This window comes from Oncorhynchus nerka, linkage group LG24 (genome assembly GCF_034236695.1).
Source record: "Oncorhynchus nerka isolate Pitt River linkage group LG24, Oner_Uvic_2.0, whole genome shotgun sequence".
Lineage (NCBI taxonomy): Eukaryota > Metazoa > Chordata > Actinopteri > Salmoniformes > Salmonidae > Oncorhynchus > Oncorhynchus nerka.
Genome location: NC_088419.1, coordinates 35049212 through 35120958, shown reverse-complemented (window position 1 = coordinate 35120958; position 71747 = coordinate 35049212). Strand labels below are relative to the sequence as shown.

At 43.9% G+C, this 71747-nt stretch overlaps 4 protein-coding genes and 1 pseudogene across 11 annotated transcripts in view; 1 reads left to right on the top strand and 4 right to left on the bottom strand.

Annotated features, from left to right (window-relative positions):
* Positions 1–6078, bottom strand: part of LOC115107902 (RNA-binding protein 25-like) — a 13794-nt gene extending 7716 nt beyond the window's left edge. The window contains exons 1-7 of one of the 5 annotated variants that reach the window (XM_029631659.2): positions 5957–6078; positions 5247–5375; positions 2510–2715; positions 2129–2201; positions 1667–1836; positions 1029–1211; positions 1–36 (exon numbers count right to left, since the gene is read on the bottom strand). The exon at positions 1–36 is cut by the window's left edge and continues 51 nt beyond it. In XM_029631659.2, the coding sequence (XP_029487519.2) occupies positions 1–36; positions 1029–1211; positions 1667–1836; positions 2129–2201; positions 2510–2715; positions 5247–5325 (747 nt within the window). In that variant the 5' untranslated portion in view covers positions 5326–5375; positions 5957–6078. The remainder of the gene's footprint in view (positions 37–1028; positions 1212–1666; positions 1837–2128; positions 2202–2509; positions 2716–5246; positions 5376–5956) is intronic. The other 4 variants (XM_029631658.2, XM_029631660.2, XM_029631662.2 and 1 more) reach the window with 4 other exon arrangements.
* A 1353-nt stretch (positions 6079–7431) lies between these two features.
* LOC115107901 (breast cancer metastasis-suppressor 1-like protein-A) lies at positions 7432–15904 on the top strand. 4 transcript variants are annotated; one of them, XM_029631655.2, is made up of 11 exons: positions 7432–7848; positions 8133–8223; positions 8349–8476; positions 8607–8630; positions 8817–8896; positions 11072–11168; positions 11393–11482; positions 11610–11674; positions 11764–11803; positions 13882–14008; positions 14232–15904. In XM_029631655.2, exons 1-11 carry the CDS (start codon positions 7713–7715, stop codon positions 14347–14349), a joined length of 996 nt encoding a protein of 331 aa, XP_029487515.1. In that variant the 5' UTR covers positions 7432–7712; the 3' UTR covers positions 14350–15904. The 4 variants fall into 4 exon arrangements, with proteins under 4 accessions (XP_029487515.1, XP_064864915.1, XP_029487517.1 ...); XM_065008843.1 differs by having other exon boundaries at positions 7434–7848; positions 11610–11675; positions 11756–11803; XM_029631657.2 differs by lacking the exon at positions 8607–8630 and having other exon boundaries at positions 7434–7848.
* Positions 15905–41377: 25473 nt separating this feature from the next.
* Positions 41378–55598, bottom strand: LOC115107900 (calmodulin-1). The gene is made up of 6 exons (XM_029631653.2): positions 55509–55598; positions 50731–50761; positions 49748–49891; positions 45215–45321; positions 44551–44686; positions 41378–41630 (listed from the first exon to the last, which is right to left on the bottom strand). Exons 1-6 carry the CDS (start codon positions 55509–55511, stop codon positions 41602–41604), a joined length of 450 nt encoding a protein of 149 aa, XP_029487513.1. The 5' UTR covers positions 55512–55598; the 3' UTR covers positions 41378–41601.
* A 3882-nt stretch (positions 55599–59480) lies between these two features.
* LOC115107495 (26S proteasome regulatory subunit 4-like) lies at positions 59481–65705 on the bottom strand (annotated as a pseudogene).
* A 5888-nt stretch (positions 65706–71593) lies between these two features.
* Positions 71594–71747, bottom strand: part of LOC115107899 (potassium channel subfamily K member 13-like) — an 8028-nt gene continuing 7874 nt past the window's right edge. Inside the window, exon 4 of the mRNA XM_029631651.2 lies at positions 71594–71747. This exon is cut by the window's right edge and continues 3728 nt beyond it. The gene's annotated coding sequence lies outside the window, so the exon portion shown is untranslated.

Below are 71747 nucleotides of genomic sequence, written 5' to 3'. Positions count from 1 at the left end.
GTCATCCTCCAATCCGTCAATTGCGTTGATATCCTCCTAAGGGACGATGGGAGGCAGGAAGAAGGGATAGTGTTCAGGGTCATGCTGACAACAAGACTGACAAAAAAATAATGATTTAATATAAAATGTTGAATCTGTAGACTTCCTCAAATTAAGGGGATTGGTCCTCAAGTCATGGCACAGTCATTTAGGTTAAATGGGGTTAGCCTGCACCAGACCAGGTGTAGTGCTGAAGGATTCGTTGCCATAGAAATGGACCTGGCTAAAAGGCAAGACACTTTCGAATGACCGGTTATCCCGAGTTGAACTCAAGAGTTGACCAACGTTATCTCACCAACTCCTCACACCAGGTACGTAGGATACTCCTCAGGACTAGACTTAATCCCTATCCAGACTTTCATATACCAACAAATACAATGTAGGCAATTGGATTAACATAATTCCACCATTGTTTTTAACATACCATTTTGTTCAGTCTAGTTTATTTTCCCTTTTTCAGGATATCCAAGTGGTAGTTACAGTCTTGTCCATACGGGAGTTGCAGCGATGGGACTCGGGAGAGGCAAAGGTCGAGAGCCGTGCATCCTCCGAAACACGACCCAGCCAAGCCGCACTGCTTCTTGACACAATGCCCGCTTAACCCAGGAGCATACACCTGGCGATCGTGTCAGCGTGCATTGTGCCCGGCCCGACACACAAGTCTGTAGAGCGCAAAGGGACAGAACATCCCCTGCCGGCCAAACCCTCCCCTGACAATTGTGCGCCGCCCCATGGGTCTCCCAGGTCGCGACCCGGCAGCGACAGAGCATGGACTCAAACCAGGATCTCTAGTGGCACAGCTAGCGCTGCAGTACAGTGCCTTAGACCACCGAGGCGTTATCCTGCCTTTTCTTTTGCTCATCTTTATCAATGGTGCCAATAATGTCGGTCATGACTGTATATAATGTGCCCAAATACAATATTACAACCCCCAACCAACATGTACCAGGTAAATCTAAAGTGAGATAAGAGAAAGTAGTCCTAAGTACCTCTTCTTTCTTCTCTTTCTTCTTCCTGCGGTGGGGGGACTCATCATTCGAGGCAGCATTGAGCTCGCTGGCATACTCGCGGATCAGACCGTCGATGGCACCCTTGACGACCTGATCCCGCCTCTTGGTGTCCTCGTCGATCACCTCCTCTTCCTCCTCCTCATTTCCACCCTCTGCCTTTGCCTTCAAGCAGAAAGAAAAAGAGCGCGAGAGACAGGCGGGTTAGTATTACATCCAAGTCAACTCATCTTCAGCCTCACTTGTTTACAAAAAATATTTGAAGTTAAAGGAGCTATTTTGTTTCAGGCCTTTCGCCAGAGTTTCCCATTCGTTTAGCCAACCCTGCCCCCGAGAGCTGGGTCCATCAGTCTCCACTGGAAGTCGCTCAGACCTGCATAATGGCAGGAGGCTGAAGGTTTTAATTCCATTCAACATTTAGGACCAGTTTCCTAAACACAGACTAAGCCTAGTCCAGAACTAAAAAACAAATTCAATAGAGATTCCATTGAAATAGATTAAGCCTAGTCCTTGACTAATCTGTGTCCTAGAAACTAGCCCATAACCTACATGGTAATGTGACATTCCCCTCTCCCATCCCTCCAGCTCAGAGTGTCCCCCTTCCCCACTACATTACCCACCCCATTGCCATTGGTGCTGCTCTTCTTTTTGGCCTTGAACTCATCCAGCTGGGCCTTGGTCTTGGCATCCACCTTTACCAGCAGCTTTTTCACCCCGATAGGCAGCTCGTGGAGCAGCCGCAGGGCCCGCAGCGTTGACTCGGGCTCTTTGTACTCACAGAACCCAAAAGCTGGAGAGAATAGAGAAGGATGGGCACCGGGGGTTTATATCAATACACAGCCATCGGAGTAGCAACCAGGAATGAGGTTGTGTTCATTAGGGCATGGAATGGACATTTTTAACGTGTGTTTCTTATCAGACAAGTACATGTAGTTAAACATTTTTTAGTCTACTTTCTTCTGATTAATGCCTACTGAACAGGAGCCTGCACATTTTTTCCCCCACTAAATAGTAGTTGCGCTTCACATTGGCAAAGCACGCCTTGGTGAGGGTGACATTGGACTTACATGGTGGTGGAGTACCTGTTCTGTTTTTACCTTGAAGTTTTCCAGAGGCTCCTTGGACTCTCTTCCAGCTTAGGACCAGGCCACATTTCTGAAGAGTGAATAATTGCTTGCTTTACTACAGGGACCTACTAAAGGACATTGCTTTTCATCAGAGTATCAGGGGAAACATTGTTGGCCAAAAGGGAAAAAGCTTTTATAAATCAAACCTAAAAAAGGCCAACTGCACCGTCACATGCAAAAAAAACAGAAGCAAAACTAACAACTATCCTGGCTCAGAAAGGTGGTTTCAATTGTCTATTCCACTAGCACGACTTGTGACTAAAGACATGGTCTATAGCCTAAATAAAGCTTCATGTCTCTTTCCAAAGCATCTGCATTCAAGTTCCCCTTCCTCACCGCCAGCAGCTGTCGAATCAGCATGTCCGAGGCTTTCTCTGAGATGTTCCCTACAAATACAGTGGTGGTGGGGCCACTGTTCTCGTCCGTCTCCTTGGCCTTCACCAGGGCGGCCTCCTTCCTGGGTGCCGCAGGCATGGAGGTGGGCACCAAGACCGCGGGGGTTTGGGTCATAATACCCATGTGGACTGGTATCATTGGGGTACCTGGAATAGAGAAAATGCGATAATGTATACTAGAGGTCGACCGATTAATTGGCATGGCCGAATTAATTGGGGCTGATTTCAAGTTCTCTTAACTAAAATCGGCAATCTGCCTTTTTGGACGCCGATTACATTGCAATCCACGAGGAGACTGCATGGCAGGCTGACCACCTGTTACGCGAGGGTAGCATCAAAAGGACCTTGTGGCTGCAAGGAGCCAAGGTAAGTTGCTAGCTAGCATTAAACTTATCTTATTAAAAAAAACAATCTTCACATAATCACTAGTTAACTACACATGGTTGATGATATTACGAGGTTAACTAGCTTGTCCTGTGTTGCATATAATAAAAGCGGTGCCTACTTCAATTAACGCCAAACGGATGATGACTTAACAAAAGCCCATTCGTGAAAAAAAGCACAATCGTTGCACAAATGTACCTAACCAAAAACATCAATGCCTTTCTTAAAATCAATACACAGAAGTATATATTTTTTTAAACCTGCATATTTAGTTAAAAGAAATACATGTCAGCAGGCAATTGTGTCACTTCTCTTGCGTTCAGTGCAAGCAGAGTCTATGCAGCAGTTTGGGCCGCCTGGCTCGTTGCGAACTGTGTGAAGACCATCTCTTCTTAACAAAGACCGGAATTACTTCACCAGAATTTTAAATAATTATGACATAACATTGAAGGTTGTGCAATGTAACAGCAATATTTAGACTTAGGGTTGACCCCCGTTCGTTCGATAAAATACGGAACGGTTCCGTATTTCACTGAAAGAATAAAAGTTTTGTTTTCTAAATGATAGTTTCCGGATTTGACCATATTAAGGACCAAAGGCTCGTATTTCCATGTGTTTATTATAATTAATGCAATGATTTGATAGAGCAGTCTTACTGAGCAGTGGTAGGCAGTAGGAGGCTTGTATGAATTCATTCAAACAGCACTTTACTGTGTTTGCCAGCAGCTCTTAGCAATGCTTGAAGCACAGCGCTGTTTATGACTTCATGCCTATCAACTCCTGAGATTAGACTGGCAAAACTAAAGTGCCTATAAGAACATCCAATAGGCAAAGGTATATGAAATACAAATGGTAGAGAGAGAAATAGTTGACGCGTCAAAATTCCAATAATAACTACAACCTAAAACTTCTTAACTGGTAAAATTGAAGACTGGTAAAATTGCATAGACTCTGCTTGAAGACTGGTGAGGGAGATATGAGTCTCCAGCTTCAGTGATTTTGCAATTCAACCCAGTCATTGGCAGCAGAGAACTGGAAGGAAAGGTGGCCAAAGGAGGAGTTGGCTTTGGGGGTGACCAGTGAAATATACCTGCTGGAGCGCGTACTGCTATGGTGACCAGGGAGCTGAGAAGACTTTGCTAGATAAAGCACCGCCTTATAGATGAACGGAAGCCAGTGGGTTTGGCGACGAGTATGAGGCGAGGGCCAGCCAACGAGAGCATACAGGTCGCAGTGGTGGGTTTAATTTTGGATTGGATATGCTTGATGTGAATCTAGATGGAGAGTTTACAATCTAACCAGACACCTAGGTGTTTGTAGTTGTCCACATATTCTAAGTCAGAACCGTCCAGAGTAGTGATGCTGCCCGCACCTGCCCGCCCGTCTAGCGATCAGTTGAAGAGCATGCATTTAGGAGAGTTGTATGGAAGGAGAGTTGGGTGCCATTGAAGCTCGTCTGGAGGTTAGTTAACAAAGTGTCCAAAGAAGGGCCAGAAGTATACAGAATGGTGTCGTCTGCGTAGAAGTGGATCAGAGACTCACCAGCAGCAAGAGCGACATCATTGATATATACAGAGAAAAGAGTTGTCCTGAGAATTGAACCCTGTGGGACCCCCATAGAGACTGCCAGAGGTCTGGACAACAGGCCCTCCGATGACTGACAGAGTCGAAAGCCCTGGCCAGGTCGATGAATATGGCAGCACAGTATTGTCTTTCAGTGGCGGTCATGATATCGTTTAGGACCTTGAGCGTGGCTGAGGTGCACCCATGACCAGATTCGAAATAGTCGGTGATCTGTTTGTTAACTTGGCTTTCGAAGATGTTCTGAGCAAGGAAATTAAACTTCAGCTTTCTTACATGGCACATATTGCACTTTAGTTTCTTCTCCAACACTGTGTTTTTGCATTATTTAAACCGAATTGAATAAGTTTCATTATTTATTTGAGACTAAATTGATTTATGTATAATATTAAGTTAAAATAAGTGTTCATTGTGCATTCAGGATTGTTGTAATTGCCGTTATTACACACACACATATGTATGTATATAAAAACAGGCTGATTAATCGATATCGGCTTTTTTTGGTCCGCCAATAAATCGGTCTCAGCGTTGAAAAATCATAATCAGTCGACCTCTAATGTATACAAAATGTATTTTAAATTAATGTCTCTCTCAATACAAAGTTCGCTGAGTATTAGATATCCTTACAAATCAGTTATGTTAACAATCTAGTTGTTGTTTAATTTACATACAGACAGGCCCATAGGATGGGATATCCGTCTCTGATGACTCACCTGAAGGAAAACCAGCAAACTGTGGAGGGGGGATGCCCGGTGGCAGAAGGGTTCGGTTGAGATGAGGAGGGAACGACATCTTGTGGAAATCACCCACCTAAACATGGGACCGAAGAAAACCAGTCAGAACTGCAATAAGAGAGTAATATGAATTAGACCCTGACCATCTCTCAACACAAGATAACAGCACGTGTTCAGTTGGCTTTTCTGTACTTGTGGCTGCATATGTCAGTTGACAGATATCCACCTGTAAAATACCCGCCACAGGTCGTAAGTTAGATATGTGTGGTCGAATGAAGGCCTGGTACTAACGTTAGCCAACTTAAACGTTAGTTAGATGGCTAGCTAACTGGATAACAGTAACGTCGTCAGGTCATATCCATGACTCTGGGTAACGTTAACAGGCTAAGTTACTTATGAAAGACATTAACTTCACCTTGTTTGTCATATTTGTCGTTAAGGTCAGCTACAACGTATTCTAATTAGTTAACGTTAGCTATACTCGCTAAGTAACAGAGGTTTTAGGTTTTGTCCTCCACAACAAGCCTGGCAAGGCTAGCTTGTGTGTTGTAACTACGCTAACTAGCAGCTAACTACCGTACCGGGAAACCATCCTCACAGTTTGTTAGTTACACGTAGCCAGCTAAATATTGTCGATAATACTCAGACAATGAAGTGAAAAACAAACTACCGAATCAGATTTTACTTACCCACAACCAGTCGGTTAAGATGGGCTACTTCGCTTCTGTCTCCCTCCGTTTAGGTGGCTAAATGTGATAGCTAGCTACTGTACATCAACCCTGCAAAAAGTCAGCGCACCAGAGATATTACAGAAAGGAAGAGATGGGACTCACATTGGGCAACGAATACGTATAACGCCCCACCCAGCAGAATTTCGACCAATCGTATTAAAGCTGTAATTATACGTCACGCAACTGCTAAACAAATCGACAAGCGTTCATGTGCTACTTTACAAGGTCCCTGTAACACCTAAAGATTTTGCAATTGTTTTAGATGCCATTCCCTCAGGTGTTGCTATGTTATTCAGGAACATGTCAAGACCTGACCCTCAGAGCCTACCTTCTATTGACCCTGTTGACTCATCAGTAGGAAAGATTTGTTTCTCTTTTGGTCCATTCAACAACAGAGCGATACGATCCTTGTTTCAGCAGGATGTTGTATCTATACCTTATGTCATGCCTTACTGGAATGGATTTATTGATAATATCTGTTGGAAAAAAGTTTGGATGTTGCCACAAACATACCTACTTGTTAACAAAATTAAGGAAGTTTCCTTTAAAATTATTCATAAATACTATCCTGCCAACCACTATATGAAGAAGTTTAAGGAAAACATCAACTCAAATTGCTCCTTTTGTAATGACCACCCAGAAACAGTTGTGCATCTTTTTTGGCATTGTATGCATGTAAGAAAACTGTGGCAAGACATCAGTAGGTTTATAATTGAACACATTTATGAAGATTTTACACTATTGTGGAGAGATGTACTGTTTGGATTCTTTACATACAATAGAAATAAGCGGAATCATTTTTATGTAATTAATTTCATTATTCTTTTGGCCAAATTTCATATACACAAATGTAAATTTACAAACAGAAAACCACATTTTCGTATCCTACAAAAAGAAATTGAACTGTATTTTAAGACGGTTAAATGCTCTACTAACAAAAAAGCTGTTAGAATTGTAAGTATATGCATGTCCCTTAAGGTCCTTGTGTAATTGTAATGTGATATTGTACCCCCTAGCTCGATTGTCCATTGTTTGTAATCTATGTATGCTTGTGTTCCCTCATGTGCTTTATGTATTGATTTGTTGTTAATAAAAATAAAAAAAATAAAAATTTAAAAAAGCGTTCATGTGCTAGTCGAACTAGGAAACGGGTTGTAAAACACGTGCCGCGTTCAACGAATCAGCAAGTCCGAAATGTCCGCGTGTCCATGTTCCGATTAGCATTTTCGTAGAGAAATCTTAAATATGTCTATTTTCCTCGAAAGTACGTAATGTCACGATTACAAAGCTACACTGTATTACATTGAACAAGTCAATTATCTCAGTTAAGATGTGTAATGTTGTACTTCTTGTTCACAACATACATGCTAATTTGGGTTTTTTGAGCTAGCGCCCAATTGACACCCATTCGCCCCTTATCCCAGAATGCCTTGCACGGTCCATTGACCACGCACAAACGGCGTGTAAGTATATGACTCAAATAGAGTTTCCCATCTCCTCAAAATTGGCTCCGAGCGCACGCAGCAGGAGATGGACATTTTTTGTAAAAAAGCATCTGATTGGTCGATTCGGTAGCCATGTTTTTAACCTCCAGTTCCCTCTGTTGTTTTAGCTAGCTAGTTGTTTATCCGGTTAGCCGTCGTCATTTTTATTGCAATTTTTTAAAAGTCAGTTCGCAAACCCTTTCCTCTAATTTTCCAAGAGAACTAACGTTATGCCGGTGCACGCCCGCGAAAAGAAAGAAAGCAATCACGAAGAAATGGAGGTTGATTTTCCCGACCAAGACGCTAGCAGCACCGACGAAGAGGACACTGTAAGCTCTTCTGTATCCGAAGATGGAGACAGCTCGGGTAAGGGATAGGTACACTACTAGTCTGTAAATATTAGAGCTAGCTAGTCAAAATGCAACTGGCTGCTATGCATAATGCATTGTAGTTCCTAAATGAATGTGTGTTTGTGCTGTAATGCAATGTAGGTCCATTTTTATGATGGTCTCCTTAATTCTGGCCAAATGAAAGTGATGTTGATGCTGCGTGGCCAACTAACAGTTAGCTAGCTGACGTTAGTTAGTATCAAGCTACCGCTAGTTTGTTTACTGTATTAGATGTGTCTGCATGTTTATTATTGCCAACAGATATGGACGATGAGGACTGTGAGAGAAGACGAATTGAATGCATGGACGAGATGACGACCCTCGAGAAGCAATTCGGCGACTTGAAAGAACAGTAAAGACACCTTTTCTACTTTCCACATGGTTTTCTTTCTGGTCCATGTTTACATGCATGATTATAAGCCAGCCAACTACTGATGCTGCTGTATTGCTCACCGCTGTCTGTCTCGTTGTGACTAGGTTGTACAAGGAGAGGCTAAGTCAGGTGGATATAAAGCTGAAGGAAGTGATAGCTGGCTGTGCCCAAGAGTATCTGGAACCACTGGCCAACCTGCAGGAGAATATGCAGATCAGGACCAAAGTAGCTGGTAAGTTTGAATGTAATTTTAGCCTACACTAGATTAGATACTAACGTCCCACTTTGTAACTTTAGTTGTGGCAGATGTCAATGTCAAGAAGATCAGTGGTTTTCTAACATTTTAGTTGTGTGTTCCTCAGATGACCTACCTACCAGCTCCCTGGGTAGGCTACCTCCAAATATAAGAAACACACATCTGTTAATATACGTTGTCTCTATTCTCATATGCAGTGTACTGCTATAACAATGTTACAATGTAATATATGTCTCTGTTCTCAGTGATGTCAAACCGTCTGAAGGGTGCCGACAGAGGCTAAACGTTTGTTTTCCTTGTCTTGTATCTTCTCCAGGGATCTACAGAGAGCTGTGTCTGGAGTCTGTGAAGAACAAGTATGACTGTGAAATCCAGGCTGCCTGCCAACACTGGGAGGTCTGATGGCAATTCAATACAATAAACCTTTATTTATCCCCAATGGGAAATTGTTGGCACAGTGAGTAATAACACAGTGGTCAAGCATAAAGTGCATCCATTGTTTATCTCTGGCCCTGTCTAAATACTGTAGGCTCTGAATGACCAAGACTCTGAATCTGTCCTCGTGCTCCTAAACCTTAGTGCCACTTTTGACACTGTCAATCACCGCATTCTTTTGGAGAGATTGGTAAGCTTAATTGGTCTACACTGACCAGGTCTTGCCTGGTTTAGATCTTATCTGTCGTAAAGATATCAGTTCGTGTCTTGTGGATGTTTTGTCCTCTGACAATTGTACGTTTCGGTGTTCCTCAAGGTTCTGTTTTACGACCACTATTGTTTTCACAATATATTCTACCTCTTGGTGATGTCATTTGGACACACAATGTCAACTTTCACTGCTATGCGGATAACACAGCTGTATATTTCTATGAAATATGGTGAAGACTCCAAATTTCCTACCCTGGAAGCCTGTGTTTCAGACATAAGGAAGTGGATGTTGGCAATTTTGTATCTTTTAAACAGAGATGCTAGTTCTAGGTCTCAAGAAACAAAGCATTACATGTGCTCGCTCCTACCCATCTTTCCGATTTGGTCCTGCCTTTACATACCTACACGTACGCTACGGTCACAAGACGCAGGCCTCCTTATTTGTCCCTAGAATTTATAAGCAAACAGCTGGAGGCAGGACTTTCTCCTGTAGAGCTCAATTGTTATGGAATCCATGTGAGAGACGCAGACTCGGTCTCAACCTTTAATACTTTACTGAAGACTCATGTCTTCAGTGGGTCCTATGATTGAGTGTAGTCTGACCCAGGGTTGCGAAGGTGAATGGCAAGTCACTGCAATGATGAACCGCTCTTGCTGTCTGGCTGTCCAGCTCCCCTCCCTCCACTGGGTTTATCTGCCTCTGGCCCTATCACGGGGGCTAGATCACTGGCTTACTAGGGGTTTTCCACTCCGTCCCTAGGGGGGGTGCGTCATGCCAGGCTTTTCTGCGCTGTACGCGACTTGAGTCAGTTGAGCCACTGACGGGATCTTTCTGTCCGGTCTTGCACCCCCTCAGGATAGTAAATTGGTTTGTCTGTAGATATCCCTCTAGTGGTGTGGGGGCTGTGCTTTGGCAAAGTGGGTGGGGTTATAGCCTGCCTCATTGGCCCCAGGGTTATCGTCGGATCTCCCCGTCTCAGCCTCCAGTATCTCTGCTGCAATAGTCTTATGTGCCGGGGTCTGTTATATCTGGTGTAATTCTCCTGTCTTGTGCTTTTGTGTGTGAACTTAAGTATGCTCCCTCTAATTCTCTCTCCCTCCCGGAGGACCTGCGCCCTAGGACCATGCTTTAGGACTACCTAGCATGATGACTCCTGACTGTCCCCAGTCCACCTGGTCGTGCTGCTGCTCCAGTTCCAGCTGTTCTCTCTGCGGCTATGGAACCCTGACCTGTTTCACCGGACATGCTACCTTGTCCCGGACTTGCTGTTCTTGACTCGCTCTCTCTCTACCGCACATGCTGTCTCGACCTCTGAATGCTCGGCTATGAAAAGCCAACAGATATTTACTCCTGAGGTGCTGACATGTTTGGTGACCTGTACAACCACTGTGATTATTAACTGACCCTGCTGGTCATCTATGGGCGTTTGAACATCTTGAAGAAGAATCTGACCTTAATGGTCATGTACTCTTACAATCTCCACCCGGCACAGCCAGAAGAGGACTGGCCACCCCTCAGAGCCTGGTTCCTCTCTAGGTTTCTTCCTAGGTTTCTGCCTTTTCGAGGGAGTTTGTCCTAACCACCGTGCTTCTCATCCTGCAGTGTTTGCTGTTTTAGGCTGGGTTTCCGTATATGCACTTTGTGACATCTGCTGATGTAAAAAGGGCTTTATATATACATTTGATTGATTGGGCAGGTGAAAGCAGTTGGATTGAATCCTTAATATGTAGATCAATATGGCTACCTCAAGGAAGGGAGCAATGAAGGATGCATGGAAAACTACTGGGAATTGACCTTTGTCTAAGTAGAATGCTTTGCAGTTCTGCAATCAGCAAAGGTGCATTTCGTATGTATTGGACACCAGGGTCTCTCTACGTGGCTTTGGTGCTACAGTAGGCATCAGGTTACTGTGTTTCTCCTCCCAGAGTGAGAAGCTGTTGCTGTTTGACACGGTGCAGAGTGAGCTAGAGGAGAAGATCAGACGCCTGGAGGAGGACCGACACAGCATCGACATCACCTCAGGTGCTCTGCACACATGACCTCTAGTGATCTGGAAGGTTTTGTTCCAGCCCTGCACTAATTACAACAAACCTGGCTTAAGTAACGGAGGAGAAGTTGGAACAGTCAAATCAGGTGTTTTAAAAGCTGGGCTGGAACAAAAGCCTGCACTGCCTGTAGCTCCCCAGGGTTTGCTTTGCCTTCTTTAAAAAAAAATATATTTTTCAATCTGTCTCTCTGCATTCCAGAACTTTGGAACGATGGTTTACATTCACGGAAGAACAAGAAGAGGGATCCCTTCTGCCCTGCCAAGAAGAAGAAGCCTGTCGTTGTCTCTGATATCCTTTCTTTCTACCGGTCTTCCTCCATCCATCCTCTGATACAACAAGATAATGTCAGTGGCAATAAAAATGTCTCATTTCAATACTGCGCCAGAAGTTTTTGTTTTTCTTAACCCTTTCTCACGTCCGTATATTGTTTATATGCTGCAAGACCTGGATATACTTGAAGACTGGACAGCAATACGAAAGGTATTTGAGTTAACCAAACGTAAACCTTTGTTGTGATTTTGTTTAGGGTTGGAATTTAACCTTTTGATCTTGTTCTGTATGCACCACAGGCGATGGCGTCGTTGGGGCCGCACAGGGTCAAGGTTGACGGTAAGAATCTCTCGTATCATTGTGTCACTGTAAAGGCCAGGGGCCTCATTTATTACCGTTGCGTAATTTTCCCCTTACATTTCTGTGTGCGCCATTTCTGAAAAATCTGCCCACAAAGAAAAACAGAGATTTTATAAACTTGGCGCTCACCATGCAAACGCATGTTTCCCATTATAAATCGGTCCTGTCGTAAAACTGTGCGCGAGCGAGAATTAAAACTCTGTCTGGGAAACACCTCCATTCACCTTGTATTGGTACGCCACATCATGCAAAATACAAATTGTTGCTCAATATTTTGTTTATCAATAGGTTATTGGGTTTATACAGTGCATTTGGAAGTTTTCAGACCGCAATAATTTTTCCACATTTTGTTACGTTACAGCCTTATTCTGAAATTGATTAAATTGTTTTTTTCCCTCATCAATTTACACAGAATACCCCATAAGGACAAAGCAAAAACAGGTTTTTAGAAATGTTTGCAAATGTATTCAAAATAAAAAATAAACTCAAAATCAAATTTATGTAAGTATTCAGAGCATTTACTCAGTACTTTGTTGAAGCACCTTTGGCAGCGATTACAGCCTCGAGTCTTCGGTATGATGCTACAAGCTTGGCACACCTGTATTTGTGGAGTTTCTCCAATTCTTCTCTGTAGATTCTCTCAAGCTCTGTCAGGTTGGATGGGGAGTGTCGCTGCACAGCTATTTTCAGGTCTCTCCAGAGATGTTAGATCGGGTTCAAGTCCGGGCTCTGGCTGGACCACTCAAGGACATTCAGAGACTTGTGCCAAAGCCACTCCTGTGTTGTCTTGACTGTGTTCTTAGGGTTATTGTCCTGTTGGAACGTGAGCCTTCACCCCAGTGTGAGGTCCTGAGCACTCTCTCTGTACTTTTCTCTGTTCATCCTTCCCCCAATCCTGACTAGTCTTCCAGTCCCTGCTGCTGAAAAACATCCCGCAGCATGATTCTGCCACCATCATGCTTTACTGTAGGGATGGTGCTAGGTTTCATCCAGATGTGACGCTTGGCATTCAGGCAAAATAGTTTAATCATCAGACCAGCGAGTCTTGATTCTCATGATCTGAGAGTTCTTTAGGTGCCTTTTGGCAAAGTCCAAGTGGGCTCTCGTGCCTTTTACTGATTAGTGGCTTCCGTCTGGCCACGCTACCATAAAGGCCTGATTGCTGGAGTTCTGCAGACGACTCTTAAGGACATAGGCAGGACAATGCAGGAGTGGTTTTGGGGCCAAGTCTCTGAATGTCCTTGAGTGGCCCTGCCAGAACCTGGACTTGAACCTGATCTAACATCTCTGGAGAGACCTGAAAATAGTTGTGCAGTGACGCTCCTCATCCAACCTGACACCGCTTGAGAGGATTTGCAGAAAATATTGGGAGAAACTCCCCAAATACAGGTGTGCCAAGCTTGTAGCTTCATACCCAAGAATACTCGAGGATGTAATCACTGCCAAAGGTGCTTCAACAAAGTACTGAGTAAAGGGTCTGATTACTTATGTAAATGTGATATTTCAGTTCCGGAAAAAAATATTTTAAAAAACGTTTTTGCTTTGTCATTATGGGGTATAATGCCCTCAAATAGGGAATGGATGATGCTTTTCCTATGGTTCATTTTCATGCCAGCCAGGTAGGCTATACTCCTGTTATAAAACAAAGTAATGTGCTTAATATTAGGTAAGTTCGTAAATAATTATAGTAGGCCTAGCCTATAGAAAGCTGATGGGGCCCTCTCTTTCTAATAAGAGGCCATCAAATTTGTTTTCTCAAGCAATTGCTTAGCCTGATTCAGAGGGGTTGGGTTAAATTCGAAAGACACATTTCAGTTAAAAGGGGGCTAGGTATCCGCCTTTCCTTTAGAAATTGCGCACCATGAGCTCATGGGCACTCATGAAGTGTTTGATTAGATTTTCGATTATATTTGCATTGATGTCAGAGTGATTAAAGGGACAATAGTGTTGAGTACCAGGCAGTTAGCACAGCTATTGATACATAGTAACATTAGTAGTTTAAACTGTTGGACCTACCCTTGTGACCAATGTTTTGCTGTGTGTGTGTGTGTGTGTAGTCCCTGCCAAGGCTGACAGACACCACCATGTGGTGAGGTCTGAGGAGGGCAGACTGTTCTATGACAGCCAGTGGTATTGCAGAGGACAGGCCATATGCATCAACAGGAAGGACCAATACCCCACCAGGTGTGAGTCTGTGTATGAAATGTATGTTTTTAAACGGTGTGTGCGCTGATGTTGGAGTACTTGAGGAAAGTGCGTGCGTGTATATTTGCATGTGGCGCAATTGTGCGCGTATGCCGCTGTCGTTCATAGACCAGATCCAAGTGTCGCTGTGTGGTGAGGCATGTGTATATCATGTACGTTCCTCTATTTTATTATCCAATCCTCTTCCACCTCTCCTCCACAGTGCCATGATAACCACCATTAACCATGACGAGGTGTGGTTCAAACGGCAGGACGGCAGCAAGTCTAAGTTGTACATCTCTCAGCTGCAGAAAGGCAAATACACCATCAAACACTCCTAATGTCCCTCACGGCTTGCCGTACTTCCTCTCCCTGGATAACAAATAGTGAACTTCGGTGCCACAAGATCCCGTCCCTTACTTTCATTGCCGTAGGGGGAAACTACATTATGTCAATGGTCTGGAGAGCTGTAGGTCAGGGTGGGTAGGGGTTGTACAAGGTTGGTGACAAACTACTGCTTTCTCTAAATATGTATGTATGTTACAAATATCTGCAAGGCGTCCAAGTGTCGTTCCTCCTGGAAGAGAAAGAAGCAAATGCTGCTAAGAAGGGATGAGTTGCTGTTGAGAGTAGTGGTGGTGTTGTAGCATGCCTTTTTAAACAAGATGCCTACAGTCCTGAACTAACTCAGTGCAGTGAAGCCTTAATTCCTACGGCCTGTGAGAACAGTACGAGGATCAAGTCAAAGCGGGTCATTTTCTTTGAGCGGGTGAGTAAAATGGAAACCTACAGTGTACCATCCAGGTTAAGAATGAACTATTAGAATTTCCTAAACATTGAGATGGCATCTTTTACGCCGGCAGACTGGCACAGCCAGTAGTATGTTTGCCCTCTGTACAGAACCCTTGTTGATTATGATGAGGGCCAGAAGATCTCTGAGGCCTGGTTAAAGACCAGGGCTTGAGAACTCTGTTGGAAACATTGTCAGGACAAACTCCTGGCCCTAATTCTGTGTCATGTCTTCACTTCACTGTGAACTCAGTAGCCATCTGCCTCTTGTAGTGTACTTTTGGAGAATCTCAATTGCGTATTCCTTGCGTCCTTTCGCCTCACCTCCCCCTCCAAACCGATTGAAGGAGAAAGCCAGAGGTCCCTCCCCTCTGACCTTATCCTCCAACGGGTGTTGAGGAGTCGTTGGGGAGAGTGGACACAAGGAATACGCAATTGAGATTCCCCCTGCGTTTTTCTGTGTCATCTTCCCTCCCCCTGTGAAGAACTCCCTGCGTCTCAATGTTCGAACGATGCTCTACCTTTTTCTCCTGTAGTGCGCACTTTTGCACTCCTCCCTACCCATGCCAGAGGGATCTGATGACATTGAGAAGGGTCAAAGTGTCTGGTTGTCGTACAATCCCGTCCATGCAATCCCATCCACTCTTTTGCACATTATTGGATAGAGGGGAAACCGTGTGTGTGTGTGTGTGTGTGTGTATAGTAACGTACTGCTGGTTCAACCTCTTATGTGGTCATGTGGTGCTTTACATTCACAGCAGCATCACATCTGTATAAAAGTATCAACTGCCAACAGTATTGCATTGAGAAGATTCTCAACATGTTATGAATTTCGTAGAGATGTTACAAGCTGTAATGTCGGGGGAGTATTTGCAGTGTTGTGGTTTTGTTGTATTTTTTTGCAGCTCACGAAGAAGGTCTGTCATAATACGATTAGGTCAAATGTTACAGTGCCATGAATTGAAACGTATTGCTTTTTGTCCTGGAGTTTTATTTGTCGCTACACTACGTTATCTTTTCATATCATGCGGGAGGGAAATATGAATACAACTCTTGTCATAGTGCCAATGCATGTACAGCAAATTAAATGTTTAATTTTGTAGTAAACATGTCACTTGCCTTCATTTGTAACGATTGAAGTCCCATGAGGCATTCATAAAAATATAACTATATTTATAGCCTTTGATTGAAGCGAAATATGCTGGATGGGACGTTAGGGCCTATCCTAATTCATTTTTATATTGTCTGTCAGAAATATATAATGTATAATGTGCTTGTTTGAAGTTGGTGCTCGGGTGGAGCAGTATCTTGTTTTTCATACTGTTTCTGTAGGGAGTATACGATATTACCAGAAGTGCACACAAAAGATGCTATTTAAAAAAAATTAAAAAAAAACATTTACAAAAATTTGTTGGGGCTCACAACAATTTAGGCAACATGGGGATCTTGATCCAGGAGGGTATTGGTTGTCTCTGCTGTAACCAGGAAGCTTGATCTAGCCACTTAGCAAGTTAGCTAACCAAATGCAAATCTGGAGCCCTGAGCTGCATATCATTTATTTAGAAAATCTTAGATGGTTAACTTCTAGTTACAAGCAGTGGCGCAGCACGCAGCGATGGGGCCCCCCAACCCTATGTTTTTCTACGGTATTGACAATCACACCGTCAATATAAATACCCCGGTATACGGTATATCGCCCAAGCCTAGTTGACAGCATGTCTAGCTATAACTAAATCAACTTCACATGTAATGGGCAGTCTGCTGTGCTCAGCATAAGCCAATCTGTATTGCTCTCTGTCCATTGTGAAATGAGAAGCATTAATTACCACAGACAAATCACTAGATATAATCTTAACAGCGCCAGCCTGGCTGACAGTGCTGTCAATTCCAAGGTTTATGCAACCTAACCCTCTTCATTTGAAAATGACTTGCTTTGAAAATAGTGAGCGTGGCTCGTTTGATAAGGGCTTAAATCCGCTGTGCTGTTCAACCTTTTAGCCAGTGTTGTGTGCCACTCACTAGATTAACGCACTGTATTGGGATCGATTCAGGATCCACTTAAATATTTCACTCATCCCCTTCTCCATTCTCTACTTATCTCCCATGCTGAGCAGAATGTAATACACTAATTTACAAAGTAGCCTACTGAATAGGAGTTGACCTTAGACACAGATCTAGGATCAGTTCTCCCTGCCCCCAATCCTACCCACAACCATTAGAGGTATGAAAGATATCTGACCCTGTATCAGTGGTGAGAGGTGATTTTACTCCCAAAAGCACATGCAGTATATAATGCAGTACTACCAAAATCGAATTTCTCACTGCAGAGTTCCCATCTGACCAGGTAGTGTCAGTAGAGCTCCACTGTAGCGGTGTTGCAGCACTGCACTAGATTGGAGAGGAGAGGAAAGTGGTCCCTGTAACTGAGGTACCCTTCTGGAGAGAAGCTTCCCAGCTGATGCTGGTTGGGAGGGAGGGAGGGACACAGGTGGGCGTCTGCTGTGGAGGGACGCTTTCATCACATTACAGCTCGCTGGCCATGTCTGCTGCTGCCAGAGAGAGAGAGAGAGAACAAGAGAAGGAGGGTATTACAAAGAGCTGGAGAGGGAGAACTAGAGAGTGAGAGGAAAATCCCCATCACAGCGTCGCAGGCAGGACTGGGCCCCGGCTGTCTGTCTCTACACAATCACATCTCTCTAGAGCCTTCTCTCTGAGCCGGAATCTGTTCAAACATGCATAACAAGAGGAGATTCTCACTGTCTTTTGCTCTCCCCCTCTCATGTTCTCTCTCTCCCCCTATCTCTCACTCATGTCAGAAGGTCTGCATGGCTGTATTAGCCAGGTTGTTTGGAGCTTTGCATGATACTAGGTCCTGTGACTGCAGAGGTCTTGAGGTGTTGCTGGATGAGAGTGAGGCAGAGGCTAGTTTCGGTCCCATCCGTAGTTGATGAGCCACCAGACTGTGAGGGTCATTTGGATGTGTTTAAAGCAAGGTATGGGGCTGATTACACCGTAAAGTGTGACACTCCACTAAATAACGTATAGTCCTCTGTCCCTGTGTGTCTGGGTTGCAGTGTGTGTGCATGCGTGTCTGTGGGTATGTGTGTGACGATGTAATATGCACACTTAGGCTGGACAGGCAACTTCTCAGCAGCGGAAGCGGTCACCACGATGACTGCGCCCTCGAGGGCAATTTATTTTCAGCATGGCAAGAAAGGCATTCTCTCAGGTATCTGTCTCACTGTGTGAGACACAGAAACCAGGCATGCCTCGCCTGCCCAGTGCGGCCAAGTGTCACCATCACACCTCAGCTGTCACCTGGCTTGTGTGCACTAGGCCACACAACAGAAAACGTTTTAAAATGTTGTGCAACGGAAAACAAAAATGAGCGTTTCTTATTGGAGTCGGGTAGTCCCTCCCTGCTTCAGTCTGTTTTCTTACGTTTGGTGCCTAATGCATACAACCCTGACTGTGCAAATAAGGTTCCTCGTCACTGTCTTTCCTTGGACTCGTATCTCATAAAAGAAGTGAAGCGCATGCTTGTACTGTAAGTCATTTTGGATAAAAGGAGTGTTCAAAGTGGCTTAATATAATGTCAAAAGTATGATATGGAAAGCAGCAGCTGTAACTTCCCTATGAAGGTGGGCAGGGCTGTAGGGTGGCAGTGGTGTGGGCACAAGCACAGAGCTGGGCTGATATGGAAACGTAGTCAAATTTTCAGCTGGTGTTGATCGTCATTGGGAGAATGCAGAACCCATGCTGGAGTAGCCGCTGCTGAAGTAGTCGTGAATTTTGGGCTTTTATTTACAGAAGTGTGTGCACGGCGGTGCATGCATACGTGTGTTTGTGTGCGCATGCATGCAAGTGCGTGTGTAGTACTATCAGTGTGTGCAGACTGGTCACAGAGTAAATGTAAATCTGGGACACTCAAATTCGTAACATATACTAAATGGAGGATGGACATCCACAAATTAATACATACTGTACTAAACGTAACATATCATACCAAATGGAGAATCTCCGATTTCCGTACAAAATAATACGAAATTCTCTTCAGACCAGGTTGGCGAGTGTATGTATTTTTGTGGCGGCGTATGTATCTGTATGAGCGCGCGTGTGCGTACTGGACACCGAAACTCAGACTCGGTGGAGTGAGGAGAAAGCTCAGCCAGCCATTTGGCTCTGGTCCTAATTGGTTGAGTTGAAAGGATGCTGACAGTGCATCTCAGACAGGTAGCTACTTAACTGTGTGTGTGTGTGTGTGTGTGTGTGTGCTCCTCCACCCAGGAATCCCCTGCTGTCCTAATTTTCACCAAAGAACACAGCAGTAGCCCTTCCTGTCTTCTGAGCCTTTGAAGAGTACTACTTTGTTTTTTCTGAGCTTTCGCTACAGAAGAAAAGGGGAACATGCTGGAGTGGAGCCAAGCCTAAGAAGATTTTTCTCAGCTCATCAGCCAGTTTGTTCTACTGCATGGTGACCCAGCCCAGCCTGGATATGCACACACACGCACACACACACACACACACACACACCAATTATCTCGGTACTTCAGACAAATTGAGCCAGACATCCTGGGCATAGATAATCAAACTCCCACACGTACAGTTTGCACACTTGACTCTATGGGACAACACACACACTTGCTGGCCGTGGAGGGCAGAAGGGTGTGTCTAGTAGGAAGACTGCAATTTAAACCCACATTATGTAAATGTTCAGGTGACATCCAAACATACAAACTAGGAGTTCCCCTTTGGTCAGTTCACCTGAAATAGACTGCATCATGTATTCCACTTGTGGACTATGGAGTTTACATTCATCCGCAATATCGCCCAAGTCTATTTTGTGGCAATTTTGTTGTTGTTGACACACACATAAACAACTACTAAGAGATTAAAGCCCAGGGTCAGCCTCAGTCCAGTACCCCCAGAGAAGGTTTTAAAGTAGCCTGAGTAGACCCTGGTTACATATCTTTCTAGGAACCTTCCAGAAATGAGGGAGAGTGAAATAGTCTAACCCCAGAGCAAGCAACATTGAGAAGAAGTGAACTGTGGTTAATTCCTTCAACAGAAAGGCAGAGTTAAGAGTAGGGAGAGTTGTAGTCGGCGTGCCAAATGCCACTCTATTCCATAGTGCACTACCTTTGACCTGGGCCCATAGGACTATATAGGGAGTAGGGTGCCATTTGGAATGCAACTGTAGTGTTGAGTGTCCAGGCGTCTCAGAGCCTACTGTCAGGGGACGACTGCAGTGGAAGCATGGTTAACTAGCTTATACTCACTCCTCACGGCCTCCCTCTCAATATCCCTACTCTCTCTTTCTCGCCCGCTCTCTCTCTCGCCCTCTCTCTCTCTCTCTCTCTTTCTCTCCATCTCGCCCTCTCTCTTTCTCTCCCTCTCTCTCTCTCTCTCTCTCGCCCTCTCTCTCTTTCTCTCCATCTCACCCTCTCTCTTTCTCTCTCTCAGCTTAAGTCTCTCCCTTCAGCATCCATCCCTTCTCTCTACTACTACCTTTCTCTTCTCACTCTCTCACTCTCTCTCTCTAACACTCACTTTCCCAGCACCCCTCCCCCTCAACAGTCCTGCAGCACACGTTCGCTTCATAATAGAACAGCTTTATGATACAAAACATGTGAGGTTGCCAACGGCCACAAGAGTTCCTGATTTACACACATCTTTCTAGTGAGATCTGTTAGGTCTTACTCCTATAGGTCTCCCTCTTTTTAGGAATTCAAAAATCTGTCTTGATAAAAATCATTGAGGTTTGGGAAAAGAAAGAGAACTTGCACGCTTGTCCATTTGACCCCTGTCTAGGCTATTCAGGGTTGTCTTCGCTTCTGCTTTGTAACGAGAAGCCGACGCGCAGATTGAGAGAAACAGTCGCTAAAAGTTCTTGTTTTGAGCTTTGTTCTCTGTAGGCTGGAGACGCTACTCCGCTGTGTGTGTGAATATTCCACCGCATGTGAAAGTGTGCTCTGTTTTACTGTCCCCCCCCCTAGCTGCTTCCTTCTCCATTTATGACGTTCTGATGTCGATTCATTCTGTTTCATGTCCATATTATCATCCCTGAGTCACAGCCAATCTCTGATTGATGTTGTACAATTTCCAATGAACAAGAGAAACCTTTCGGCTGTGCTACAGAGATCTCCAGGGCATTGCGGAGGAGTTACAGTGAACCTGTTCCACTTATCGGGAAGCTGGTTTAGTGCTTAACCCTTAACATTGGTTCATCTATCATGATAAGCCAACATTGCCTGCCACATACTGTATGAGACACACTGTGTATTGCCACCCAAGGAAGGAACCGGACATAAGAGGCAGACCTGGGTTAAAATACATTTTAGTATCTGATATTTAACAGCGTTTTTTTCCCCCGTGTATTTGATTATTTCCAAGTACACAGCCCAAATCAAGTACTTTTAATGCTAATGACAGCAGTGTGATCCGAATGAATGATCCCAATTGGGATTTATTTTCTTTGATAAGACATATAGGCATGTCATCACACACACGTTGCACGCGTGTACACAACCCACCCCCACACACACACACACACACATGCACAATCACGTTCATTGTGAATACTCTTATGCCCCCACCCCGAACTCTAAAAAAAAAAAAAAAAAAGTTAACAGAATAGCTCACTCTGACCGACCAACCGACCAAACCATTTCTCTCTTCTCTGTGCTGTTCATTCATTCATTCATATGGCTATGTCTTCCTACTGGGCTGTAACACAACACAGCTCTCACACCCCTTCAGCTTGACAGCCCTGCTTTCACCTCCAGGCTCTTTCAGCCATGCCTGGGCTCTCTGCATCTGAGATTTACCTTCACCTCTTTTGTAACAACGAAGAAGAGAGTGAGAGAGAGAAAAAAGAGGCACTTCTTTCCTTCTCCTTTCTTCTTCACTATCTTCGTTGAGCTTTAGTGTTGCCACAGGATGTGTTTTAGCCTACAGACTGTGCACTGGAACATACTATATAAAGAGAGCACACACAGAGAGAGAGAGAGGGTGGGTAGAGAGAGAGGGTGGGTAGAGAGAGAGAGAGGGTGGGTAGAGAGAGAGGGGTAGAGAGAGGGAGGAGAGAGACACAGGGGGTAGAGACAGGGGGTAGAGAGAGAGGGGAGAGGGAGGGAGGGAGAGAGGGGGAGAGAGAGGGGAGAGAGAGAGGGGATAGAGAGAGAGAGAGAGAGGGGATAGAGAGAGAGAGGAGGGGGAGAGGGGGAGAGAGAGAGAGAGAGGGTGGGTAGAGAGAGAAGGGGTAGAGAGAGGGGGAGAGAGGGAGGGAGAGAGACACGGGGGTAGAGAGAGAGGGGATAGAGAGAGAGAGAGAGAGAGGGGATAGAGAGAGGGGGGAGGGGGAGGGTGGGTAGAGAGAGAGGGTGGGAGAGGGGAGAGAGAGGGTGGGTAGAGAGAGAGGGGGTAGAGAGAGGGGGAGAGAGAGACAGGGGGTAGAGGGGGAGAGAGAGGGGATAGAGAGAGAGAGGGGGGAGAGGGAGGGAGAGAGAGAGAGGAGGGATAGGGTGGTGGGGATGTTTTGTAATAGTTGTTGGATAGAGGGAAGTAGTCCACTTGGCTTTACAGGGAGACATTGGGTTCCCTTTATTCTGTCAGAGACCTAATGCACAGGGCCACGGTGTTACAGTATGTCTGTGGTGAAAGGGCTTTTGTTGTGAAAGCGTTATCGCGAAATGGACAATGATGCAATGGATTTGGGTCTATGGTTTGGGTACAGACAGAGGCAGACGGGCCACAGCCAGCAGACAGAACAACAACCACTAATGGAGTGAGTCCCTGAAGGTCTAATCATTTCCTGGTCAGACCAACCCAGTGGGCTTTTATATTGAATCGCTAGTATTTTCCTTGCTTGTTCGAATTAACCAAGAATGAGTGAGCCTCATAGTAAATGTTGAAGCCTCACCGTTGCGCTTTGTTCGCTAGATAGACTGTGGTTGTCTAGAATCTTTCCCAATATCCATACTTGCACACAGTGTCTACACTACATAGTATGCAAAGACATTTTATGGACTTTAGGACACTGCTCTGTTTTACTGACCTAAGCCCTAGGTAGTGCCACTTGCAGGACTGGGCGTGATGCCCAAAGGCCTTTCTCTGCTCCCTCCATGGTCTGTTCCCCTCTCCACAACCCCCTCCCGGCCAGGCCTTCCTGGTGGTGCTCCAGCAGGACTGAACTCTGACCCCAGGCAACTGGCCATAAACCTCCATTATTAAAGAGGTACCGCTGATAAACACTCTGTCCTCATGTGGGATCCAGTGTCTCGTTAATACACCGTGGTTAAGGAGTTATTACCTCCATGACTTCAGTTCAGCAGCAGTCTGTCAACCAGCCAGCACAGTTTGGAATCAGAATACCTGGGTTAAAGTACTATTTGAAATAATTTCAAATACTTTATCTAGGCTTGATTGAGCTTGCCTGGCGCAATAGAACAAATTGGTGGCTAAATGGGCAAACCTCACCCATTTGGCTCCCCAGGCAAGATAAAGCAAACACTCAAAAGTATTTGAAAGATTTCAAATAGTATTTGAACCCAGTTTTACTAGCCAGCCTGTTTGTCGTCCAGTCTCAGGGAGCCAACTGATTGGGCCCAGGCAGGGAGAGCAATCTGACAAGCTCCACTCCAGGGTGAATTAAAGCCGGGTTGGTTAGGTGGTGGTGAGTTTCAATACAGCGCTTCACCGTGCTGTGTCCCTGCACTTCTCAGGTTCTTCATCCATGTTGAGTCCCCGCTGCGTCCCCGTAGCAACGCTGGATGGATCCTCTAATTTATCTATCCACTTTAGTGCTCGTTCAGCAACAGAGAAAATAAGCAAAGCTGTGTGTGGGTGTGTGTGTGTGTGTGTATGCATGTGTGTTGAAGTGAAAGAAAGAGGTGTACTCAGACAGACAAAGGAGCACTCCATCGCCAAGAGATGTGGTGCGGGGAATGTCTTTCTCTCCTCGTCTGGCACTCCATACATTTCTCACACTACAGCTTCGTTGTTCACCCCCCCACTTCACTTAATCTGTTTCTGAAGCTCTGCATCAGCTAGGCCCTTGAACTTAACATTGGCCTGTATGACCCCTCTATTTTCCACAAAGACCTATTAGAAAAGTCTGAAGGTATAATGCTTTATAACTTGTTATAAGCATGTACAGTTGAAGTCGGAAGTTTACATCCACTTAGGTTGGAGTCATGAAAACTCTTTTTTTCAACCACTCCACAAATTTCTTGTTAACAAACTATAGTTTTGGCAAGTTGGTTAGGACATCCTAATTTGTGCATGACACAAGTCATTTTTCCAACAATTATGAAATAATCTGTCTGTAAACATTTAATTCATTGTATCACAATTCCAGTGGGTCAGAAGTTTACATACACTAAGTTGACTGCGCCTTTAAACGGCTTGGAAAATTCCAGAAAATGTATGTCATGGCTTTAGAAGCTTCTGATAGGCTAATTAACATCACTTGAGTCAATTGGAGGTGTACCTGTGGATGTATTTCCAGGCCTACCTTCAAACTCAGTGCCTCTTTGCTTGATATCATGGGAAAATCAAAAGACATCAGCCAAGACCTCAGAAAAGAATTGTAGACCTCCACAAGTCTGGTTCATCCTTGGGAGCAATTTCCAAATGCCTGAAGATACCACGTTCATCTGTACATACAATAGTACGCAAGTATTAACACCATGGGACCACGCAGCCGTCATACCGCTCAGGAAGGAGACGCGTTCGGTCTCCTAGAGATGAAAGTACTTTGGTTGCGAACACGTTCTCATTTGCAGCAACGACCTGGGGAATAGTTACAGGGGATGAATGAGCCAATTGTAAACTTGGGATTATTAGTTGACCGTGATGGTCAATTGGGAATTTAGCCAGGACACCGGGGTTAACACCCCTACTCTTACGATAAGTGCCATGGGATCTTTAATGACCTCAGAGAGTCAGGACACCCGTTTAACATCCCATCCAAAAGACAGCACCCAACACAGGGCAGTGTCCCCAATCACTGCACTGGGGCATTGGGATATTTTTTTTTTTAGACCAGAGGAAAGAGTGCCTCCTACTGGCCCTCCAACACCACTTCCAGCAGCATCTGGTCTCCCATCCAGGAACTGACCAAGACCAACCCTGCTTAGCTTCAGGAGCAAGCCAGCAGTGGTATGCAGGGTGGTATGCTGCTGGCCAAATAGCCAGACTACGGTTTGCAACTGATCATGGGGACAAAGATCAGGCAAATACATCAGTCAGGAAGATAAAGCTTGGTCGCAAATGAGTCTTCCAAATGGACAATGAACCCAAGCATACTTCCAAAGATGTGGTAGAATGGATTAAGGACAACAAAGTCAAGGTTTTGGAGTGGCCATCACAAAGTCCTGACCTCAATCCCATAGAAAATTTGTGGGCAGAAGTGAAAAAGTGTGTGCAAGCAATGAGGCCTACAAAACCGACTCAGTTACACCAGCTCTGTAAGGAGGAATGGGCCATAATTCACACAATTTATTGTGAAAGGCTTCCCGAAACGTTTGACCCAAGTTAAACAATGTAAAGGCAATGCTACCAAATACTAATTGAGTCCATGTAAACTTCTGACCCACTGGGAACATGATGAAAGAAATAAAAGCTGAAATAAATCATTCTCTCTGCTATTATTCTGACTTTTCACATTCTTAAAATAAAGTGGTAATCCTAACTGACCTAAAACAGGGAATCTTTACTAGGATTAAATGTCAGGAATTGTGAAAAACTGGGTTTAAATGTATTTGGCTAAGGTGTATGTAAACTTCCGACTTCAACTGTATGAGCCTTTATCATGTCTTATAATATGGATTTAGATGCTTGCTCTTTTCTCTGTGTTTCTTTTTTTAACAATGAAACGTTTGTTAATTAAAGGCCAGGCAGACATTTGATTCCCCCTCATTAGATAAAGTCAGCAGTTAGAAAACAAGACCCTTAATCTAATCCTGACTCTTCACTATCTTACGAATTTGCAAAATGTATGATATGTTATGAATTCCAATTTGTTGTAGCTAACATTAGCTAGGTGGCTAACGTTAGTTTGGTTAGGAGATGGGTTTAGGGGAAGGGATAGCTAACATGCTAAGTAGTTGCAAAGTTGCTAGAAAGTAGTAAGTAGTTCCAAAGTCTCTAATTAGCTAAAATGATATGTGATGAGATTCAAACACGCAACCTTTTGGTTGCTAGGCGTTCGCGTTGTACCCATCCACCCCGACCACCCACCCTACTTAATTTTTGCCTTAAGTGAACTTCTGTCTTATTTAACCACACCAAACGTAACATATCTTACTATTTAGACTGTTTTACGCGTACTATGTTATGTTTATTCTATGAGACCAGGTTGGTTTAACACTCATGGCTACTTTATAATGATTATGATGATGATAATATGGTATTTATACATTTAACAGATGCTTTAGTACATTATGCATTTATCCAAATTGAGTCATGCATCTATCCAAACTTGAGTATAGGTGACCCATCGGGGAATCCAACCCACAACTCATAACCGCAACTCTTGGTTTTGTACACCTGTATCCGCCACGGAGCCGCAGTCAAACGACCACCCCTCATCACTGTCAAACGCTCCCTAAAACACTTCTGTGAGCAGGCCTTTCTAATCGACCTGGCCCGGGTATCCTGGAAGGACATTGACCTCATCCCGTCAGTTGAGGATGCCTGGTCATTCTTTAAAAGTAACTTCCTCACCATTTTAGATAAGCATGCTCCGTTCAAAAAATGCAGAACCAAGAACAGATACAGCCCTTGGTTCACTCCAGACCTGACTGCCCTCGACCAGCACAAAAACATCCTGTGGCGGACTGCAATAGCATCGAATAGCCCCGTGATATGCAACTGTTCAGGGAAGTCAGGAACCATACACGCAGTCAGTCAGGAAAGCTAAGGCCAGCTTCTTCAGGCAGAAGTTTGCATCCTGTAGCTCCAACTCCAAAAGTTCTGGGACACTGTGAAGTCCATGGAGAACAAGAGTACCTCCTCCCAGCTGCCCACTGCACTGAGGCTAGGCAACACGGTCTCCACCGATAAATCCACGATTATCGAACAGCTTCAATAAGCACTTCTCAACGGCTGGCCATGCCTTCCGCCTGGCTACTCCAACCTCGGCCAACAGCTCCGCCCCCCCGCAGCTCCTCGCCCAAGCCTCTCCAGGTTCTCCTTTACCCAAATCCAGATAGCAGATGTTCTGAAAGAGCTGCAAAACCTAGATCCGTACAAATCAGCTGGGCTTGACAATCTGGACCCTCTATTTCTGAAACTATCTGCCGCCATTGTCGCAACCCCTATTACCAGCCTGTTCAACCTCTCTTTCATATCGTCTGAGATCCCCAAGGATTGAAAGCTGCCGCAGTCATCCCCCTCTTCAAAGGGGGAGACACCCTGGACCCAAACTGCTATAGACCTATATCCATCCTGCCCTGCCTATCTAAGGTCTTCGAAAGCCAAGTCAACAAACAGGTCACTGACCATCTCGAATCCCACCGTACCTTCTCCGCTGTGCAATCTGGTTTCCGAGCCGGTCACGGGTGCACCTCAGCCACGCTCAAGGTACTAAACGATATCATAACCGCCATCGATAAAAGACAGTACTGTGCAGCCGTCTTCATCGACCTCGCCAAGGCTTTCGACTCTGTCAATCACCATATTCTTATCGGCAGACTCAATAGCCTCGGTTTCTCGGATGACTGCCTTGCCTGGTTCACCAATTACTTTGCAGACAGAGTTCAGTGTGTCAAATCGGAGGGCATGCTGTCCGGTCCTCTGGCAGTCTCTATGGGGGTGCCACAGGGTTCAATTCTCGGGCCGACTCTTTTCTCTGTATATATCAATGATGTTGCTCTTGCTGCGGGCGATTCCCTGATCCACCTCTACGCAGACGACACCATTCTATATACTTTCGGCCCGTCATTGGACACTGTGCTATCTAACCTCCAAACGAGCTTCAATGCCATACAGCACTCCTTCCGTGGCCTCCAACTGCTCTTAAACGCGAGTAAAACCAAATGCATGCTTTTCAACCGATCGCTGCCTGCACCCGCATGCCCGACTAGCATCACCACCCTGGATGGTTCCGACCTTGAATATGTGGACATCTATAAGTACCTAGGTGTCTGGCTAGACTGCAAACTCTCCTTCCAGACTCACATCAAACATCTCCAATCGAAAATCAAATCAAGAGTCGGCTTTCTATTCCGCAACAAAGCCTCCTTCACTCACGCCGCCAAGCTTACCCTAGTAAAACTGACTATCCTACCGATCCTCGATTTCGGCGATGTCATCTACAAAATGGCTTCCAACACTCTACTCAGCAAACTGGATGCAGTCTATCATAGTGCCATCCGTTTTGTCACCAAAGCACCTTATACCACCCACCACTGCGACTTGTATGCTCTAGTCGGCTGGCCCTCGCTACATATTCGTCGCCAGACCCACTGGCTCCAGGTCATCTACAAGTCCATGCTAGGTAAAGCTCCGCCTTATCTCAGTTCACTGGTCACGATGGCAACACCCATCCGTAGCACACGCTCCAGCAGGTGTATCTCACTGATCATCCCTAAAGCCAACACCTCATTTGGCCGCCTCTCGTTCCAGTACTCTGCTGCCTGTGACTGGAATGAACTGCAAAAATCGCTGAAGTTGGAGACTTTTATCTCCCTCACCAACTTCAAACATCAGCTATCCGAGCAGCTAACCGATCGCTGCAGCTGTACATAGTCTATTGGTAAATAGCCCACCCATTTTCACCTACCTCATCCCCATACTGTTTTTATACTGTTTTTTTATTTTATTTATTTATTTACCTTTCTGCTCTTTTGCACACCAATATCTCTACCTGTACATGACCATCTGATCATTTATCACCCCAGTGTTAATCTGCAAAATTGTATTATTCGCCTACCTCATGCCTTTTGCACACATTGTATATAGACTGCCCATTTTTTTTCTACTGTGTTATTGACTTGTTAATTGCTTACTCCATGTGTAACTCTGTGTTGTCTGTTCACACTGCTATGCTTTATCTTGGCCAGGTCGCAGTTGCAAATGAGAACTTGTTCTCAACTAGCCTACCTGGTTAAATAAAGGTGAAATAAATAAAATAAAAACACACCATGCTTCGTCATCGATCTGAGTCATCTGACATCTTATCTGTTCCTAATAATACATTTTCTCATATTGGAAAGGTTGAATTGCTCATCCTTTGGTAGTCACTGCAAAAATTATTCTAAAAACCTTATGAAAGTCCTGTGTAGGTAAATGTTGACTTTCATCCTGAAACAGCCCTACACATCTCTGCAACGTGTGTGTGCGCGCTACATGCATGTGTGTGTGTATGTATCAAAATTAATCATCGTGAACATTAGAAACATTCAATATATCATATTTCCATACATAAGCTTTAAAATTAAAATCAAAATAGCTAAGTTAATCATATAACTTATCATTAGTTCCATCCCACTTCACGTAGCCATTATATGACATTAAAATATAGCCTATCAAACAGACAAAATATTAAATTAGGCTGACTTTTTTGAAACACGAGACATCAGAAATCAGTCATCTTCCTGAATGGAGACTGGTCTATCAGATTCAGAGATTAATTGCAATCAGGATGGCAAAATAAAAAGTTGACCAACAAATAGGATCATTGTGCGGCCTGCCGTGCTGTAGCGAGAGAGAAAATAGATGGACAGCGCAGTGGTGCTGAAGTGATGTATTCCTGATCCGAGTCATCACACACACAGTATGTGACATACCCGTTTCTCCCATCTAAAAACAACATCTTGAACATAATACAAAATTCAATACATCTACTTTCCATATAATGTCGTGGAGAATCGTTTCAGAATATAACACTTACAAGAACTTGTGAATTCAATATAGGCTTTTAATACAAGCATATCAGAAGCCTAGATGGTCCGAGGAACACACCCTTTTCCAGAGAACTGGCTCTGTATTTATACACATACAACATGAGTCCATCCCACATGCAAATGAAGTTACAGTACCTTTTGCTCCCACAATAACTGTTGAGACTAAAATCAAAACAAATAACTTATTGCACCCACTTTATCAATAGCCTATAATGACACCAAGACATCATTCCAAATCATTGTGGGGTTTTATTTCAAAGGCACTTACAGAGATGCATTGACTCACGAGCCAAAACAGGTCCTCGAAAATGTTTCACAATTGTGTACTTAATCTATTTGTATGTTTTGTCCTGCAAAATAAAATACAAAATCGTGCAATTTGTATGATATGCTGCAAATTCCAATTGCTAGAATATGTTAGGAATTTGTAAGTGCTAACAAGATCCTATTAAATTCTTTCTGAGATCCCTAGAGGTGGTTGACACACCTGTGCATCACATGGTGACATCATGTCGAATATTGAATACCTCACAGTGTGTTTATGCTATTTATGCTGCAACTCAATCCACTCTTTCCACCAATATAAAGTTTGCGCCTGTTTAACCCGAACCGTGTGAGTTACAAACAAAGAGTTGATCAGGCTGTTGATTGTGGCGTGTTGAATGTTGTTCCACTCCTCTTCGATAGCTGTGTGAAGTTGCTGGATATTGGTAGGAACTGGAACACGCTGTCGTACACGTCGATCCAGCACATTCCAAACGTGCTCAATGGGTGACATGTCTGGTGAGTATGCATGCCAAGGAAGAACTGGGACATTTTCAGCTTCCAGGAATTGTGTACAGATCCTTGCGACATGGGGCTGTGCATTATCATGCTGAAACACGAGGTGATGGTGGCGGATGAAAGGCACGACAATGGGCCTCAGGATCTCCTCATGGTATTGAAATTGCCATCGATAAAATGCAATTGTGCTTGTTGACCGTAGCTTATGCCTGCTCATACCTTAACCCCACTACCACCATGGGGCACTCTGTTCACAACGTTGACATCAACAAGCCGCTCGCCCACACGACGCAAAACATGCTGTCTGCCATTTGCCGGGTACAGTTAACCTGGATTCATCTGTGAAGAGCACACGTCTCCAGTGTACCAGTGGCCATCGAAGGTGAGTATTTGCACACGGAAGTCAGTTACGATGCCGAACTGCAGTCAGGTTAAGACCCTGGTGAGGACGACGAGCATGCAGATGAGCTTCTCTGACACGGTTTCTGACAGTTTGTCAAAATCAAATGGCTAAATGATCCATTTTATGACCATCTTAAAACAATTCCATATGTTTGCTTCGTAGATATTGATATCTAAGGGCTTAGACCTACAGGGTTTTTTAAGAGAGAAGAGAGCTCTGACAGTTCACTGTAGCTTTGCCTTCACTGGTGCTTGACCTATCCTGGGAGGGAGCAGGGAGGGAATATGCTGCCTACTGCCTGTCCTTTTAACACCACTGTCTGTCTGTCAGCATCTTTCACAGAATACACCAGGCAGTCTGTCCAAACCACTCTCTGATCTCACCCATCACATCCTTCTCATCTCTCTTCTGATAGGGTGTGTTCGTGTGTGTGCACGTGTGCGTGTGTAGCTTTCTTCTCCGACAGAGCTTTTCCCACAGCAGAAAGAATATGTGACTGGACCTCAGCCTGTTCATCTCTATAAAAACCTCTGAGTCGACAGGTTGTTGTTGCCACTAGAGTCGACACTCAACAATAGTGAGGGAAACAAAACATAAATTAGAATAACGACGCATGCATAAACAACACTGTCACAACACATTGTGTAACTAACTCAATAAACAACACTGTAACAATACATTGTGTAGCAAACTCAATAAACAAATGTCACAACACATTGTGTAGCTAACTCAATAAACAACACTGTAACAATACATTGTGTAGCTAACTCAATAAACAACACTGTCACAACACATTGTGTAGCTAACTCAATAAACAACACTGTCACAACAATACATTGTGTAGCTAACTCAATAAACAAAACTGTCACACCTAATTGTGTAGCTAAGTCAATTAACAACAGTGTCACAACAATGCATTTTGTAGCTAACTCAATAAACAACACTGTCACAACACATTGTGTAGCTAACTCAATAAACAACACTGTCTCAACAATACGTTGTGCAGCTAACTCAATAAACAACACTGTCTCAACAACACATTGTGTAGCTAACTCAATAAACAACACTGTCTCAACAATACGTTGTGCAGCTAACTCAATAAACAACACTGTCTCAACAATACGTTGTGTAGCTAACTCAATAAACAACACTGTCTCAACAATACGTTGTGTAGCTAACTCAATAAACAACACTGTCACAACACATTGTGTAGCTAACTCAATAAACAACACTGTCACAACACATTGTGTAGCTAACTCAATAAACAACACTGTCTCAACAATACGTTGTGTAGCTAACTCAATAAACAACACTGTCACAACACATTATGTAGCTAACTAGATAAACAACACTGTCTCAACAATACGTTGTGTAGCTAAACTCAATAAACAACACTGTCTCAACAATACGTTGTGTAGCTAACTCAATAAACAACACTGTCTCAACAATACGTTGTGTAGCTAACTCAATAAACAACACTGTCTCAACAATACGTTGTGTAGCTAACTCAATAAACAACACTGTCACAACACATTATGTAGCTAACTAGATAAACAACACTGTCTCAACAATACGTTGTGTAGCTAACTCAATAAACAACACTGTCACAACACATTATGTAGCTAACTAGATAAACAACACTGTCTCAAAAATACGTTGTGTAGCTAACTCAATAAACAACACTGTCACAACACATTATGTAGCTAACTAGATAAACAACACTGTCTCAAAAATAAGTTGTGCCGCTAACTTAATAAACAACACTGTCACAGCTCATTGTGTAGCTAACTAGATAAACAACACTGTCACGGCACATTGTGTAGCTAACTCAATAAACAACAGTCATAACAACACATTGTGTAGCTAACTCAATAAACAATACTGTCACAGCTCATTGTGTAGCTAACTAGATAAACAACACTGTCACAACAATACATTGTGCAGCTAACTAGATAAACAACACTGTCACAGCTCATTGTGTAGCTAACTCAATAAACAACACCGTCACGGCACATTGTGTAGCTAACTCAATAAACAACAGTCATAACAACACATTGTGTAGCTAACTCAATAAACAACAGTCATAACAACACATTGTGTAGCTAACTCAATAAACAACAGTCATAACAACACATTATATAGCTAACTCAATAAACAACAGTCATAGCAACACATTATGTAGCTAACTCAATAAACAACCCTGTCACAACAATACATAGTGTAGCTAACTTAATAAACAACACTGTCACAACAATACATTGTGCAGCTAACTAGATTAACAACACTGTCACAGCTCATTGTGTAGCTAACTCAATAAACAACACTGTAACAATACATTGTGTAGCTAACTCAATAAAAAACAGTCATAGCAACACATTATGTAGCTAACTCAATAAACAACACTGTAACAACACATTGTGTAGCTAACTCAATAAACAACCCTGTCACAACAATACATTGTGTAGCTAACTCAATAAACAACACTGTAACAATACATTGTGTAGCTAACTCAATGAACAACACTGTCACAATACATTGTGTAGCTAACTCAATGAACAACACTGTCACAATACATTGTGTAGCTAACTCAATGAAAACACTGTCACAATACATTGTGTAGCTAACTCAATAAACAACACTGTCACGGCACATTGTGTAGCTAACTCAATAAACAACAGTCATAACAACACATTGTGTAGCTAACTCAATAAACAACACTGTCACAGCTCATTGTGTAGCTAACTCAATAAACAACAGTCATAACACCACATTGTGTAGCTAACTCAATAAACAACACTGTCACAGCTCATTGTGTAGCTAACTCAATAAACAACACTGTCACGACACATTGTGTAGCTAACTCAATAAACAACACTGTCACAATATATTGTGTAGCTAACTCAATAAACAACAGTCATAACAACACATTGTGTAGCTAACTCAATAAACAACACTGTCACAACACATTGTGTAGCTAACTCAAACAACACTGTCACACCTTAGTGTATCTAACTCAATAAACAACACCGTCACAAAACATTATGTAGCTAACTCAATAAACAACACTGTCTCAACAATACATTATGCAGCTAACTTAACAACACTGTCACAACAATACATTGTGCAGCTAACTAGATAAACAACACTGTCACAGCTCATTGTGTAGCTAACTCAATAAACAACATTGTCACGGCACATTGTGTAGCTAACTCAATAAACAACAGTCATAACAACACATTGTGTAGCTAACTCAATAAACAACACTGTCACAGCTCATTGTGTAGCTAACTCAATAAACAACATTGTCACGGCACATTGTGTAGCTAACTCAATAAACAACAGTCATAACAACACATTGTGTAGCTAACTCAATAAACAACAGTCATAACACATTATATAACTAACCAATAAAAAACAGTCATAGCAACACATTGTGTAGCTAACTCAATAAACAACAGTCATAGCAACACATTGTGTAGCTAACTCAATAAACAACAGTCATAACAACACATTGTGTAGCTAACTCAATAAACAACAGTCATAACAACACATTATATAGCTAACTCAATAAAAAACAGTCATAGCAACATATTATGTAGCTAACTCAATAAACAACACTGTAACAACACATTGTGTAGCTAACTCAATAAACAACCATGTCACAACAATACATTGTGTAGCTAACTCAATAAAGAACACTGTAACAATACATTGTGTAGCTAACTCAATGAACAACACTGTCACAATACATTGTGTAGCTAACTCAATGAACAACACTGTCACAATACATTGTGTAGCTAACTCAATGAAAACACTGTCACAATACATTGTGTAGCTAACTCAATAAACAACACTGTCACAACACATTGTGTAGCTAACTCAATAAACAACACTGTCACAACAATACATTGTGTAGCTGACTCAATAAACAACACTGTCACAACACATTATGTAGCTAAGTAGATAAACAACACTGTCACAACAACACATTGTGTAGCTAACTCAATAAACAACACTGTCACAATACATTGTGTAGCTAACTCAATGAAAACACTGTCACAATACATTGTGTAGTTAACTCAATGAAAACACTGTCACAATACATTGTGTAGCTAACTCAATAAACAACACGGTCACAACAATACATTGTGTAGCTAACTCAATAAACAACACGGTCACAATACATTGTGTAGCTAACTCAATAAACAACACTGTCATAACAACACTGTCATAACAACACATTATGTAGCTAACTCAATAAACAACACTGTCATAACAACACATTATGTAGCTAACTCAATAAGCAACACTGTCATAACAACACTGTCATAACAACACATTATGTAGCTAACTCAATAAGCAACACTGTCATAACAACACATTATGTAGCTAACTCAATAAGCAACACTGTCATAACAACACTGTCATAACAACACATTATATATGTAGCTAACTCAATAAGCAACACTGTCATAACAACACATTATGTAGCTAACTCAATAAACAACACTGTCACAACACATTGTGTAGCTAACTCAAACAACACTGTCACACCTTAGTGTATCTAACTCAATAAACAACACCGTCACAAAACATTATGTAGCTAACTCAATAAACAACACTGTCTCAACAATACATTGTGCAGCTAACTAGATATACAACACTGTCACAGCTCATTGTGTAGCTAACTCAATAAACAACATTGTCACGGCACATTGTGTAGCTAACTCAATAAACAACAGTCATAACAACACATTGTGTAGCTAACTCAATAAACAACACTGTCACAGCTCATTGTGTAGCTAACTCAATAAACAACATTGTCACGGCACATTGTGTAGCTAACTCAATAAACAACAGTCATAACAACACATTGTGTAGCTAACTCAATAAACAACAGTCATAATAACACATTATATAACTAACCAATAAAAAACAGTCATAGCAACACATTGTGTAGCTAACTCAATAAACAACAGTCATAGCAACACATTGTGTAGCTAACTCAATAAACAACAGTCATAACAACACATTATATAGCTAACTCAATAAAAAACAGTCATAGCAACATATTATGTAGCTAACTCAATAAACAACACTGTAACAACACATTGTGTAGCTAACTCAATAAACAACCATGTCACAACAATACATTGTGTAGCTAACTCAATAAAGAACACTGTAACAATACATTGTGTAGCTAACTCAATGAACAACACTGTCACAATACATTGTGTAGCTAACTCAATAAACAACACTGTCACAACACATTGTGTAGCTAACTCAATAAACAACACTGTCACAACAATACATTGTGTAGCTGACTCAATAAACAACACTGTCACAACACATTATGTAGCTAAGTAGATAAACAACACTGTCACAACAACACATTGTGTAGCTAACTCAATAAACAACACTGTCACAATACATTGTGTAGCTAACTCAATGAAAACACTGTCACAATACATTGTGTAGCTAACTCAATAAACAACACGGTCACAACAATACATTGTGTAGCTAACTCAATAAACAACACGGTCACAATACATTGTGTAGCTAACTCAATAAACAACACTGTCATAACAACACTGTCATAACAACACATTATGTAGCTAACTCAATAAGCAACACTGTCATAACAACACTGTCATAACAACACATTATGTAGCTAACTCAATAAGCAACACTGTCATAACAACACTGTCATAACAACACATTATGTAGCTAACTCAATAAGCAACACTGTCATAACAACACATTATGTAGCTAACTCAATAAGCAACACTGTCATAACAACACTGTCATAACAACACATTATATATGTAGCTAACTCAATAAGCAACACTGTCATAACAACACATTATGTAGCTAACTCAATAAGCAACACTGTCATAACAACACATTATGTAGCTAACTCAATCTCCCTTGACAGCCCAGAGAGAGCACAGACCATTTGATGATGAGTTTTATCCCATTTTATTTGAAATCAGAAGAGAACATTAACATTTAATAAGAACTTGTCCAGAAGGAAAAGGGGAACCGTGTTGCATCTTACCATACACATACATACAAGACTAAAACAAGATTTGTTTGGAAAATTGTTGTTTTGCTGTACTATGTCGAGATGACCGAAATCTAGGTTATGGTAGTAAACAGCTGCTCTGTATGGGTAGAGCTGGGGATTTTTTTTTTCTAAGAGTGAAAATGCTAGATTTGACTAATTCACCTGTAGGGTTCCTGGATGGGTGTAGCAGTGTATAGGAAGGGTTGAATATTCAGTAAAAATGTCCCCTCAAATTGACTCAACATATCTGGTAATGTCAGCGGATGGGGTTCCAAATACAATTCACATCAAGTCAGTGTGCTATAGTTGTCATGAAGAGCAGATATTCTAGTTGGTCGTTTGATTTAGTTACACAGCTCTGCATAGACCCTTGACACTGGTTCAGAAAGGCATCGGTTCTAATCATCATCACGGTGGAAATCAGATATTCCCAGAACATCCTCGATGCGAATCACGTCTGCAATGCTGCTCCTCTCCTGCCTTCTACTGCATTATGTTGGCATTAGCATTCTATTGCAAGACTGGCCCCTTTCCCTCAACCCCTTCTCCATCCCCTGCCCCTACCCCTTCTCCATACCCTGCCCCTACCCCTTCACCATCCCTGCCCCTTCTCCATCCCTGCCCCTTCTCCATCCCTGCCCCTTCTCCATTCCCTGCCCCTGCCCCTTCTCCTTCTCCATCCCTGCCCCTTCTCCTTCTCCATTCCCTGCCCCTTCTCCTTCTCCATCCCTGCCCCTGCCCCTTCTCCTTCTCCATCCCTGCCCCTGCCCCTTCTCCATCCCCTGCCCCTTCTCCATCCCCTGCCCCTGCCCCTTCTCCTTCTCCATCCCTGCCCCTGCCCCTTCTCCTTCTCCATCCCTGCCCCTGCCCCTTCTCCTTCTCCATCCCTGCCCCTGCCTCTTCTCCTTCTCCATCCCTGCCCCTGCCCCTTCTCCTTCTCCATCCCTGCCCCTTCTCCATCCCCTGCCCCTTCTCCATCCCCTGCCCCTTCTCCATCCCTGCCCCTTCTCCTTCCACTGCACATTCTCCATCCCTGCCCCTGCCCCTTCTCCTTCTCCATCCCTGCCACTGCCCCTTCTCCATCCCCTGCCCCTTCTCCATCCCTGCCCCTGCCCCTTCTCCTTCTCCATTCCCTGCCCCTGCCCCTTCTCCTTCTCCATCCCTGCCCCTGCTCCTTCTCCATTCCCTGCCCCTGCTCCTTCTCCATTCCCTGCCCCTTCTCCTTCTCCATTCCCTGCCCCTGCCCCTTCTCCATCCCTGCCCCTTCTCCTTCTCCATTGCCCCCTGCACCTGCCCCTTCTCCATCCCTGCCCCTGCCCCTTCTCCTTCTCCATCCCTGCCCCTGCCCTCCATTCCCTGCCCCTTCTCCTTCTCCATTCCCTGCACCTGCCCCTTCTCCATCCCTGCCCCTGCCCCTTCTCCTTCTCCATCCCTGCCCCTGCTCCTTCTCCATTCCCTGCCCCTTCTCCTTCTCCATTCCCTGCCCCTTCTCCTTCTCCATCCCCTGCCCCTTCTCCATCCCTGCCCCTTCTCCATCCCTGCCCCCTTAGAGGCCCTTCTCCATCCCTGCACCTGCCCCTTCTCCATCCCTGCCCCTTCTCCATTCCCTGCACCTGCCCCTTCTCCTTCTCCATCCCTGCCCCTTCTCCATCCCTGCCCCTTCTCCTTCTCCATTCCCTGCACCTGCCCCTTCTCCATCCCTGCCCCTTCTCCATCTCCATCCCTGCCCCTGCTCCATCCCTGCCCCTGCCCCTTCTCCATCCCTGCCCCTTCTCCTTCTCCATCCCTGCCCCTGCCCCTTCTCCATCCCTGCCCCTTCTCCATCCCTGCCCCTTCTCCTTCTCCATCCCTGCCCCTGCCCCTTCTCCATCCCTGCCCCTGCCCCTTCTCCATTCCCTGCACCTGCCCCTTCTCCTTCTCCATCCCTGCCCCTTCTACTTCTCCATCCCCTGCCCCTTCTCCTTCTCCATCCCTGCCCCTTCTCCTTCTCCATCCCTGCCCCTTCTCCATCCCTGCCCCTTCTCCTTCTCCATTCCCTGCCCCTTCTCCTTCTCCATTCCCTGCACCTGCCCCTTCTCCATCCCTGCCCCTGCCCCTTCTCCTTCTCCATCCCTGCCCCTGCTCCTTCTCCATTCCCTGCCCCTTCTCCTTCTCCATTCCTGCCCCTTCTCCTTCTCCATCCCCTGCCCCTTCTCCATCCCTGCCCCTTCTCCTTCTCCATCCCTGCACCTGCCCCTTCTCCATCCCTGCCCCTTCTCCATTCCCTGCACCTGCCCCCCGGCTCATTGGCTGTTTGTCAGTAGTCCGGTATTGTTCATTGTCACGCCCACTGGTTTTGTTCACGGAACACCCATACGTAAACTGGACGCACGGTATGACTGTAAGCCGCTTTATATAAAAGCATCTGCTAAATGGCGTGTATTGTCAGTACCCCACCTGTCCACAATCAGTATTGGACTTTAGAGTAGCGTGACAGTCCTGTGTGTTACAGGTGTCCCCACTAGCATCAAGCGAACCACGAGCGTGAGTGGCTGACAGGTTGCAAAACACGACCCTGAAATGGAGCCTTTGGTTAACTGGTGGGCTAAAGGTGGGATGTCAACCTCAATCGATTTTACGGCTGGTTGTCCATGTCCATGCAGAGAGTGAGCGCTTCTGTGGTGAGAGTACCTCCACAGGGTAAAGGGTTCCCGTTGCACGTTTTCATCACGAGATATGACTGCGCATATGAAAGGTGTTTACAATGCCTGGAGATGCGATATATCGATCACAGAACCACATAAACATTATGCAACGACCCTATATAGATATGACATTAATAGTAAAGGATGACGTGTGCATTTTAGCCGATTCGCTGACCGAAAGCAGAGCCACTCCACTGTGTGGAGAAGCATGTGCTTCTGGCTCTCCTATCAGTACTGAGGGAAACGCTAAAACATAAGGTCAGAATGGAGCTGGGCTAGCCAAGGGTGGACACTGTACAGACAGCCAAAACTCTACTCCTCACCAAATATGGTCAAACCGTGACCCAAATATAGTCAGATAATGTGGTTCCGTCTTCATGGACTTGTAGGTAAACACCATAGAGTGGTCAACCACGTTCCCATACTGGTGTGTTTGAAACATGACGACCGGTTTTAGCCTGGCCTTACCAGGACACGGCTACATCATGGAAGCTTCTCTCTCCAGCTGAGGCCTGTTAAAACTCCCTCCTGCCTTTTTCAAACCCCCCAACAGCCTAGTAACAGAATGCCGCTGTTGCCTAGCAACAGAGAGCGGAAGCACAGCCATAGATGTTTATCTATGGCTGAGTGAGAAAGCAAACAGTGGTGTCTTTTTCCCTTTCCCCCCCAAACCTCTAGCTAGCTAGAGTTTGCTGACAGAGCAGGAGCAGATATTCAAATGTTGCCGCGACTGGTTGGGCTATGGTTTGGGTTTGGCTAAATTGAACGACGTCGATATAGTGTACAACATGGTAATCTTGAGTAATTGCACAAGCTAAGACTATAATTCAGTCTTATATGTCAGAGACATGCATACTGTGTCCTTATTTTTGATGTAGTATCATCACAGTTGATATTTGACAATGGATTCGAAATCACTGTCACATGACATCTCAGCAGCATCCTATAAAACACACAACAACAGCGATTAAGTTCATGGTCTTTTTTTTTTATTTGAAAAAAAAAAAAAAAAATGAAAGACTAGCATTTACAACTTGGAATGAATGTAAACTGAACTCAGATGAACAGTTGAAAAGACTCTTGTGCTGCAACTCTTACCTACAGAATGCATACTGCATATACAAAGTACACAACAACTCCGCCACACTCTTGTCCGAGTCGAGGAAACAGAAGAAAGAAAAAACACGAAGGCCAGTGAATCTCCCTTAATGTCAGAAAGAGGAACTCTCCATCTCAGCAAAAAAAAAAAAGCAAAGCTCCACCTTAAGACTTTTTATATCTCTCCTCTTCAGGGCAGGGACGCACAAATACCTAAGATGGCCGTCCAAATAACGTGTAAAAAAAACACATGCCAAACATTTTGAAAATGTACTTTATCTAACATACAAGTAAGTTCCATTCCACTTTCAGCTTGAATTATAAACCTATCCTTTCATATATCATATCACTAGGGTTCCTCTCCAAATACAAAAAAAACTACCAAACCAAGGACACCATACCAACGACACCCCTGTGGAATCAGCACGCTCGGATTGGCTGGAGGGAGAGCTCCAGTCACAAGCTGCATGCATGAAGAACAGGAAAGAGAGAGACAGAGAAAGAGAGATGGCCAGCCCAAACATCACCAGCAAATGGATGGAACTTGGAAGGGGTTCCAAATGCCTTGCTTCAGTTTGAAGGTAATTATTACAAGGTTGTTATATGAGTCTTTGAAGTACTGATGCTAAACTCATCTTATTTGGGGGGGGGGGTCACTAACCATATCATGCAGATATTTTTTGTAGATTTTTGTTTTCTCTGTGTAGATGGACAGAAGGATATTTTATTTTAACATTCAATTATTTTCTATACAGAAACAGTATGAATAAATGAAAATTTTTTTCCCCAAGAGGTAAGTAAAACTTTTGTGATCTTTTTTTATCGTCTTCTACAAGGGGACAAGGCAGGTTGGCCGAGCTTCACTTTGCAGTCATCATCTGTACAAACTCTGTTGAAAGGAGAGAGAGACAGAGAGAAGGACACAAAGACAAAGATAAGTAACGTACTGTAGCTCATTAAGCCCCATTGGCAAAGCGCCAGGCGAGGCAGTCACCTGCTAAATTGTGAAACTGTTTATACATTTTTTTTTTTAATCAAGCAGTGGAGGAACAGAATGCAAATCATTCTAATTAGTGTCCCGTTTCCAAACGGCTTTCATGTTCATCTCATTAAGCTTATTTGATTAAAAAAGTCACTGCACTGTGAAAACAACACAATGACGTCCAACCGAAATAAAGAGAAGGCATTCAAATGCTTAGACTACATATGCTTTTTATGGCACAATGAGAGAGTGAGGAAGTAGAGCGCTTTCCAGCCAAGGCATATGGACTGTTTATTGTGTCAACAGCTCCTTCTAAAAGAATGAGTGCAGTGTCTTGTGACAGTGGGTGGAGGGGAAGAGGGTAGAAAACTGGGTAGAAAACTGAAAATGATCGACGTCGACCATACCGGTCACTTATCGCAGGCATTTTGCTGATATTGTGATGTTTAAATTAAATGCATTTTCTAATGTGGGTGATTGTTAAACGGGACAATTGATGGATACAACCACCAAACCAGTAGTAGAATTTTAAAGGATCATAAAAAATCTGTGGTGCACATTAATGTTAGAAATATTACAGGGCTGCTACAAGCCTGCTACAGGGCTGCTACAAGCCTGCTACAGGGATGCTACAAGCCTGCTACAGGGCTGCTACAAGCCTGCTACAGGGCTGCTACAAGCCTGCTACAGGGATGCTACAAGCCTGCTACAGGGATGCTACAAGCCTGCTACAGGGATGCTACAAGCCTGCTACAGGGCTGCTTACAAGCCTGCTACAGGGCTGCTACAAGCCTGCTCCAGGGCTGCTACAAGGCTGTTACAGGGCTGCTACAGGGCAGCTACATGCCTTCTCCAGGGCTGCTACAAGCCTGCTACAGGGCTGCTCCAAGCCTGCTACAGGGCTGCTCCAAGCCTGCTACAGGGCTGGCACTACACATGGTATATGTAGCTGGTTCAGCCTGCTGTACAGTGCTGGAAAGGCTGCATAACCAGTAGTAACCACTCCTACTATATGTAGCTGGCTATACCTCTTACATGTCTGTTACATGCCGATTACAGGGATAAGACATGTACAGTGCCTTCAGAAATGATTCATAGCCCTTGACTTATTCCACATTTTGTTCTGTAACAGCCGGAATAAAAAAAATGACAAGTCATATATATATATATATATATTTTTTTACCCATCTACATACAATACCCCATAATGACAAAGTGAAATCATGTTTTTAGACATTTTTGAAAATGAAACATAAATATCTCAATTACATAAGTATTCAATACTTTGTAGAAGCACATTTGGCGGCGATTACAGCCTTGCAGATCTGGATTTTCTCTCGTTCTTCCTTGCAGATTTTCTCAAGCTCTGTTAAGTTAGGTGGGGAGCGGAGTTGAACAGCAATCTTCAAGTCATTCCACAGATTCTCAATGGGATTTAAGTCTGGGCCACTCAAGGGCTTTCACATTCTTGTTCTGAAGCCATTCCAGCGTTGCTTTGGCTGTATGCTTAGGGTCATTGTCCTGTTGGAATGTAAATCTTTACCCCAGTCTAAGGTTGTTTGCACGCTGAAGCAGGTTCTCATCAAGGATTTGCCTGTATTTGGCTCCATTCATTGTTCCCTCCATCCTTACCAGTCTCCCAGTCCCGACTGCTGAAAAGCATCCTCATAGCGTGACGCTGCCACCACCATGCTTCACGGTAGGGATGGTGTTAGACGAGTGATGAGCTGTGCCTGGTTTTCTCCAGACATAGGGCTTTGCATTCAGGCCAGCGTTACATTTTTGTCTCATCAGACCACAGAATATTGTGCCTTATGATCTCAGTCTTTCACGTGCCTTCTTGCAAACTCCAGGCATGCTGCCATGTGCCTTTTTCTCAGGAGTAGCATCCGTCTGGCCACTCTCCGATAAATCCCAGATTGGTGAAGTGCTGTAGAGACTGTTGTCCTTCTGGCAGGTTCTCCAATCTCAGGCAATGAACTCTGTAGTGGTCATTGGGCTCTTGGTCACCTCCCTGACTAAGATCCTTCTAGGCATGTTGCTCAGTTTGTTTGGACGGTCAGCTCTAGGCAGAGTCTGGGAAGTTCCATATTTTTTCAATTTCCCAATGTTGAAGACCACTGTGCTCTTGGAAACTTTCAACACAAAAAAAATGTTTTATACAATTCCTCAGGTATATCACAATTCTATCTTGGAGATCTACGGACAGTTCTTTGGACTTCAGGGTATAGTTTCTACTCTGACATGTCAACTGTGAGACCTTAAATAGACAGGTGCGTTTCTTTCTAAATCATGTCCAAACAATTGAATGAGCCACAAGTGGACTCCAATCAAGCTGTAGTGACGTCTCGAGGATGATCAAAGGAAATTGGATGCACCTGAGCTCAATTTGGAGTGTCACAGCAAAGTGGTGTAAATACTTATGTAAATTTGATATATTTCCATATCAATACATTTGCCCCCCAAAACTTCAGGCTGTAACACAACAAAATAAGGAATAAATCAAGTGGTATGAGTACTTTCTAAAGGCACTGTAGCTGGTTATGCCTGCTGTACAGGGTCATGTTCATTAGGTACCAAATGGAAGAAAACGTACTGAAACAGAGAGGGACTTCCTAGACTAATAAGAAACTAATTTCTGTTTTTCATGCAAAATGTTTGGAAACATTTTCCGTTTTGTGACCCAATGAACACTACCCAGAGCTAACCTGGAACAACTACTGTCCTCCTCTTACCTTCATAGTTCGTCTCCGTTATATTAACCAATAATATCCACTGCCACGTGTGGCTGGTTAAGCATACAGGGCTAGGTGGTCTGTCCTCGTACCTTCATAGTTGACCTGTCCGTCTCCGTCAATGTCTGCTTCTCTGATCATCTCGTCTACCTCCTCGTCTGTTAACTTCTCCCCCAGGTTTGTCATGACGTGACGGAGTTCTGCTGCGCTGATGTAGCCATTTCCGTCCTGGAGACACAAGGGAAGAAATTCCATTGGGTGAGAATAGACGGAAAGGCATTCCCATTGGGGAGCAATCAGGACAAAAAAAGAGACGCTAATCCCAATTGGGCAATGAGTGGAGAGGTGAATCCCCATTAGGCAATGAACAGAGAATCAAATCCCTATTGGATGGTTAATGATATATATATATATATATATACACTCTTAGAAGAAAAGGGTTATTGGCTGTCCCCATAGGAGAACTCTTTTTGGTTCCAAGTAGAACCCTCTAGGGAAAGGGTTCTACCTGGAACCAAAAAGGGTTCTTCAAAGGGTTCTCCTATGGGGACAGCCGGAAACCCAGTTTAGGTTCTAGACAGCGCCTTTCTTTCTAAGAGTGCAGCATCACCATAACTGGAAGTCGAGACGGTGTGTTTATCAGAGGTGGATATATCTTATGAAAGACGACTGTTTACTAGTTCATTACAAAGCAAAATTGTCATTTGAGGATTACTCGCCGAGGATGTGTTAGATAGTAAACATGCAGTACTTTACCTTGTCGAATACCCTGAAGGCTTCACGGATCTCCTCCTCACTGTCTGTGTCCTTCATTTTTCTGGCCATCATGGTCAGGAACTCCGGGAAGTCAATGGTGCCATTGCCTGGATTGGAGATAGGAAACACCCAGTTTAGTTCATTATAACAGTTTAGTTCATTATAACAACCGGTTTAGTTCATTGCAATAAGATGCTGATAACAGTAAATATATATATATTGAACTGTGTGTAAATTATAAAAAGGCTTGTTTGTTGACCAGCAATTCTTCATCATTCTATGATGATGAAAGACCCTGAAAAACCTTTGTGAAATCACCTGTTATGTTCTTGCATACAACTCAATTCACTTCTATAAAAAGCCATACACACTGGACAGTGTCCTAGTACTAGACTGTGCGTCTGTCCTCTATACCGCAGGGTAGCCCTGGGAGAAGGTTGTAGATGTCCAGCTACAGAGACCAGAGGGAGAATCCATCCTCAGACATCTCCTACTGTATATGCTGGACAGGAGTCTGGACCAGGCCCCATAAAATAAAATTAAAAAAAAAAATCACCTCTCATCTGCCCTTGACAGAGGGCCTCGCTCTGCCTGGGGAGTCAGGTACCAGGGAGCCTGCCGCCTCCTCCACCTTGACATAGCCTCTAACCATCTCTAATCCTTCTCTCTAACCAGGCCTCACAGGATGTCTGGGTCACAGGGGGCTGCTAGGGGGAGGACGGCTCATAGTAATGGCTGGAACGGAGTAAATGGAACGGCATCAAACACATGGAAACCACGCGGTTAATGTGTTTGATACCGTTCCATTTATTCCAGCCATTACTATGAGCCCGTCCTCCCTAATTCAGGTGCCACCAGCCTCCTGTGGTGTGGGTTCATCTGTGGTGGGTGAATGGACGTTGGTGGCAGCCGTGGAATCTCTCCCACACAGCCTCTGACCAACTCAGGATGTGTGAGTTTACAGTGAAATGGGTAGAGGATGGTTGGATGTTGGTGGCAGCGGTGAGATCCCAGCCCTTTCCCTGACATAGGCTCTAACCAGCCTATTCTATGGATGGACATACAGTACGTTGGTGTCAATGGTGGCATCTGGGATCAGATCCAGAACATGTAGCCTGTTAGGTTGGGATTACCCAGGGATTATAATGGTTCTTTACGGGGAGGGGGAAAGGCTCTGAGATATACTACTGTACGAGGATTGTGTGTCTGTCTGTGTGTGTGTGTGTGTGTGTGTGTGTGTGTGTGTGTGTGTGGGGGGGTAGAAAAAATAGGATTTTAATGGAAAACAATTTTAGGTCCCCACAAGGATAGTAAAACATATGCTGTGTGTGAATGTCTTTCAGCAAGAGAGGGAGCTGGGATGTGCGGGGGTGGCGGAGAGAGGGGGAAGGTCAGAGGAGAGGTCAGAGTACCTGCTGGATTAACCTCGCATGGAGTAGTGTGTGTGTGCGCACTGTACGCGTGCACTGTGTGTGTGTGTGTGGAGCGGAGGATGGGTGGGGCTGGTGCTACTGGGATTAACCAGGGAAGAGCAGATCTCCCTGTAAGCAGGGCTGTAACAACAGCAGAGTAGAGAGCATAATGCGATAAGGCAGATGGTGATCTAATGGCCGCGGGCTAGTGATCTCAGGACCTAACACACAGAGACACAAACAAACATGGGAGACACACACAGAGAGACAGCGAGAGAGACACACACAGAGACAGACGCACATAGACAGAAAGACGAGATAGAGAGACGCATACAAACACACACTGTTGGCCGGGCCAGCAGCACAAGCACAGCAGCCATCAAAAGGAACACATGCCACTGGGGAGCCCCAATCAGAGAGCAGACAGCCTTTGTGTGTGTGTGTGTGTGTGTGTGTGTGATGAGCCCCTTTGCAGCCAGGCAGGGCCTGAAAACATACCACTGGAAGACCAATCCAGAGGAAGAGGAGGCCTGGAGTAATAAAGCAGCCTGATCACTAGCAACAGACAGCAGTTTCGGACGTTTGACAAGGTCACGAGAACGTCGATATGCTTTCCTCAGCGCTCACAAAATAAATACAAAAAAGTATATTTTGTACTGGGCTCAATCACGTGATGCTCGGAGCCGGAGCGTGCTGCTTAGGCTACTGGACAAACCGCAGTCTAAATGCTCTAGCAAGCCGTGAGAATAGTTGGTCTTTGTTTTAAGCCTTCCCCGAAACACAGACCTAACCTTAAGCACTCGGGAATGAATACCTAAACTTAACCCTTTGAGTTGTTTCTGTTTTAACCCTGGAAGCAGGCGAAATTAACCCTGTAACCCCTCTGAAACACACGTTCATCCATAACAAATGTGAATTTCAAAAGGGAAACTATGGCTGTTTCTCAAAATGCATACTACCGTGCTCTGAGCACGCAAATTGGAGCACGGAAGGGTCGGAGTAGGAGTCCAAAATCAAAGTATGCGAAACGGAGCACATATCTCGAATACGTACTCTTTTTGTACATACTTAAGCAAGCGTCGGCGGAAAGTATGCACAGAAATATGGCGCAACCTCGTAAACAAGCATTCTCTACAGGCTTCCTTCTTTTCACTCTCTCATTTAGGTTAGTAATTGTGGAGTAATGATATGATCCAACGATCCATCCTCAGTTCTCAGCCATTAAACTCCGTAACTGTTTTAAAGTCACCATTGAATGAATGAATGAATACTGAAGGTTTGCTCTGTGTAGATCTTGTTTCGTCTCCTTTGCCACAGGTTCTGACTGTAAGAAGGTTCCATGAATGGGGTTAAGTCCGACTCACATAGCTGGCTGATAATAATTCAAGTCAATTGTTTGCTCTGCGTGTACCTTGTTTTGTCTCCATTCTTGCCATTGTCCTGGATGGAAGAACGTTCAGTGAATGGGGAGGTGCAGCGTGAGGCACCAGGGGGAATGCGAGTGCCTCTGAAATCTAATATTTTAAGCGTTCTCCACCCTCTTGTCCTCACAAGGATGAACTCGAGAGAACGTCCTCGGAGCATGCACTCGGCGCATGAGAGTGTGGAGTCCTGTAGTATGCATAGAACCACCCGGTGAGATCTTTCTGCAGCGAGAGCTGGCTGTGACTCCAGGGCCCGACTCTGCCGGTCTTGAAGTACAAGAAGGAGCGAAGGAGTGGGTGGGAAAGATGGAGATGAGGAGGAGAGGGAACGAGTGGGAGATGGTACGATTATACTGTATGTAAGAGCCACTGCTGACGCAAACTATAGGAGGAAGACTCATTCTACGGTCTATGAGGACATTCATTCCTTAAGCTCGTACTATTTCCCCATAGCTTTTCCTAGGCAAGGCGGACCAGCCCCTAAGACAACATGCAAAATGTTCCATTGAAACCAATGAAGTCCAAATTTTTTCCACATGGGGACAACAGAGATTGGTGGGGAGGGATCAAACCCAGAAGAACCAATGATAGGGCAACACAAAACACCACTTCAGAGCCCAAACAAGAGACATCCTCCTCTCAGAGACCAACAGCACACCTCTCTGGGGTAAAGCAAACCTCATTCTCTCCCTCGGGCATCCATTCTGCTTGTTTAGTAAATAAGCTGTGGCCCTGCTGTTGACATCACTATGAGGGTACTGAATTGACAAAGGGGAGAGGAGAGAAGAGATACTGAATGTACAGAGCGAAACGCAGATCAGAGGTTATGTAATTAGTTGTATTTTCCATTACTAGCTTCATCGCTGTCTGACCCAGATTGCCTAAACCAGAGCGAAAACGCTGTACAGATAACTAGACAGGACAGAGAACAGAGAGAGAGGCGGGGACTTTGGATAGATACAGCGAGCCGGGCCAAACAGTGGTGAGATTGAGCAATATGTCTGCAATTGATAAGGCCCCATTTACCAAAACCCTTTACGCAGACAGGGCATCATCTTGGTATAGGTGGCCTTGCCTGGTCGCCTAGACGACTGACGGGTTTAATTTCCAACATCGTTAAGAGTCAAGAACACTGCCTCCTACCATGATCACTCATTCTCACTGACTCAATGTGTGTCCCAAATGGCACCCCCTATGGGCCCTGGACAAATGTAGTGCACTGGAAAGGGAACAGAGTGTAATTTGGGATTAAACCTCAAGAGTCGCAGTTGATTCAGCCATATCTATTTAATCAGGAGACAGTTGTGTTGATAAGTTGACAGGGGTCTTGAAGACTTGTCACTCACCATAGTGCTCTTAGTGCGAAAGCTGACACTGACAGTAATCTGCCTGGGCTTCAGGCAGGTAACAGTGGAGTCATAAAACACCGAGGGACTGTTTGACAGGCAGTGAGTGACTGAACTGCTGAAGGCACATTCCCAAACAATTGTATAGGCTAAACTCTAAAGGGGACAGACCGTGCTAAACCAATACGTGGAGATGAAAGCAGAATGCACTTGCACGGTCTGTTTATGGTGTGGAACTCACAATGACTACAGGTTTCGTCGCCTTTTGACGACGCACGTGTTTGCCCAAGTTTCCCCCGTCTGAACGTCACTTCCCCATTTTTGTTTTTACCAATCGGGTGTTTTACTCACCGTCAGCGTCGACCTCATTGATCATGTCCTGCAGCTCCGCCTCTGTGGGGTTCTGTCCCAGCGACCTCATCACGGTGCCCAGCTCTTTGGTCGTGATGGTGCCGTCGCCATCCTTGTCGAATAAGGAGAACGCCTCCTTGAACTCTGCGAGGACGGGGGAAGGAGAATGAAGGGTGGGGTTACGTAAAGTCTCCATGGTGAAGTCAGTGTTTCCTACTGGTGGGTGGGTCACAGACTCAGTCAGGGCTTCTTGGGCTGTGGCTCAAGCTTTGGTTGTGGGGTGGGTAACACTTTACATTAGGATAGATAAGGGAGGTTGTAAAGGGTTTATATACACAGATAATTAGTAGTTTGTAAGACGTAGTTCAAGAGAGGCCTACAGCCAAAAGGTCTGTGTTTTAGGAAGTTTAGGTAGACGTGATGGTGTTTGACAACTTGTTCAAATCAATATACAGGCAGATCTAAGGGATTTTAATATTGACGGGCCATAAGAAACCTCCCCCCAGAGTAAGATGTTTGAAGTATACCGCTGAAGACAAGACCGAATTAGCCTGGGACCCAGTAGCATTGGCTAATTAGCCACCCAGGGGTTTATAGATCTAACTGAGGAGAATAACAGAGTGTACTAGCTAGTTAGCGCTGGCCCAAATCACACACACATCAAATGAGAAGATGATATTTCATTCCACTTATTTCAGACAAGACCATGGCTGAGGTCAATGGACAGTGAAAAAATAAACTCCTGTATTTTTTTCCTTGCAGTATGTTGTTATATGTCGTCCGCGTTTGGCCGTCGTTGAAAAAATAATGTTCTTAACTGACTTGCCTAGTTAAATTAAGGTTAAATAAAATAAAAATAAATATAATATATATATATATATATATATATATATATATATATATAGTGTATGTGTGTGTACTGTTCACAAATTAGTCAAACGTGTTAAACATGCCAGAGAGCGGGATTACTCAGTCGTTCCTACCTGCAATCTGTTCTTCTGTTAGTTGATCGGCCTGAGGGTAAAACATTGAGGGAGAAAAACAAACAAACAGTCATTCACTCAGTCGCTAAATCCCAAACGACTTAGTCATGCTCTCCAGGCTGTTGCCTGCCTCCATGATTTCCCAACACCCCACAGTGAGGACGTTGTTCAGGGAAGAGACCCCCCCCCCCCCCCCCACCTTGTTCCAGAGACTTCCTTGGGTCATTTTCAGTGGCCACAAACATGTTTTTGAATCAGAAAAAGAGAGCTCTCTCTTATCTGTCGAACTGCTTTGCTTTATCTTGGCCAGGTCGCAATTGTAAATGAGAACTTGTTCTCAACTTGCCTACCTGGTTAAATAAAGGTGAAATAAATAAAATAAATTGGCCCACGGTCATGTACCACGTCTGTTTCTAAACGTTTTTCTTCCGACTGAACACTACCCAGGTAGAAGAACCTGTTCTGTGCCTACTGGCCTGCTGTTAGCTGAAAATGCTAAAACGGCTGTAGGGGTGTGTTCAGTTGATCTGGTCTCCCTGACTCCCTCCCAGCATGTTCCCTGTTCTCTGTTAGCCCTATTTAATGACGCCGGTGAGTCAGAGGCGCTGAGTGTGTATATGTGTGTGTGTAATGACTTGGCAGCACTCCTACAATGGGCCCACAGATAGATGAAGTCTTGACACACACAAGGCCTCAGATTTCAAACAAACATTCACACACAGCAACAGCACCGTAGGTCTTACAACACTGGTGTGTGTGTGTGTGTGTAAATGGTAAATCCCGCGGTACCCTCCCAGATTGGCAAAACATGCTTATGATTACGGCAACAAACCACTGACGTAATGCTGAGTGCCTGCTGCTGGCAGGGGGGAAAACAGGAACACACACTAATTGGCATTTCCCTCTATGCCATTCGTTTCCATCACCAGGTTTCCTGTGAATTAGTCACATAGCAACCAGTTCAGTTCTGTCCCAAAACAGACCAGATATCCTACAGTACAGTAGATATGTGTAGGCTTTATAGACATCTGTGTAACTACAACACCAAACATAGACCACTATAGTGTTGATTCTGTCTCAGTCAACCATATGAAATGGACATGTCCAAAGGCCACTCCTTATACCATCGTGTGTATGATGGGTGAGGTTCTTTCCTAGCGACAAGGTCTGTCGGTTAAGATATATCAGACGCAAAGTAATGGAGACGACCGGAGGAAGGCCTAGACCTCAAATTACATGATTTCATTTTTTAGATGCTCTTTAAACAGGCTGATATCAAAATAGTCTCTATATGGCTCCGGGGCTACATCGGTGGCCTTGGTTGATACGTCCAGTGCGATGGTTAACTTCACCAGGCTAAATTAAATTAGCTGACGTGATTCAATAAGCATCAGACAATAGCCTTTTCTCCCCTCTCCTCCTTCTTCTGGTCTCCCCGTTCCCTCCATCTGAAAGATTTGTGAAATGTCTGAGATAAATGATTTTACACTGACGGGTGGGGTTAATGCACGAATGGACAACGGCCACGGCCTCTCTTCCCGCCCTACAACTTATGTTTCTCTCGTCCCTCACTCCTGTTATCCTTCTTGCTCCTATTCCCCTCTCTCTGTCATCGGTCTCTTCTTCCCTCTGTGAAGGGCGGGGCACCAGGTAGGTACAGTGGAAGAACTCCTGTGGCTGTTTCCCAGACAGCTGGGCCTCACCGTGCTGCTGCGCGACCAGGCCTTCTCCAGCCCTTCCGTTCCCTTTGCATGACTGGGCCTCGCAGTGCTGCTGCGCGACCAGGCTTTCTCCGGCCCTTCCTTTCCCTTGGCATCACTGGGGCTGCCTGGAACCAGGCCCACACTCCTAATACAGGCCTTTCCCCTCTGGGGCGCCCTCTCACTCTTGGCCAGTCTAGCTGGAAGGCAACAGGGGCTTGGTGGATGTAGCAACCTGCTGGTAGGCAGCAAAGTACTGCTGAATTAACACAACACAGAACCACTCCACCCGCCACACACGTCTGTGCCCAGGAAACTCCCTCTGAGTCACCATTTCCTATGGTAGTGAGGGTGTTGTTGGGCAAGCATTCAGGCCAGCTTGAGAGAGAAGGTTGTGGGTGGAGGGGTTCCTGTCTGTTACAGGTTCTCTGGAATGAGTGGGACAACCACTCCCACTGACCAACCACGGCACGGGACGAGAGACAGGACTCGTTAGTTCACTAGACAAATGACATTCTTTCTCTTCTCAAACATCACCAGGTAGCCTATTGTTCTGATGTTTGTTTTTAGGCTACACAACCGCAGTAGCTTACAGAAGAAACTAGTTTGGCTGGTCTCTGCTATGCAGTCCATCACTCTTCTTAAACATCCTTTACAAGGCAGGCAGGTATTATCCGAGCATCTCTAGTCTACATTTTTTACAGTGTAGCCTACAATAGAGAGTAGGTGGCATCAGTAAGACCCCTTATATGGACCTGCTTCCCCTAAAGTGTATGAATATGACTCATAACAAAGGAAACACTTACTCCCCAGGGACACACTATATGTATGAGCACACAGACACACATTTGTACTGGGAAGCTTTTGAGCTCATATGTGTTGAATCCCTCTTCTCTTTCAGTCTGGACAAAAGATGAGAGGGGGGGTGGGGGGGCATGTCACCATCAACACCAGTCTAGGGCACCATACGGGCATGATTGGTGGGTTGAGTTTTGGGCCGTGTTCATTAGGACCCACAGTAAAAATTAAAATAAAAAACACATTTTGCAACAGAAAACAAAAATGTGCATTTCTTATTGGATGAGCCCAGGTAGTTCCTCCTAGTTTTCCCACTCTGTTTGGTGCCTAATGAACACAACCCTGATAGCAGTTCACAGGTCGACTCATCCAGGCCAGGACCACCTGCCAAGCAGATAAATGATTCAATGCTTTGGATCAGATGTCCTCTAAGTTACCAAACATGCGCCAGCAAACAAGGCTGGAACAGGATAGGGACAGGACGACTTACTTGATACTTCCATCTGAATAGAGAGACACGGTTTCCACTTCAATAGTTGTATTATGTCGGTGTGTATGGTAGGCCTACACAGGGGCTTACTCACAGATTCAACTTTTCAAACGGGTGCAACTGTATACTCCAGCTACTACACTGGTGTGCAACATGAAACCTACCACATGCAGCAGTTCAATACCATATGGGATAGATGTGTGATCGCACAGAGAAACATGTCTATCGACTCCCCTAGTGCTATGAATGAGCCATAGGCCTGGGAATCAATAGATAGACTTTTCCCTTCAACACACCGGCTTCATGACTTCCACTGGTTGACTTATCTTGCCGTGACATCTGAGAGATGCTTTTTTATATGAGTCAGAGGGGTTGGGTTCAAATGTAGAATACGCATGTCGGGTTGGAATACGTTCAGTTGTGCAGCTGACTACGTATCGCCCTTGCCCTTTCCCTTTCTATGCAATCGAATGAACTCAATTTTCGACAGATGGAAATTGTGCGTGAGCTGTTGGACCGTTGACAGTTATGTGTTTCAAACTTTACACTGTATTTGTGATTTAGCCTAACAATAATTCACATAAAATATAACTGTTGCTGCTAAATGATGTAATAAGAATGACATTAAACATCAATCAAATACTTTATTCTACATTTGAAGGAATAAAAAAAAAAAACACAAAAAAACAGCAGACCCAAGGCTGAACAGCTGTTGATGTTCTCGCCTAGGCGACCGAGTAGGTTTTTCTGTGACAGAGAGCTTCTGCGACTCGATGAAACGACAATCATCGCATTTGCTTATACCATTAAGAACGCGAAAGACAACCTAAACAGGCGGCGTTACAGCGAGATAAACGGCGCTTGAAGGCGAAACTTTGTAACTACTGTACTGTAGAACACCAGAGGGCGGAATTGCATAAAATGTTTCAATTTTTCAGATTCCCCCCCATTTGAGGGAGACCGGCGATTTCAGTTGCGGATCACAGGCGATTTATTGCTGCAATTCGCATTATGGTTGGTCCATCAGACAGAGCGCCATGATGCAACATGGAAAAAAATGCAGCTAATAGCGATCCATGGAATGGGTTCATTTTCCTCCAAATGGGATGAATCCTATTCGGTAGCATATAGGAGTTAATACAACTAGATTGCCCAGTAATAAAACGTGTTGAGACATGAAGCAGCATCATAGGTAAAAGAGCTTGTCAACTCTTTACGAGTGCAGCGTTACCCCATAATTTGCCAGTGCGCTTTCCTATTCCAGCCAACACACTATATACTCTGAAATGTAATCACTTTAGCTACAGAATTATGCTGTAATCGTCTAGCAACTTGCTAGTTATCCCAAAGCTATTAATCTGATTGAATGAATTGAATCTACAGCGTCGAGCCAGCAACATGCCCCGATATAGCCATCGAGCCAACTACTATGCCGTAAGAATTGCGCAGTTATCGCGGAATCCCGCTCCATTTTGTGTTACATCCTGTTCATATACAACTCAGCGGTTATATAGCCCTAGAAAATGTTCCTCCAAATAGAATCAACTCGCCCTCGTAAGACTAAAGATGACATACCCCGTTCAATTACAGAACAGTTGCAAAACAGCAAGCTTTTTGATCACCCTAATTTTAATTCCCGGCAAGATAAAATGCTGTAAACCTATATGAATGAAAAGCAAAATTGTGGATTTCCCCATATCTTGACCCTCTTCCATTTCCAATTACATCGTGGCATTAAATGCATTGACAAATTATCTAAAAATGAATACAAAAATATATATAATACATACCATGTTCGATGGATCTGGGCTGATTGTCTATGAACTAGAGAACGAGTGTGCTCGTTCCTTAGATGGAGTTTCCAGCGGGATGGAGGTGTGTCGCCGTGGTGGTGAGAATGGGGACTATGTATCCCTCCGCGACACTAGCCCAGCCTGCTCACTCACTTCCTTATTTCTTCAACTGGAGATATTGGCTAACCTTAAGCCCCTCCCGCTACAGGACGATGACACGCCAATCACAGCACAGCTTGCCTCTACTGTAGCATACTGTAGTGCAGCAGGCATCGGGTGTATTCATTCCGCCGATTCTGTTGCAAAACGTTTCTTTAACGTAAGCAAACGCAACGGGGAGGAACCTACCTTTTATCCAATAAAAACTCTCATTTGGCTGTTTGCGTCCGTTAGGAAACAGTTTCAGTAATGAATACACCCCTGCTGTGCACATCCCCCAATTCAATGATGATTTGCGCCATTGGCACAGGAGGCTGCTGAGGTGGAGGACGTTACTATGAGCCTGTCCTCCCCAATTAAGGTGCCACCAGCCTCCGGTGTAGCATGGACAGATAGACAGTTCTCTCTGCAACCGCTCAGCAAGCCAAACCGATGCACCAACTCAAGACCATCTGCAACATTGCCCCTTTTAGCACTAACTCTATTGACTCAACACAATACGCTGCTGCTACTGTTTATTATCTATCCTGTTATCTAGTCACTTTATCCCTACCTACAGACAGTGTATGTACATACAGTATCTACCTCAATTACCTCGTACCCCTGCTCATCGACTCTGTACTGGTACCCCGTGTATATAGCCAAGTTATCGTTACTCATTGTGTACTTATTCCTCGTGTTATTATTTTTCAATTATTGCAAATGTTTTCTCGCTGCATTGTTGGGAAGGGCCCGTAAGTAAGCGTTTCGCTGTTAGTCTACACCTGTTGTTTACGAAGCACGTGACACATACCTTTGATCTGTTAGCAGGTGCAACTCTCCATACACCAGGGGCAACAACAGCCAAGAACATTCTAAACACCATCAGGGTCATTGTAGATAGGCCCCTTTGTGTTATACTATAGGCTATACATTATAGGCACATCTCATCCAAGTCTAAATAACCATTTAGCTATAAATGTTTTCCTTCAGTAATAGATACCTGTGCCCATATTGGTTGACGACAACTCAAGCATGAGGATAGATTATAGTCGAACCTCCAAACACCCTTTAATGTTATTTTGCTGCAAAATCATAATGTATCACCCTACAGTAAATATGTCAGTGAATAATAGAGACCTTCTTTCCGCATTAATATCATTTATGACCATCTATGATACTGTAGGGCCATAAAATCGAAGGGCCATAAAATCTAACTAAACTTAGATCTCTACTCTAGGAGCACGGAACTTGGACATTGAACTATTTCACTGCAGCGGAAGGATACTACTGGTGTATGAAGACGCTACCTGACGCTGGAGAATTTTGCAACGCTGTTTATGTGACGCTGCCTCTGATTGGTTAGAGCAGACCCGCAATATTACACACTATGTATTGGCCACAATTATTGGCTAGGTCGGATCTGCATTGCACCAGGCAGTAGTGCTTGATGGGAGTCCCATAAATATAACAAAGTTAAAACAAATGCGATTTAGGGCCGTCGCTTGTCCAAACGGCACATTTTAATCCTGTAGATTTTGTTCTAGATGGGTATGTAATTATGGTTTACTGAAAGCTTTGGAAATGTCAGTATTTTGTGACAGAAGAGAGGATCTATCGGTCTGACATGCTGCTGAGACTCGATGCTGGGAGGTGCAAGTATTTTCATTGGATGATATGCAACCTACTAGAAAGTACTTCTGAATGTACGCGAAATTTAAGAGTGGAGCATGGTTGCGGTGGTGTAAATAAATGTAATTGGGCTAAAGCTGCAACACTGCTCTCTAAATTTTATTTGAACAGTTTTGCCTTCATAACAGTATGTTGTATTTGTTGCTTTGATAAAGAGTTGATAAGGCTAAATATAAAAATGTTTTCAAGGAAAGCTATTTCAGGATTTAGCATAGGTTACAGTAGTTTTTAATTGAGTAAATGATTGGGTTCGATTGATGAAAACAAATATCAGATTTTATGCGATAGTCGTTGTCCAAGAACTGTGACCGGCCTATTCTCACCGTCCAGTTTATTTTGTCAGTGCGATTATTATAAAAACACGCACTGTTGGCGCCACTTAGTGGTGAATGATGAGAATGCTTCTCCCTCTGGCCACAGAGAAATCCAGTTGCAAACCCAAATCAGTTTCTGTCTGTCAGAACATTAAAGTATTTGAATAATCTATGAAGTCTTTAAGAAGTCTCTGCCTGCAACGGAGGTTGTTAAAGTCACCCTCAACACATTAGAAGTCAATGACTATGAAGAGAAGTCCTCAGATATGTCCAGGATCTTTGCCTCCTCAGTTGACTGAGACATCACTGAAAGGTCAACAGTGGGCCTGTCAATCAAATCTCAGTTCAATGGTAAAATTTGAATAAATATGTACCAGAACATGGAAACAAGGTTAGCCTTTATTATTATATGACCGTCCCACATTACATATGTTTTATTACACAGTAATAACCAGTAGTTATAACTACCAACAGTCTCTAATGCTGGCATGCATGGTGTGGCTCAGACATCCTCAACAGATATTATCCTTGGCAGGCCAAATGGCTCATTACAATTCGCCCCTCCTTCCTTTCCCCTCCTTCCTATCCTGTCTCTCTGGCCCTACTATACGCTATACGCTTGATTTCAAGTTTTCTTCGGGTTTGCTGAATGTGCTGCAATGTGCGCTGCGTTGCAGTTGAACTGCGTGACAGAGTTAATAAGTGGGATGACATGGAGAGTGATCAGTGCTGCGTGCGGCATTTTCACTTAATCCCACAACGAAACTGTATGGGCTAAGCGAGCGTTCTGCTGAATGCAAAGTTATACATGGCCCCACATCAAGAGGATTCAATCGATGCTGCGTCTCTGCGTCTCACGTGTCAAATGAACTGCAGCTGCGCAACGGCACACAAAAAGCAGATTAATTTGTGCTCTTAAACTCAGTGTACTGGAAAAGGGGTGAACATAGGGGAGAATCACTGAAATGGGGATTGGAAATGAGTAGCTTCTGAGAGGCCCGGAAGGATTCGGACGAGCTGATTTGTTCCAGTGTGTGCACGCACGTGTATAACATGCCTTTTTTTCATATCAAAGCGATATACTTACACTTCCTATTTAAAACAGACAGAAGTGATGTGAGGCACTATTTAGATGTGTGTCCGGGTGACTGCTTCTGGGGGGGCTCCTAAACGACGTCGTGTGCGGGAGATACTGGAACATTCCTGTTATTAATGGAGGTCTTCTTTTAAGCAAAGAGAAAGAGGGGAGCGAGATAGTAAAGAGGGATACAATAGTTTCAGCATCAGGACATGAGTTGCATCCTCCTCCTTAGTTCCGTTATTCTGTCTTGGGAATCAGACAGACCTCTGCAACCAAGAGGAATAGAGTGATATCCCTTAAGTGTGACTATGAAGAAACAGGGCATCTGTATAAACAGTATGTACAAGTGTTGTCTGAAGTCTAAATACTACTGGAAGATGGTGATTGAGCGGAATAAATCAAATGGGATTCATTTTCCGCAAAATAAACATAGAAAGATTGTTACTTGGGCTGATGAACCAGTTATGGAACCCAGACGTGGGTATGATACAGACTACGCTATTGAACACTACTTCTACTCTAGCTTAGATCTGCAGGCTTCTCCGATGAAGACCAAACTTGAGGACAACTGACTACGTGACACTGCCTGTACTAAACGGAGCACGGAGGGAAATGAGAGTAATCCTACACGGAACGAGGAATAAGAACACTTCTCTCCCATTCAAATTCTTGTATTTATCGTCAGAGTTCATGAAGTTAAAGTAGACAACTGGAAAGGAAGCCAAACGTAACATGCAACGAAATACATCAAAGCTCTCTCACACCGCGGACAGGGTACAGGTCAGGGGTTAAACGTCCGAGGTCCGGGGTTAGCGGTACAGGCCCTTCGGCGTACCCTCCTGAAGTCCAAAGAGGACTTCTTGCAGTCTTCGTCGGTGACCTTCATTCTGCGCTCTCTCAGGGCCATGAGGCCTTCCTCGGTGCAGATCGCCTGGAGGAGGGGGAGAAAGAGAGGAGAAAGGTCAACTCAGGTCAGCCTCAAAAGATCAGGGCCTGTATTCACAAATAGTCTTGGGAGTAGGAGTACTGATCTAGCATCAGTTTAGTCTTTTATGTCATAATGAATAAGAATATATGGACACGGAAGACCTGATCCTAGACTTAACTCTCACAGATCCATGACTTCAAGGAAGGAGGGAGGCATTCTGAAAGTAGCCGAAAAAGGCCCAGCATTGCTGGGAAGTAGAAGAATCCGTTCAGGATTTACCTTAAAAGAACTGCCGCTAGAGGGCAGCACAGTCAAGTCAAATATACTAAATCTGGTTTAGCTCGAGGACGTTTGAGAATCATGTTTTCCCTAGAGTGGCTGCAAACATTCCTAAAGCCACACACCTAAAGCAGTTGAAACCCATGGAGGCCAACTCTTTGTTGGCAGGCAAGGGGCAACAGTGCTAGATAGGGGGACTACCCCACCTTAGTAGTGGTAATGCAGTGTTTTTTAAAACACTCTTTTGGGTAACTGTATCGCCATGGCCTATGCTCTTATGAGTCTTCCCAATGACCATGCAGATAGACCAGGTACCTAGGTTGAGGACCACTGTGGTAGAGGAAACCCTGGACATCCATATCTTGATGTCAGCAACTGACAGGTCATCCTTGGCCAGGATCAGGTCGTCCAGGGGGACGTCGTCGGCTACAGTCATCCTGCTGGCGTGGATGTTGAAGATTCTCCTCTTGGTCTTCTCATGAGGCAGAGGGAACTCTATCTTTCTGTTAATACGACCTGGAAAAAAACACAGGGAAGGGGGTGAGGGGCATGGAATATCAAAGCGAGGGAATGGCCGTTCGGTTCTACTCATTCTGATTCTAGAACAGAATACTTATTGACATTGACTCAACACTGTGGGAAGAAAAGAAAGACGCCTTGCTCAAATGGCTTCAGTGAATGTTGTTTCCTTTAAATCGGAGTCTTGTAAAGTGCTCTGAGAGCTCCATCCGTTGTTCGCTCAAGGTCAAGAGGTCAGTTCCACAGATGGAGCTCAGAAGGAGGAAATGAATCTGCATTCATTTTATAGGAGAATCTTGATCCTCAATATACACTTCAACTGAGGTCGTTTTATCCCTGTCTAAGAGTCCCACTCTACCGGTCGATTTTAATATGATACACAATACAAAAATAGGCTCTATCTCTCAGATACTCATGAGAGAGAGCGTCTTACCAGGTCTGATGAATGCAGGGTCTAGGGTCTCTATCCTGTCGGGGGCCATGATCACCTTGACATCTCCTCTGGAGTCAAAACCGTCCAGCTGGTTGAGCAGCTCCAACATGGTCCTCTGGATCGCCCTCTCTCCTCCAGAGTCAGACTCATATCTACACATGGAGAGAAAAACAACGTTTAGTCACACCTAAAGGGAAGAGAAACAGTAGTTGGCACATTCCCAAATCAACAAGTCAGATCCAGTAATTGTCAATATCTAAGAGGATTTGGTTGGTCTAAGCAAAATGGTTCAACTTTCACCAAGCCAATCGGAGGGCAAGGTGGAGCTATTAAACAACCTTGCTATGCCCATTCCTATCATTTAAAGCTACAATATGTAACTTTTGGGGTGGCCTGACCAAATTCACATAGAAACGTGTGTTATAGAGCAGGACTATTACAGTAAGGTACTTAATTGTTAAACAGAAATGATTTGAATGACATATTTTAAGAACGTGGTTGTAGTAAGTACCGTTTAGTGCCGATGGTGTCTATCTCGTCGATAAAGACGATAAGATGGTGCGTGTTCCTCGGCCCACCCTGAACAGCTCTCGGACCAGCTTGGACCTGTCTCCCTGGTACTTCTGGATCAGCTCTGAGCCAACCACACGCAGGAATGTAGCTGATGTCTGGTTGGCCACCGCCTTGGCCAGCAGGATCTTACCTAACACACAGAGAGAAGCACAGGCACACAAACATATTGGCAGAGACGCACAAACAGGCACAGGTATGCACATACTCAGGGTGGGTGAGGGGCAGCTCCACGGACTCCTACAGAACAACAGCGTCACAGTCAGAAGCAGACTGAATTATTTTAGGAAAACAGTCCTAATGTTGGAAAGAAAACAGCCGTACGTTGTCCCCCAGAGTCACGTTTGTTTATTTTGCAAGCTATAGCACACAATATTTGACATAAAGTAGGTTTTTAAAAAAGGACCATAGAGTTCTGTATGCTTCCGTGTTTTCTTTTTTGCCAAGGAAAATCTGGAATCGCGATACCGGTATCCTAACAAACAGTGAATGACTACAGGCTGTCCAGAGAGTGTCCAGAGAGTCTAGTATAGGCTAGGTACATAACGTGGTACTCATCTCATTCCGGATAAAATGCTTAAAATACTTACTAAGCAGTTACAAGGTATGACGTTTAGTGGAGTCCTCTTCTTGTAACTTGATCTCCTGGATCTGGCTGTCCTGTCCTCCTATGTCAGCGCAGGTCTCCTGAGGGGCCTTCTCCACCTTGCTCACCATGACCAGGGGATCAGTGTCGTCCATCAGGACACCAATCACGGCATGGACCTAGAGGACAGACACGGATCAGAGAATAGGGACAGAGTCAGTCAACGTCACTCACTACTCAACCCAAACATAATAATAAATACTTTTCCCACCAAACTAATGAAATTTGCCTTGGACACATTGTTGTCATTTAGCAGACGCTCGTATCCACAGTTAGTGCGTGAAACCTATACCCTTTTCACACTATTGTTCTGACCGAACCAAACTATGCCGATTTAGATATTTTTTCCCACATTGTCCTTTTCAGTACGTTTCCAGCACCTATGCTGGATGCATAACCACGCCAGCCCAGTACAGCTCGGTTTGACTCGGGCTCAGTAGTGCAAAAAGCCCTATAAAATATGTATTGTGTAGCTTGTGGTTGAGTAGTATAGAGCACAGAAAGGTGACTGTCAAGGATACAAATATATTGAAAGCAGATGCTTCCACACAGGTGTGGTTCCTTAGTTAATTAAGTAATTAACATCGCATCATGCTTAGGGTCATGTATAAAAATGCCCAGTTGCCCATTATTTTGTCTGCAATGGCTAGAAGAGATCTCAGTGACTTTGAAAGGGGGCCTCAAAGGAGCCTCGTGGGTTTAAAGGGTGTGTGTGTCTCAGTCACCAGATCTCAACCCAATTGAACACTTATGGGAGATTATGGAGTAGCACCTGAGACAGTGTTTTCTACCACCATCAACAAAACACCAAATGATGTAATTTCTCGTGGAAGAATGGTGTAAGATCCCTCCGATAGAGTTCCAGACACTTGTAGAATCTAGGCACATTGAAGCTGTTCTGGCTCGTGGCGGCACAACACCCTATTAAGACACTCTATGTTGGTGTTTCCTTTATTTTGGCAGTTACGTGTATATATCTCAGTACCTTGTGGTTGAGTAGTACCTAACAGCTATATGTCAGTACCTTGGGGTTGAGTAGTACATAGTTCTGAGCGATTAACCAACATTTAAGTTATTTTTTAAATATATATATTTTTAACTAATTGACCGAAGTCGGCTCAAATATTTGAATTCCATTTCGTTCCTTTTTTTTCTGGGAGCTTAATGCGCACAATGTGCAGTTTCTCTAGAGATAAATCAGATCAAGCCCGAACTGTGCGATGTGGTAGGAGGAGTTACCAACAGGCCAATATTCTACATAGTTTAGCGCAGAAAACTTGGTAATTGACAACAACCATAATGTATCGCACGCCTACTAGTCCGGCCTGTGTGTTTCTTTGAAGCCCGCTACGTTAGGTTAGTGTGGGACAGAGAGAGAAGACAAGAGGGATAGAGGGCAGTTGCCTCCAAAGGTATCTCTACTTGAAAATACATGCTCTAAGTGGTCGATAGTTGGCATTCAGCAGTCATTAAAAAAAAGTATGCCTTATTTACTTGAAAGAACTACTAAAATAGTGATTTTGTCAGACAGCATAGGCACCAGCACTATGAAGAATAGATGACTTGGAATGAAATAATAAAGTCATCAAATAAAAACAAATGCAACATACACAGAAACTGATATATATATATATATATATTTTTTTAAAGTAATGTGAATAAATGGTTAGTAAGTGAAAAGCAGTAATGTCACTGCCATCATTCATTGTTTTATTCTGTGTTGTTACAGCATTCAACCCACATAATGCATATAATGTCCAAAATGATTGAACCAACCTCAAAAAGCACTAATCGCTCAGCACTAGTAGGACAGAGCAGATATGTCAGTACCTTGTGGTTGAGTAGTACTGATCAGATAAACACCTTCCTAATATTGACTTGCCCCCCCCCCCCCCCCCCCCTTGCCCTCAGAACAGCCTCAATTATTCGGTGGCATGAACTCTACAAGGTGTCGAAAGCGTTCCACAGGGAAACTGGCCCACCTTGACTCCAATGCTTCCCACAGTTGTGCCAAGTTAGCTGGATGTCCTTTGGGTGGTGGACCATTAATGATACACACGGGAAACTGTTGAGCATGAAAAACCCAGCAGCGTTGCAGTTCTTCATACAAACCGGTGCGCCTGGCACCCACTACCATACCCTGTTCAAAGGCACTTCCATCATTTCTCTTGTCCATTCCCCCTCTGAATGGCACACATACACAATCCATGTCTCAATTGTCTCAAGGCTTAAAAATCATTCTATAACCTGCATCCTCCCCTTCGTCTACACTGATTGAAGTGGATTTAACAAGTGACATCAATAAGGGACCCTAGCTTTCACCTGGATTCAGCTGGTCAGCATATGTCATGGAAAGAGCAGGTGTCCTTAATGTTCAGTACATTCAGCGTATGTTCATACCTTGTGGTTGAGTAGTACAGAGCAGATATACACTGAGGAAAAATATCAACGCAACACGTAAAATGTTGGTCCCATGTTTCATCAGCTGACATAAAAGATTGGCAAAACGTTCCATTTGCAAAAAAACATATTTCTCTCAAATGCCCCTGTTAGTGAGCATTTCTCCCTTGCCAATATAATCCATCCACCTGACAGGTGTGGCCTGTCAAGAAGATGACTAAACTGCACGATCATTATACAGGTGCACCTTCTGCTGGGGACAATAAAAGGCCACTCTAAAATGTGCAGTTCTGTCACACAACAGAAGTTCTGAGGGAGCGTGTAATTGGCATACTGACTGTAGGAATGTCCACCAGAGCTGTTGCCAGAGAATTGAGTGTTCTCTACCATTAGCTGCCTCCAACGTTGTTTTAGAGAATTTGGCAGTACATCCAACCGGTCTCACAACCGCAGATCACATGGTGTTGTGTGGGCGAGCGGTTTGTTGATGTCAACGTTGTGAACAGAGTGTCCCATGGTGGCAGTGGGGTTATGGTGTGGGCAGGCATAAGCTACGGACAAAACAATTGCATTTGAGAGACTGTGACGAGATCCTGAGGCCCATTGTCGTGCCATTCGTGATTTCTTCAGACAGTATGAAATGTAACTCAGTAAAATCTTGGAAATTGCTGCATGCTTTGTTCATATTTTTGTTCAGTATATTTCAGTACCTAGTGGTTGAGTAGTACGGAGCAGAAATATATATACATACACATACACACACATAACTGCCAAAATAAAGGAAAAACCAACATAACGGCATATGGCTCTTACATCATTTTCATGCTCATCAAACTATTCAGTGACCACTCGTGCCCTGTGGATGGGGGCATTGTCATCCTATGGGGGCATTGCCAGGGTAGCCAAAACAATGTCCTGCCCAGCATTTGTATACATGATCCTAAGCATGATGGGATGTTAATTGCTGAATTAACTCAGGAACCAAATATCTGTGGAAGCACTTACTTTCAATACACTTTGCATCCCTCATTTACTCAAGCGTTTCCTTTATTTTGTCAGTTAGCTGTATCTCGATGGTCTACTCAGTACCGCCTGTTTCTCCTCCTGGGGTTTAAAGTAATATAGCATTATATGTAATATAGTATTATATATCTCCATGTTCAGTACTTCCTGTTTCTCTTCCAGGGGTTTCATTTACTCCTGGTTCCTGATAAACTCCTCCATCAGCAGGTAGTCTTTGATCATCTCCTGCTTCAGCAGCTTCAGCCTGCAGTGGGTGTGAGGGGTGACTGTAGAGGGAGATACAATACGTTATCAATATAGTTTTTCTTGGCAAGCGAGTGAGTGAGAAATGACATAGCTAGAGAGTTAGGAATGATGCAGAGACAGATACTAGATATTGAGCCGATGGGTCCGTTTTAAAGAGAGATTCTTTGTCCTAAGTGAGATGACATAACAGCATTACCCAAAGGTAGCTTGCTAGCCGCATTAGGTCCCTTGCTTTTTTTTCGCCCTCTTCCCAACTCTTCTTCTTATCCTATAGACATATGGTATGGTTACATGGTTAGTGACAGTAGAATAAAACAGGTTAACACAGACATCTGAAAGATCCAGGTGAGGAGATGTGGTTGTCAGAGGCTCTGGTTGTTGCCATGTCCTTCTCACATTGTCATCCTTCTTGCCTCCTCCTTGGCCCCCACTCTGGCTTTGATCCTGAAATGATAAACACAACACATTAGCTAAGTTAGCTAGCTAGATATCCTGTTTAAAACTTCTTAAGGATGACGCAGAAAACTGTTCCCATGCAGGAACATCACTCAGCGGAATTTCAGAGCGCCACCTATAGTTTTTGATAAAACTCAAACTTTCATTAAACTTTCATTAAAATACACATTCAAGGTAGTGAATTAAAGCTACACTCGTTGTGAATCTATCCACCGAGTCAGATTTGTAAAATGCTTTTCGGCGAAAGCATGAGAAGCTATTATCTGATAGCATGTACCCCCAAAATACTGCAACGTCACCTAACACAACAGATTTTGCGGTAGCCGGCGCTACCCAAAACGCAGAAATAAAATATAAAACATTCATTACCTTTGACGAGCTTCTTTCTTGGCACTCCTAGATGTCCCATAAACATTTATTTGGGTATTTTTTTCGATTAAATCGGTCCATATATAGCCTAGATATCGATCTATGAAGACTGTGTGATCAAGGAAAAAACAGCGTTTTAAAACGCAACGTCATTTTTTAAAATTAAAAAAGTCGACGATAAACTTTCACAAAACACTTCAAAATACTTTTGTAATGCAACTTTAGGTATTAGTAAACGTTAATAATCTATCAAAATGATCACGGGGCGATGTGTATTCAATAGCTCCACGTCTTGAAATCATGTCCGGATATTTCTCAACCAAAACATCCTGTCGGAGACCGGAAGAAACCGGCTGCCTTGTTTCGGTTTGACCAAGAAACAAATCCGAGACAAATGACAAGACTGTTGACATCGTGTGGAAGCTGTAGGTATTGCAACCTCGGCCCCATTTAATGTGGGTCACTTTTAACAATTGGTTGAAGTGGCGCATGGATATATTTTCCCATTCTCAGTGATCAGATTTTCCTGCACTTTTCGATGAAACACACGTTCTGTTATAGTCACAGCCGTGATTTAACCAGTTTTAGAAACGTCTGAGTGTTTTCTATCCACACATACTAATCATATGCATATACTATATTCCTGGCATGAGTAGCAGGGCGCTGAAATGTTGCGCGATTTTTAACAAAAAGCTGCGAAAATTCGCAAGAGCCATAAGAGGTTGAACAAGACTTAGTGTTGGGAAATTTTATTGGCTAACTAGCTAGTTAACGTTACTTCAGCTATTTAGCTGCTGACGGGTTATTTGAGTTGACCACAGACTCAACATGGAGTACTAAATGCTTAGGATGATTAAGTTAGTAATCGCAGCTATTTATTTAATGACTGGGGTGTCAGCATGAAAGCTAGCTGCCGCTACCGGCAAACAACACTGTAACTTTATTCAATGGAAGACGAGCTACAGTACTGTTAGCTAGCTAACATAATGCTTAACTTAGCAGACAATTTTATTGTTTTATTTCACCTTTATTTAACCAAGTAGGTTAGTTGAGAACAAGTTCTCATTTACAACTGAGACCTGGCCAAGATAAAGCAAAGCAGTGTGACACAAACAACTACACAGAGTTACAAAGGGAATTAAAGAGGGTACAGTCAATAACACAATAGAAAAAAATAAAGTCTTAGAGTGTGTGCAAATGGCATGAGGACGTAAGGCAATAAATAGGCCATAGTAGCAAGTAATTACAATTTAGCAAATTAACACCGGAGTGATAGATGTGCAGATGATGATGTGCAAGTAGAAATACTGGTGTGCAAAAGAGCAGAAAAGTAAATAAAAACAATATGGGGATGAGGTAGATAGATTGGATGGGCTGTTTACACATGGGCTATGTACAGCTGCAGCGATCGGTTAGCTGCTCAGATAGCTGATGTTTAAAGTTAGTGAGGGAAATATAAGTCTCCAGCTTCAGCGATTTTTGCAATTCGTTCCAGTCATTGGCAGCAGAGAATTGGAAGGAAAGTCGGCCAAAGCAGGTGTTGTCTTTGGGGATGACCAGCGAGATAAAGCTGCTGGAAAACGTGATACGGGTGGGTGTTGTTATCGTGACCAGTGAGCTGAGATAAACTGGAGCTTTACCTAGCAAAAACGTATAGATGACCTGGAGCCAACGGGTCTGGCGACGAATATGTAGCGAGTGCCAGCCGACGAGAGCATACAGGTCACAGTGATGGGTGGTGTATGGGGCTTGGCACTGTGATAGACTGCATCCAGTTTGCAGAGTAGAGTGTTGGAGGCTATTTTGTAGATGACATCACCGAAGTCAAAGATCGGTAGGATAGTCAGTTTTACGAGGGTATGTTTGGCGGCGTGAGTGAAGGAGGATTTGTTGCGCAATAGGAAGCCGGTTCTAGATTTAATTTTGGATTGGAGATGTTTAATATGAGTCTGGAAGGAGAGTTTACAGTCCAGCTAGACACCTAGGTATTTGTAGTTGTCCACATTTTCTAACTCGTGAGTAGTGAGGCTAGTCGGGCAGGCGGGTGCGGGCAGCGAATGGTTGAAAAGCATGCATTTAGTTTTACTAGCGTTTAAGAGCAGTTGGAGGCCATGGAAGGAGTGTTGTATGGCATTGAAGCTCATTTATAGGTTTGTTAACACAGTGTCCAAAGAAGGGCCAGAGGTATACAGAATGGTATCGTCTGCGTAGAGGTGGATCAGGGAATCACCTGCAGTAAGAGCGACATCGTTGATATATACAGAGAAAAGAGTTGGCCCGAGAATTGAACCCTGTGGCACCCCCATAGAGACTGCCAGAGGTCCGGACAACAGGACCTCCGATTTGACCCACTGAACTCTGTCTGAGAAGTAGATGGTGAACCAGGCGAGGCAGTCATTTGAGAAACCAAGGCTGTTGAGTCTGCAGATAAGAATGTGGTGATTGACAGAGTTGAAAGCCTTGGCCAGGTCGATGAATATGGCTGCACAGTACTGTCTTTTATTGATGGCGGTTATGATATCGTTTAGTACCTTGAGTGTGGCTGAGGTGCACCCGTGACCAGCTCGGAAACCGGATTGCACAGCGGAGAAGGTACGGTGGGATTCGAAATGGTCAGTGATCTGTTTATTGACTTAGCTTTCGAAGACTTTAGAAAGGCAGGGCATGACGGATATAGGTCTGTAACAGTTTGGGTCTAGAGTGTCTCCCCCTTTGAAGAGGGGGATGACCGCAGCAGCTTTCCAATCTTTAGGGATCTCGGACGATACGAAAGAGAGGTTGAGCAGACTGGTAATAGGGGGTTGCAACATTTTAGAAAGAGTGACTGTGGGATGATATTTGTTACACTCTTGATTTTTAGTGTGGATTAATGACTCACACCTGTCCAGTTGGTGGTGGCAATGCACTTCATAGGTTGTAGTCTGCCAATCAACCTTGAAGAAGAGAACATTTGTACCTGGAATTTAGCAGAGTGTGCTGTCTCGAATCATGCTGTATTGAAGAACTGTTTGTGTGTGGAAAAAGTTATAGGTAGCGAGCTAAAGCATTGTATCTGCTTTAGTTTTCGAAATGATCGGTTTTTACATAATGTATATTTATTTATTCGGAACACATTTCCGCTTTGTTGGCAATGTCAATTCTTGAGCTTTTTTTCTAAATACTTTTATGTTTGTTAGCTGGACAGGCAAACACTGCCAAGTACTACGCAGCAAACCAATCAACACAGTGAGTCACCTACTATCCAGGTACCATCTCTGCTGATCATGTCTGCCTATCACGTTCTCCGTATCTAAGGTACTAAACACAGCTGTTGACAGTTCGAGAGAGAACTCCGTCCGAACAAACTGCTAAGTCTTTTTTAATATTTGTATTCTATTTAGTTATAGAAAAAGAACTCCCAACTTTACATAAAACACTGCTATAGATTCTAAAACTAACCTGGTATTGGCAATACTTTCATCGTTCTTGAGTCTGGAAAACAGTTATCTAATAAAGGCCTGTGTCCAGTTGCAGGTGTTTCTACAAACACCAGAGAAAATCCATGTTTTGTATTGAGTGAGCTATATCCCTCTTGTATATGTGTGTAGATCTTTGTTTTGGAAGCACTGTGGGCACGCTGTCATTTACTTCTACACGTGACTGAGGCTGCATCGCATAGAAAGGACTAGTTCCGGCAATGATGCTGGGGAATTCTAGATGGCGAGGAACCTCCTCGCACAGTACACACAATGATTTACTATCTCTCCTCTCTTGTGTCCTGCTCCCAGAGATCAACCAAGTACTATTTACCAAGCATTGGCTCAACTGATTCTCTCACCTGTGAGGAGAACCATCCTAATTTAATTTGAACTAGCCCTCCTGTCACTATTAGACATCGCGACCACGTGCATTTGCCTGTTGTCTTTTCTTTGGAGATTTTGTCTTATAAAGTCTACACAGTCTAGTGCATTTTGGAGTAGAAGAACACCCACTACAGATACACATGCTTGTTAGAGCATGTCGAAGACCAGGTTACAAACAGATTATGTTTTACTATTGTAACATGAAGTGACGAGAATCCTATTGTCCATGGCAGGAGCCCAGGCTTTTGCCGTAGATGGTGGAGTTCTCGGTCTCCGGACCACACCATTTTAAAGATTGCATTCCACTACGGCACTTCTTTCTTTATATCGGTTGGCTACATTGGTGACCAGGGTGGGATCCTTTCGATACACCTATGGGGCCTGGGCACACTCCTTCTAGAGAGGAGGAATACTGAAGAATGCATTGATGACAGTTCTACAGTCTCCATCAGAGGTCCAGCCTTTTGGCGTAGATGGTAAAGCTCTCATTTCTGGACTGCAACGTCATAACATTGTACACCCCATGGCATGAATCTCTCTCTCTTGTCTATAAATTGATTGGTAGGCTACACTATATTTAGAAACCTTTGCTATTTGTCTCCGTACCTCATTAAATGGTGAAACACTATTTGTGACGGTGTTCTTTGTTGGAATGTATATGCATGAGATGTACAATGTGGAAAACATGTCTCACACTCAGTCAGTCGGTAGAATAATGAATGGATGGACCAGAATTTGGGGACATCAACTTTTTGTAAAGTTAATTAGGCTAGTAATGTAAACCACCTAAATCTATTCTCATTCTGAACATTTAGTATTTGAAACATAAACATTCATTTCCCAACTGCTGTTTCTATAATCCTGCAGGCTCTTCATCATTCTCCATACCTTATATTCCAATGGATCCAACATTATTCATGCCCACCATGGTATTGGGCAGCTGCTGATATTTGAGAACTCATCTGGTTTAGAAATCAAACTGTGGTCATCTTGCACATAGTATACAGTGCATTGTGCCTAGCTGTTTTTAAGAGAAGATTGTATTGCAAGCTATACTATATGTGTAGGATATGCTGTGTTGGCTAATATTCATGTGCGGCTGTCATTTTTAAACCTCCATTCTAGCATACATGACACACACATATATCTACGTACATGCTTTTATTTGGGTTTGCAAGGTATATGATTTAATGTTTCTTCAAGCCTGCAGACAGTTAATTGAAATGAGACAAATAATCATGACAAAACATGGTTCGAAAAATGTAATTCACTGACAGAGAGACAGCTAATGAAACACTAG

What these genes read in the sequence shown, in the direction of transcription:
- LOC115107901 (XM_065008843.1), top strand. Translation starts at nt 7,713, where the DNA reads ATGCCGGTGCACGCCCGCGAAAAGAAAGAAAGCAATCACGAAGAAATG. An exon ending in CCTACCTACCAGCTCCCTGG is followed by an intron (nt 8,631 to 8,816) that starts GTAGGCTACCTC and finishes TATCTTCTCCAG; the next exon opens with GGATCTACAGAGAGCTGTGT. An exon ending in CAGCATCGACATCACCTCAG is followed by an intron (nt 11,169 to 11,392) that starts GTGCTCTGCACA and finishes TCTGCATTCCAG; the next exon opens with AACTTTGGAACGATGGTTTA.
- LOC115107900 (XM_029631653.2), bottom strand. An exon ending in AACAGAAGAACAGATTGCAG is followed by an intron (nt 49,892 to 50,730) that starts GTAGGAACGACT and finishes CCGTCCTCGCAG; the next exon opens with AGTTCAAGGAGGCGTTCTCC. An exon ending in CCTTCAGGGTATTCGACAAG is followed by an intron (nt 44,687 to 45,214) that starts GTAAAGTACTGC and finishes TTGTGTCTCCAG; the next exon opens with GACGGAAATGGCTACATCAG.